Below are 72,089 nucleotides of genomic sequence, written 5' to 3'. Positions count from 1 at the left end.
CCAAGGCCAGTATAGATAGATTATTGTAGAGTGGTAAATTTTGGTTCCTTATTCAGAATTTTTAACAGTTAGAACTATCCAGAAGTATAATGGGTTCTCTAGTGAGTTTTTCATGCCTGAAGTGAAAGGCTTATGAATGACAGTTCCAGAAATCCAGACCTTTAGATTTTAGAACCATGAGAAAAAATGATCTGCCAACTGGAGACTGTATCATCCTTGAGCGGAGAGTGATCCTGGAAGGGAATTCTATGTGTACATTATCTCATTTGATCCTTAAAATATTATTGCTGTTTTATAGATGAGGAAACTGAACCTCAGAGAGATTAAGTGATTTATCACATAGCTAGTAATGTCTGAAAGAGAAATTCAATTAGGTTATTCATTCCATTGCTCTGAGTCAGGAACCCTAGGTTTGTATTTTGATTCTATCTCCTGTTAGTCCTGAGGTCTATGATACCCTTTCCCAAGCCTCCATTTTCCTATCGGTGAAATGGGACAAATTAATACTGAAATGATGAACTTTCTTGGGAAACCCATAAACTTTAATGCATATTAAGGATCCTTGGGAAGCCTTAGCCATGTGGGTGAGGATACTATTAGTCAGGACTGCATTCCCAGCATCTTTAGGTGGAGAGAGCTCCTGGTCTGAGTCCTTCCCTTGCTAGTACTCACAGTAGGTAGGCAGGAGGGTTGCTGAATTCATAGATTTATAAGCACTGACTAAGGCTGGTTCCTGCTAGAGGTATGCATATGACACCTGGCAGGGAAGGAAGTGGGAGAGGGGAAGGAGGGCAGGAAGGTAAAAGTGAAAGGCAGCCTCCCTTGAAGGTTTCCTTAATATATCCTTGCTCAGCTGTCTGTGGTGACAGGTGCCCTTCTGCCAGAAGAGGGATGAACTTACTCAGCTAGTCTTGTTTCATTTCTCTCCCTTATCCCCTCCACCTTATTAGTATTCAGGACATATTGATTCCCTCCAGTCTAGGCCCTTCCTTCCAGAAGAAAGGAGCTGTGGGGCTTCTGGGCTAGCTTAAAGAAGGCACTGAGAGCTAGGTCATCCTACCTGACTAATATTGGTACAGCATAACAAAAAAAGCCCTGGATTTGGAGTCTGAGGTCTTAGGGGATAAATTATGCCTCAGACACTATTTGGCAGAGGTTGGTATAACTTTTCTATGCCTTAGTTTCCTCATTTGTAAAATTAGGCTCAGGTTCAAAGACATTTAAGATCTTTCCCCACTCTCTCAGATCCTATGATCTCTTTTCAGAGTTACTTGTTCGCTGGGGGAGAGGCAGAGGATTACAGTGGGAAGAGCAATAATTTGGGAGTTGTAAGATGCCAGTTTGAATCTTGTTACTGTTGGTTATTTTGTGATTTTGGGCAAATTGTTGGGGTTCAGGTTTTTTTTTTTAATCTGCGGTATATGTGTGCACACACTGATGCCTTTAAGGTTGCTTCTTGTTCTAAGTCTAGGAGCTTGTGATCATCTCGCCCACATTGGCTATAATCTTGGCCTAGTTTTCCTTGGCCTATAAATCTTCACTCCTAATGGTGGTTGAAGGGTCTCTTTGAGGGCATGGGAATTCAGGCTGGGGACTCCAGGACTGCCCAGCAGTCCTTCCAGTGATCAGAGCCCCTAGCTCAGGAAACTCCCGGAAGTCACTTTAAAAGACTATTGAACTTTATACAGGGAACCAGATGGGGCCCTTGGGAACAGGACAGGGAGGGGACTAGCTGAGTCTGAGGGAGATTATGATATAGTTGGAGAGAGACTGAGATGAACACACCACATACACACACACACACCCCATGGAATGGGGGGCACTCTCTCTCACTCACACACACACACACACACACAGGGAAGGAGAACATGGATAGTCAGATCTATACAAACTGAGACTGGCCAGTTATTGAAGGTTAGTCCTTGAGCTTGTTGGTTACTAGGGAACCAGTAGATGATAGACGTAGTGTGGTGTCTGCTTGGAGACCCTGTGTGGAGGTTCACGTAGCCTGTGCTGGGAGACCCCAAGGAATTCTGTTTTAGGTCACCTTGGGAGGCCCTTCCTGCTCTCTTGTCAAGGTGTTGCTGTTAGGACTCCCCACCTCATTTATTGTTGCAAGTCTCCAGGAGGTAAAGTGGAAAAGAGAGGAAGATGGTGGTGAATAGCACAAATATACTAAATTCATGAAATCTGGTGGAAAGAGTTTGGCACTAAGAGTTAAGAAATCTGAGCTTGAATTCTGACCCATCATTGCTTTGCATCTTTGTTCTAAACACCTTCCTTTTAGGAGCCTCGTTTCTTTATCTGCCAGAAGGGAGTAATTAATGTAGAAAGCCTATTTGTTAAGGTTGTTTCTTTGTGGCAAAAAGTGCTTTCTAATTTTTTTTTGGCACCAGGTAATGGGGTTAAGCGACTTGCCCAAGGTCACACAACTAGGTAGTTATTTAGTGTCTGAGTCTGAATTTGAACTCCGGTCCAACTGACTCCAGGGCTGCTGCTCTATCCACTGCACCACCTAGCTGCCCCTGCTTCTTAAATCACTCTTGTTATTGTAGATGAGCCCCAGCATGGTATGAAATTACAGGCCCTTTCTCTAATCAGTTATTGATGATAATGACCACACACACCTGGATGAGCTTGGATAAGTGTAGACTTGGCCACTTGTTGGATAATTTGAGAATGAGGCTTAAGTAAGGCCTGAGGATATCTGGCAGCTGGCATCAAGGTATGTGTGATAACATCTGTAAAATGGCAGGAATACATTTACCTTCTACTATTTGAGGTGTGTTAAGAAGACCAAATGAGAATGAGGTCAGAAAGGAGTCAGGCCCTCTGAAAGTTTTAGTCTGTCCACTCTAAGTTGGGTTATTATAGGGGTCCCTCCGGGACCTAGGGCAGTACAAGCCTGTGTTGACTGTTCTCCACTGTTAGAGGTCTATGACCAACACCTCAGTTCCTTTTGACCATCATTTAACAATGAACAACTTTTGCCAAGAGATATTTAATTCAAAGATATAGTAAGAACACATTTAGAAACACCACTCTAATTTTTCTGGGGTACATTCTGGTCTATATCCATTCCTCCACTCCGATTCTGAAGCCATAACCCTAACACTACACTACATTGGTCCCATCAAATTCATGTCTAATTGTGGTACAACAAATGAGTCCTTAGAAATTTCCACTAGCCTGGGTCCAGCATCCCTTTGCTTCTTGGGGTATTGATACTTAGCTAATTATAATACTCCCTATGTGTCACTGTCTCTCTGTGGATAGAACATTTACCTTGAAATTGGGAGGACCTGTGTTCAAATTTGACCTCAGACAGTTACTATTTACGCATAATTGTATGACCTTGGGCAAGTCACTTAACCTCATTGCCTAGCCAAAAAAACCCAAAACAAACCAACCGCCCCCCCCCCCCAAACCCTTCCAAGTATACTGGGACATCAGGGCAATCAGTAGACCCCTCAGACTAATAATATCACAGTATCTCCACTCTCTATCTATAACAGTAAAGACCAAGGACCAAAGGGACAGTGTGGCCTTAGACTGTCCTTCAGTACTATGAATGAAATAGCTTGAACTTTCTCAGAAATGACTAAAGGGGGAGGGAGATGGTACTGATGGTCTTTTTTTTTTTTTTTTGAATGCCCACAACATTGATCAAATAATGTCCCCTTTACCACATGATTGGCCAACCGGAACTGGTTATGGAATGTTTACACAAAATCCACAGCCTTTCCACACCTTACCCATTGTCATTCTCCTAGAAACAAGTTTCCTGTTGTGTGTATGGAGGGAGGGGTTGGGGGGAGATGCTTGCATTGGTTGAAGAAGCTGATGGGGTTTGTATCTATGCAAGATCGCCATCATTTATCTAAAAAGTATTAGACATGTGAATATGAGGATGTAGGTTATTTGTTAAATGAGGATAATATCTTCAAGGGTTGCATGAGAACTGCATTAAACCTTGAAAGAAGGGTCCTGGAGTCAGCAGGACTTGAGTTCAAATATAGCCTTAGGCACTTGATACTATCGTGTAAGCTTGGGCAAGTCATTTAACCCCACAGTCTCTTCAGAAAAGAACAACAAAAAACCCTAAACTCAACCAAAACAACTCCCTTCAAAGCAGGAGAGAAGTAGGAGTTATTTTTATTATTATTAATATTATCATCATCAAGCCTGGAAGACTTCCAGGTAGTTATGAGGCAAGTAGGTACAGTAGGAAAATTTGTGTATTTGGAGTTGAAGAAATTTGGTTCAAAGTCCAGGTCTATCTCTTACTGCCTCTGATGCACTGGGGTCCTATTTGGAATTAGGGTTAGGAATGTGTCACATTAGTCAAGTTGCTTCAACTCCTTGGTCTCAGTTTCTTCATCTTGTAAAATGCTGTAGTTAAAACAGATGACCTCTTCTGTCTCCCCAAACTCTAATCTATGATCTAGTTCAATCTCCTAATTTGACTGATGAAGAGATCCAAGACTCAGAGACATTAAATGATTTCCCTGGGGTCACATAGGCAATATGTCAGAGGTCGTTGCTCAATTTACTGAACTAATTCCCTGAACTATGCTGCCTCTTTCAGTAATAATTACAATAATGATGATGACGATGATGATGATAAGACAAATATTTTCCGGTTCTTCGTAGAAGCCACATACCTAGAGCAATGATTAGGGACTACGGGAATGACCAGATCCTCCCAATGTCTGGCCCTAGGTCCGCCAAAGCCTCCATCAAACACATTAGCCGTGCTAATTTGACTATCTAACGAGGAACAGTGATGTATTATGCATGGTACCTAATTTTACCCCAGCAATCTCTGGCTATATTTAACACCATTAATCATTATTGCTGGCTCCCAAGGGGCCAGATCTCTGATTAGTGTCAGAAATGTATCACGTGAGATAAAAAGGAGATTGGAGGGGGGAAAAGCAGTCAGCACCCTCAACCTAGCCTGATTTCTTCAGATTGGTAATGAGGCTTCTGTTCACAACTCTGTCTCTGCCATCTGTAACTCCTGTCTCTTTTCTCCCTTGGCTTGGAATTCCCACCTTTCCCAATGCACCTGGCTGTCTTCTCTTATCAGTGTGGTGACCCACTGGAAATTAGTTCTTTCTTATCGACTGATTCCTCTTCATCAGCATGAAAATTTTGGAAACATTGGTGGTACCCACCTCTTTTTTTTTTTTTAAAGGAAGTAGATGCATAAAAGCAGGGAGTATTATCAATAGATAAATTTGGGATTATCCTTAAGGTTAGGGAAGAGAATGTAGACATAGGCTGTAAGATAATTTTGACTTTATGGCATCCTCTTTCTTGATAGCTCAATTTCCTGTAACATTTTAAAGTATATAAATAAAGTTCACCAAAACCCTGTGAGGTAGGTAATGCAAGTATGATTATTTCTTTCCACAAATCAGGAAACTGAGGCACAGAGACTAGCAAATAACTTAATATCATATTCCTATAACACTTTCACTTCTATTGCAAAAATTCTAAGATATAAGTAGGTAGGAGTACTATGAATACTTCTAAGCCTGGTTCCTCATCTGTTACATGGCAAGTGAATGGTCTAGGTTCCCACAATTGGAAGGAAGCTAGGTGGTACAGTGGATAGAATGCACATCAGGAAGATTCTAGTTTGAATCTTACCTCAACCACTTACTAGCTCTTTGACTCTAGTTGAGGCAAGTCATTTACTCTCTCTGTTTCCCTATTTATAAAATGGAGGTAATTCTAGAATCTACCCCCCCCCCCAGGCTTGTGAAGATCAGACGAGATAATATATATAAAGCACTTTATAGATCCAAAAGTCTATGACGTAATATTGGACCTGGGATTCAACCTCCAACTTAGCATTCTGCTCCTCATATCAAACTGCATAGGAACCTCTTGGGAGGAAGAGATAGGGTTGTCTTTCTTTCTCTCCCCTATCCCTGGTTTACAAGGTGGATGGACAGATAACTGGGTTTCAGGACTGCCAGTCTCTACACCCAATCTGAAATAGCATCTACACAGGAAATATATTTTCCCCGGCACAGAGAGCTTAGATGGAACTTGGAAACAGACATTGCTTGGGGTCAATAGACAAAGCCCAGAAACAATACAGGTTCTATGGGTGGCATAGTTTATCATCTGCCTTGATGCCCTCATTTCTGGGTCCTAGAGAGAGATCCTGTGACGCTGGCCAGGGCCAGCAATCCCAGGATTGAATAGGGCATCTTTCTCCCCTTCTCTGGTTGTGGAATCTTGAAATTTCTGGAGGATAGGGTAGTTAGCAGAAGTATTTATTGAAGTGAAATGAATTGAAGGTAACCTTTTTTCAGGAACTCTCCCCTGATTTCCTGCCTTCCCCTTCCTCCACACCTCACCGAAGACTGCTTTTCTCTCATCATTTTATGTTTTATAGCAAATTTTTCCTTCTGTTAGACATGAGAGAAAGGAGCAATGAACTTTGTCTCCTCATTGCCAAGAAGAGGGCACTCTTTATGGTAGATATTTGACAAAAGTTAAATATCTCACTCAACAAATATCACTCCAGCTAGAATTATTATTCTAATATGCAAAGCACCTTTCCTTTTGGACTTGCCCTCTTGTCTCTTAAGGAAACATCCAAAGAAAAATAAATGGTTCTCCACTTCTCCCTGAATCCCTCCTCTTCTCACCCCCATTCCTTGGGAGCCAGTACCCCCAAGTTCTAGAGGATGGGGTTTAATCTTAACTCTGGCTCATTTCCCCCCAAAATAGAAGTCTCTCTGGGAACTTCTGATGCCAACTTGCATCTCTCAAAGGATAATTTCCTTGTAAGCAGCCAAGGTGAACAAGACATTAATATAGTGCTGCTTTATTAAAGGTTCCAGAGGAGAGATGTTACTCTATTAAGTAGGGAATAATTATGTTTAAGGTAAGGAGAATTCCTTCTGTCTTCACCAGTTGATGAAGTTTGCTTACCTTGTGGGGGTTATGACTGAATCTCTTTAGGACATCAGGAGGAGTTCCAATCATGTGAGGACATTGTTGAAGGAGGCAATGTCTTCTTGCTTCTCTCTGGAATCTCTTTTTTGTTCCCTCTGACTTGGGAACAGATTCTGAGGTAAAAGCGATCATAGAAATCACCTAGTTTTGCTTCTCTCCATTTTGCAGATGAGAAAACTGAGGTACAGAGAAATGAAATTACCAGTTCAAGGTCACATAGCTAGTAAGTATCTGAGAAAGGTTTTGAGCTCAGTCTACCATACCATCTGCCTCTGTCTGGGTCCTTGATTTCTATCTCATATCCCAGGATTCTGTCATACTGGCTAGTCTTCCAGTAACAGAAAGTTTGTTGATGTTGATTATTGGCTATTGACTTCATTTCAGATCTTAACTTCACCATTTGTCGCTTGAGTGACTTTAAGGGATTACATGTTATATCTACTATGTGGCAGGCACTTTGATCTCTGCAAAACAGGTACTATTATTCTCATTTTATAATTGAGGAAACCGAGGTGAATAGTGGGTAAGTAATCTATCTGAGATTGCATAGTGTCTGAGACTGGGCTTGAACTCAAGTCTTTCTAACTCTAGAACTCAATTCACTGTACTACTTAGCTCTCTCAGTCTCTTCGTTTGGAAGATGATGGGATTGGACTCTTGAGCTCCAAGGTCCCTTCCTGCTCATTTTATATGATACTACATGCTTCAGGTTGTTGTGGATTCTGCAGGCACCAACTTTACCCAGGGATGATAGATGCTCGCTTGGCAACCCCTGCATTGCTGCCATAACCTAGAAGTCTCTTCTTCCTGGTGACTCTTTCCCAAAGAATCTTCTTCACTGGGACTTTTTAACGAAATAGGGAATGACCCCTATGCCTTTTCATTCCCCCATTTATATGCAGAAGGAGAAAAGGTTTAGGTCTCTTTTGAATTGCTTGAATGCTTTTGGCATGAATACTTTCTTTGCTTGGTTGCTATGTGTCTTTTCTTGAGTCAGGTACCTGAGAATGACTAATTTTTTTTCTTAATAGTATTTTATTTATTTTTAGTTACATATGCAATTAATTTTCAACGTTCATTTTCGTAAAATTTTCTTACCCCCCCCTCCCCATTTCCTTTCCCTTCTCTAAGACATCAAGAAACTGGTATGGATTATATGGTGTATAATATCACACATATTGTGATATTTCCTGTGTAGATGCTATTTCAGATTGAGTGTAGAGAGTGGCAGTCTTGTCACCCATATCCCTGGTCATATTGTGCAAGAAAAATCAGGACAAAAGGGTACAGCCACAAGGAAAAAAAAAAACCAAAGTGACAATAGTTTGCTTTGATCTGTATTCAGATTCCACAGTTTTTTTCTCTGGATGTGGATGGCATTTTCCATCACGCCCTTAGAATTGTTTTGGATCATTGTATTGCTGAGAAGAGCTAGGTCTTTCATCGGTGATCATAAACAATGTTGCTGACTATGTCCAATGTTCCAGTTCTGCTTACTTTACTCACTATCAGTTCATGTAAGTCTTTCTAGGTTTTTCTGAAATCCACCTGGACAATAGTATTCCATTACATTCATGTACAAACATGTTCAGCCATGTTTTTGATGGTCATCTCCTCACTTCTTTGAAATGTGACTAATTTGTAATAAAGCATTTGGTTTCGTGAAGCAGCAGTATCACACGATGGACCTGGGTCCCATTTCTGACTGATACATATGACTATGGGCATGCATGAATCTTAGAAACTTTGCTCTTTGTGCCAATATTTGGAGGAAGTGCATTAGGGTTTAACTTGCTTAGCCCAACGGGAGATCTGGGATGGCAAAAGTGGATGGTGTAAGCTCTCACAGTAGCTTCCTTGGGTGGGTAACTTGTTGACCCACTGGATTACTGGAATTTGATATTCAGATTTGTTGGATGCACTGGTGGCTGTAAGTAATGATTCTGGAAGCTGGAAGGTCGGTGTTCAAATCTGGTTTCTGCCATTCACTAGTTGTGTGACCACGAGCAAGTCATCTTTTCTCTTAGTCTCAGGTTTCTCATTTTTAAAATGAGGAAGCTGTACAAGATGGTAAACTCTTCCATCTCAAAATCTGTGGAAGAATGACTCTTCAAAGGTCATCCAGATGACTCTGAGTTGTCATCACTCAAGCAGCATCTCCAATAAGTAGTTAGCTAGCCCTTGTTTGGAGATTATCTCCTTCTGATGGCTGTTTTCTTAGTTTTAAGTTTAGTTTTGCTTGTTTTTTTCCCTTTTTCATTTGGTGCTTTGTTTTATGTTTATGGGTTTTTTGGGGTACTAGGTCTCTTATCTTGCTCAGAATTTAAGCACAACAGCTACTTATGGATCCAATGCCACTAATGATCACCATGGAAGCTTTAACCTTCTCTGATCTAGATCAGTTCATCCCTGGGCCTTGTGGTTTTCTGTTTCCAAGGCCTTACCCTAATGGTATCAGGGGTATCAGTCTTACTATAGCTTAGTTTTCATACCTGAACAAGCCACCAATCTCAACCTCCCCTAATAGCTGGGGTTACAGGTATGTACCCTCAAGCCTGACTAGATTTTGCCTACCCTATCCATTTTAATTCAAGAACCTTGATCAATAGAAAGTTTCTTCTTACTATTTTAATATTTGAGATCTGTGATCTTAATGTAGATACTCTCTCCATACTGAGATCCATACTTCCTCATTCTGTGTGATCCTTGACTGAGTCTCTGATAAATCTTCTGCAACAGGTCTACTCACTGTGGGAGGCTTCCCTCTTAATGTCTAGCTATTTCCTCAATACTAGCAACTATCTATTAGCTATCTGTTACTCTTATTACCTGATAAACTTATCTTTTATTTCCTGGTCATATAGCTGATGCTTTTCATTTCACTTCTTTGTTGGTTATATTGCAGCATAGTCATGCTCATCAAGTACCTTTCCATTGCCTTTTGCCTTAGTCACAAATTTAATTCTCCAAAGATGATGCTATTCTATGGCTTGTAAGCATAAAGGATTCCCAGAAGGATGTCTGACAATACAAAGATAATTTAACCAAGCATTTTATCTATGCCTTAATCCAAGTGATTGATAAAGATGTGACCAAGGACAAATTTGAGGTGTGATACTTGAGACTTTGTTCCTAAGTTGGAATTGAACCATTTACTGACCATTCTTTGGGACTAGCCCTTTGAGCAATTCCCAAATCTATCTAACTGTATAGTTTAGCCAATCTCTTTCCTTTGTCCACAACAATGATGTGGGAGAAGTTGTAGAATACTTTGCTAATGTCTGTGTAAATTATAGCTTCAACGTTTCTCCATTTGAACAGTCTAATAACCTTATCCAAAAAAGAAGATGCTAGTGTGGCATGACCTGTGATTGATGAAGCCATGTTGGTTTTTTGTGATCACAAAATGGGGAGTCACAACATATTAGGCCCAGGGTCAGATAAGGAAAACTAAAATGGCCAGGTTCAGAGTAATTCTTCTCCTGGAAGTATAGTTATGAATGGTTCATGATTATGCCATTACAGAGGGAGAAGAGGGGAGAAAAGGAGAGAGACAGAAGGAGGGAGGCAGGCAGGGAGGAGAGACAGAAGGAGGGAGGGAGTCAGGCAGGGAGGGAGGAGAGACAGAGACAGAAGGAAGGAGGGAGGGAGGAGAGAGAGAGACAGAAGGAGGGAGGGAGGCAGGCAGGGAGGGAGGAGAGACAGAGACAGAAGGAAGGAGGGAGGGAGGAGAGACAGAGACAGAAGGAAGGAGGGAGGGAGGGAGGGAGGAGAGACAGAGACAGAAGGAAGGAGGGAGGGAGGGAGGGGGGGAGGAGAGACAGAGACAGAAGGAAGGAGGGAGGGAGGGAGGGGGGGAGGAGAGACAGAGACAGACAGAGGGAAGGAGGGAGGCAGGGAGGGGGGGAGGCAGGGAGGGCAGACAGAGACAGACAGAGACAAGGAGGGAGGCAGGGAGGGGGGGGAGGGGGGGAGGAGAGACAGAGACAGAAGGAAGGAGGGAGGCAGGGAGGGCAGGCAGAGGGAAGGAGGGAGGCAGGGAGGGCAGGCAGAGGGAAGGAGGGAGGCAGGGAGGGCAGGCAGAGGGAAGGAGGGAGGCAGGGAGGGCAGGCAGAGGGAAGGAGGGAGGCAGGGAGGGCAGGCAGAGGGAAGGAGGGAGGCAGGGAGGGCAGGCAGAGGGAAGGAGGGAGGCAGGGAGGGCAGGCAGAGGGAAGGAGGGAGGCAGGGAGGGCAGGCAGAGGGAAGGAGGGAGGCAGGGAGGGCAGGCAGGGAGGGAGGCAGGGAGGCAGGGAGGGCAGACAGAGACAGGCAGAGACAAGGAGGGAGGCAGGGAGGGCAGACAGAGACAGGCAGAGACAAGGAGGGAGGCAGGGAGGGGGGGAGGGGGGGAGGAGAGACAGAGACAGACAGAGACAAGGAGGGAGGCAGGGAGGGGGGGGAGGGGGGGAGGAGGGAGGCAGGGAGGGCAGGCAGAGGGAAGGAGGGAGGCAGGGAGGGGAGGCAGAGGGAAGGAGGGAGGCAGGGAGGGCAGGCAGAGGGAAGGAGGGAGGCAGGGAGGGCAGGCAGAGGGAAGGAGGGAGGCAGGGAGGGCAGGCAGAGGGAAGGAGGGAGGCAGGGAGGGCAGGCAGAGGGAAGGAGGGAGGCAGGGAGGGCAGGCAGAGGGAAGGAGGGAGGCAGGGAGGGCAGGCAGAGGGAAGGAGGGAGGCAGGGAGGGGAGGCAGAGGGAAGGAGGGAGGCAGGGAGGGGAGGCAGGGAGAGAGAGGAGGAAGAGTTCTAGCAATAGACTGGGGGGAAGGGTTGAGAGTTCAGTTTTATTCTAGGAAAGGACATTTTCTCTTGTACATCTCCCAGAGCTGTCCTTTACCCTTGTGACATGAACAAATGGACACAAAGAAATGTTCAGGACTAGGTCAACCATAGGTGTTTATGAGAAATAAGATTAGATCTGTCAGATGCAGTCTTTAACAGAATAAAGGGATATTTTTAAATTTTGGTGCAAGATGAACCTAGTCAAAGAAAAGCTTTAGAAGGGGATAAGGAATGCTGGCTCTTCATATTCTCTACAACCTGTCTGTTTTTTACCTCGTTGTAACAGCTACTCTAGGGAGTGCCAATGCTTTTTTTTTTTTTTTTAAAGTCCTGTATCTTGCTGCATGGCCCTCTAGCTTAATCCCTTTCCATCTTCTCAGAGAGGCAGGGTTTGAGGAGGAGAATGTTAACTATGTCAGTTATTGGTACACCTGACTTAGGGGAAGAAATGCTATCTCATTTTCTAATTTTCTTCTTCTTTCCCTCTCCTCTAAATTCTCTTTCCTTCTCTCCCACAGACTCACTCCCTTTCTCTACATTCTCTCCCTCTCTGTCCTTCAATTTGCCCTTTTTACTTTTTTTTTTTTGATATAACAATCTCCCAATCACACCCAATCAGTTTTAGCCCTACTGCAGCTCAGAACTCCTGAGCTCTAGCAGTCCACTAGCCTCAGCCTCCTCAAAAGCAATGATTATAGGTGAATTCCAACCATACTTAGAATCATCCCATGCTAGGTCCCTCTCTTCCAGACTGGGGAGAAACAAAAACTCTGAGGGTTTTTAGTAACTTAGATCCTTTTGCAAGACAGTCAGTCCAAGTTTTGCCAATAGATAGTTATGTCTCCAGTAAATGGTGCTTCAGTAATACATCTGATACTTATGTCAAGAATCAAACAAACTTATGATCCCAGAGTTGGTGAATTGATATTCATTCATTCATTCTCTCTGTCTCTCTCTTGCACACGCACATGCACACACATACACACGCGCACACACATACACATCAGGACAAGATTTATTTGTTTGTAGGTTTGAGGTCCCTGTTCCATCTTTCCCAATCTTTCAAAGACCACTAATAGAGGCTCTGTAATGAGAGCTGCCACTTTTTTCCATATCCTGGGATGTAACTTGCCTACATTCATTAAGAACAATCAGACACTCACTTAGTATCTCCCCATGTATCTTGGTTTTGAATTCCCTATTAGCTGTATTTGTTCTATCTGTTCCACTCCAAAGATCACTTCCTTGACAGGTAAAATAGAAACTCCCAATCAGAGTTGACCAGCTCTTTGTCTTCCCTGTTGTCAGTTAATATCATCTTTTCTTTGATTTCCCTGCCCCCCTTCCTCATCCCAGAGAGCAGCATTTTATTGTCCTTGGGAGTTCTACCAAGTCTTAGGTCATTCTAAACTCTACTTTCAAGTCTGCCAGATTTTCATCTTCATTCTCCATGACTTTCCCCTGCTTCCATGTTCTACTAAGGTCTTTTTTTTTTTTTTTTTTTTTTTAGGTTTTTGCAAGGCAAATGGAGTTAAGTGGCTTGCCCAATGCCACACAGCTAGGTCATTAAGTGTCTGAGACTAGATTTGAACCCAGGTACTCCTGACTCCAGGGCCGGTGCTTTATCCACTATGCCACCTAGCCACCCCTACTAAGGTCTTTTTGAAAATCAAGTTGATCAGTGAGTTCTCAGTGCATATTACCCAAACCAATTGGAAATTCCTCCTTTCCTCTTCACCTCAATTATTTCTCTGTCTTCAGAATTCCACTCTTGAGAGTGTTCCATTTCTCTTGGCTAACTTTTTCTGTACATTTTTAGTCCACGAGAGTATAAATATAATTTCTTTTGGAACAAATGAAATCTTCTTTCACCAAATCTAGAGTACATATCAGTTTGTGTCCAAATGTTTTCGTTTTCTGCTTTCCAGATTCAGAGTATATTATTAGTTGTGTGTGACCCTGGGCAACCTACTTTACCTCTTCCTACCTTGGTTTCTTCTATTATAAAATGAGAATAATTGAACCTACACTAAAAGCAACTAGGTGACTCAGTTGGTAAAGCACAAGACATGGAGTCAGGAAGACCTGAGTTCAAATCTGAACCAGAGACTTCCTATCAGTGTGTCCTTGGCCAAGTCACTTCATTCTATTTGCCTCAGTTTCCTCATCTGAAAATGAGCTGGAGGAAATGTCAAACTACTCCAGTATCTTTGCTAAGAAAACCCCAACTGGGCTCCTAAAGAGATGAAATTACTGATCAACAAAACCTTCTAAAGCTGTTTGTTATGAGGATCAAATGACATAAAGATTTTAAGGTACTTGCTACATAGGAGTCATTTAATAAATGTTTTATTCAATATCAGACCCTGGACTAAGTATGGGGAAACAAAGACAAGGAAAGGACCAAGACAACTCCAATCAATAGGAAGCTTACATTCTAATAGAAGGCAGCACATAAAAGGGCCATTGACAAATGGTGGGAGGGAAGAGGGGTAGCCAATGACAGGTGACAAAATCAGCAAGTGTTAGAACTGAATTCCAGCTCAGGTTTCCTAATTCCAGGCAAAGCATTGATCTGATCAGTCATATCCAGCTAATACTTGCTACGTCTGAGTCTAGTTTCTGCGAGTACGTCTGAGTCTAGTTTCTGCGAGTACGTCTGAGTCTAGTTTTCTGTATGTTGTAATTCCAAACTGAGCTTTTAAAACAAATCATTCCTTGAAGAAGTTGTCATGGCTTAGAGTCCTTTGGGGGAAACGTCACAACTTAGTTCTCTGTGTTGCCATGATTCTTTGGAAGTAAAAACTTTTTGGCATTTTTGTAGCAAGAGGTTCCCTTTTTTCTTGCATCTGTGATGTGTAAAGCCCATAACAAAGGGCTTTGTGTTGGCTTGTCACCACTGAGACCCTACATAATAGCATAAGGGTTTTATCTCCAGGTGAAAGTTGGCTATGACATAAAAAAGGACTTTGTAGAAGAGAAGATCACATGAAATACAGAACTGTGCCCTTGAATCTTGGAGGTCAAACAGTCCCCTTTCTGTTCATACAGTCAACCCCTGAGCCAAAGTTGTGGCACAGTGGAAAGTGAATTGGACTTAGGATGAACTGGTTGTAGTATACGTGCTACCACCAACTCACTGTATGATAGCGGACAGACCATTTCACTTCCTTGGGACTCGATTTCCTGATCTCTGCAGTGATGGGGTCAGAGGAGAGGTTCCATAAGGTACCTCCCACCATTAACAGTTGGAATCCAAAGCAGCTCCAAGATTTTCAGGCAGGATGCTGGTATTCCTCATTGTTCTTTCCAGTCTCATGATTTCAACAGAGGATCCTGCCTCCTGAGCTCAGATTCTGTCTATAGTAATTACGCAAGATGACTGGGATGTGAGCGTGTAGCTGTTTCCATGCTGAGGTTGAGCTTGGACCATTATAAGATTTCGATGGAGCCCTAGAACTTGGCATCGGGTAAATGGTGTCATTTAATCACCCATACTTCCTGCTTGGGATTGAACCCTGAGAATCCTCCCCAGGCCTTCCAACAGAGCTGATAAAAGTCAGGAAGCCCAGCAGGCAGCTCCCTGCATTCCACAGCAGCTGTAAGCATACAGATGTCCCCCTGCTGCGTCTACTGCCAGGGCAGAGGAGCTAAAGTCAGCAGTAATACAGGTAACCCCATGGTGCCCTGCACCTGCCCTGCTTGTGGATTGTGCCCAACCTGGCTGGCACTCTGAGGCTTTATTTGGAATCCTCTGGGATGCTCTGGTAGGTAGGAATGGGACAGGATTTGATATGGTACCCCGAAGAGATAGGGTAGGGGATGAATAAATCCAGTTCACTGACACAGTTCACTTGCTATATGTGTATGTGTATGTACACCACCATCCCTGAAAATACATGAACATGTTAGGGTTGGAGGAAGGGAAAGGAAAAAGTGAAACAGAAGAAATGCATTAGCTTCTTTATGGTGTAGTAGAAAGGGAACCAGGAGTCCTGGATTTGGAGTTTGTCCCTGATCCTTTCTACATAACTTTGAACAAACCACATTTCCTCTCTGAGCCTCCATGTCCCCATCTGTAAAATGGTACAAAATACTTGTACTACCTGTCCCATTTTGTATAGAGAATACATTGTAAGCCTTTAATCTATAATCTCTGTATCAACTCAAACTTTCGTCAGTGAAAAGGTGGGGACATGGAGACAGAGAAAGGTAGATAGCAAGGGAAACAACTTAGGGGTTATTTCTTATGGAGGTCCATATATCTCTCATGGTTGAATTTGCCTTGAGGAATCAATCCTAAACTCCAAGAATTAGAGGCTCATTTACCCCTACCATTCTGACATAGGTTAGTTAGCTCATCCTGTGAGGATCCTTAAAGTTTCATAGTTCTAGAGTTGGAAAGGAACAAACCTTAGTCACCTTTGACTAAAGAATCACTTCCTTTTGTCAAGTTTAATTTTGGGGTCACCAAGAACCAGCTAGTTTCATGATATCCAGCTACACATTTGTGTGGAATCAATTTCTTATTCGATAGCAAAGTGAACACCTGGGAATAATGGAGGTGAGAATGCAAAACACATTTAACTCTTTTTTTTTTTTTGGTATGAATATGCATTCTGTCAGTGGTTTGTATACAAACAATAAACCCTGTAATTAGATTGACTTAGGTTGAGACTGTCTATTTTCTTTGAAAGTCTTCAATCTGAATACTATATGGATTAACTTCTTATGGTTCTAGAATACATCTCCACTGATTCTGAATAGAAATCAGAAACTATAGGCTTATTATTTTGCCTTCATCCCAGAAAATTTGAAGGCTGACATCACAGCACCAATGTCTCTGTGTCTTTAAAGTTTACGCAATTCTTTTTTTTTTTTCCTGAATGTCTTTGTGAAATCAGGAAAGTCACACAACTAGTAAGTGTCAGAGCTGAGATTCAAGTCCAGGTCTCTGGAATAGGACTTTCCTCAATCACAACAAATCTATAATATCTTCCAGGGTAGAAGATTTTAAACTCTCCATAACTTTTCATTATAGCCTCAAGTGAAAGAAGAAGTTTTGGGGAGGCTAGGTGGCAGAGTGGATAAAGCACTGGCCCTGGAGTCAGGAGGACCTGGGTTCAAATCCGGTCTCAGACACTTAATAATGACCTAGCTGTGTGGCCTTGGGCAAGCCACTTGACCCCATTTGCCTTGCAAAAACCTAAAAAAAAGTTTTAGATGACTTTCTGTGGTTGATGTGAGGGATAGGGCAGCTAGATGCTACAGCGAATAGATTACTGCCCTTGGAGGCAGGAGGATGGGACTTTGAATCTGGCCTCAGACCCTTGACCTTGGGCAAGTCACTTAACTCTGCCTCAAATCCAGGGCCATCTCCAGTTGTCCTGATCCATATTTGGGCCACTGGATCCAGATGGTTCAGGAGGAGAAAATGAGGCTGGTGACTTAGCACAGAAACTCCTCCCTGAACTCCAATTCATGTCCTTGTCATGGCATCATCTCTCTAGTCTTCTTTGAGAATTAAGGACAAACATTATTATTTATGAGGGATAGTAGAGAATCACAGTTCTGAAAAATCTGTCTATATCTACAACAAACTCAGGGAAAGACATCATGGTTTGGTAGATAAAGTTCTCGACTTGGAGTCAAGAAAATCTCAGATCTATCCATTCAAATCTTTGCTATCTACTGGCTGTGAGACCCGAACAAAGCAGTGAGCTTTTCTAGGTTTCCTTTCCTCATCTGTCAATGCGGTTAGTTGGACTACTTGGCTTGTCATGTCTCTTTCAGCTCTAAATCTGTGATACTAAATGTTTATTTAGCCTGGTGAACACCTCTGACTGCTAGGAATTCTGAGTGTATAGATGCAGGTTTTGAACAATTAGATATTCTACAATTGTTTGAATATAATTAAAATGAAGGAAGAAATAGGAGTCTTCCTCTAGTCAGCACTTTGGACAAGTAATTTTGCTAATGTAGGGATGCTTGGTTAATTGAAAGGTCTATTTTATTCCCTAATAACTAACTCTATCCTAGGGAATGATGAAGGAATAGGCAAGATCTCTGTCTTCAGGGATCATAGACTGAGAGCTGAGAGGATGAAGGAGGGATAAAGAGAAAAAGAAATAAAAATCTCACAAAAGAAGTTTGAAACTTGAAGTCAAGGAACTTGGGGTTTAAATTCTATATCTGATATTTTGTTAACTGTATTGTTTAGAGCAGAATTGTGTCTTTTGGAGGTCCATTGCCTCAGAGGCTATTTATTGTTAATGGTGTTAGAACACATGCCAAAGATCCTCAAATGAGATAACAGGTACTCTACAATTGTGCATATAGTGAGGTCTTTGGGGGAAAAGGGATGCAAGATGAAACCTGATGGTTGACTTTATAGCAACTCTGTGCAATTATTAGTGAAATATTTATTAGTCACCTCTTCTATGCTATGTTCTGTGGTTGGTATTGGGGAAGCAATTGAAGGGAAGGCACTTCTGCCTTCAAAGAGCTTTCAATCTAGTGGGGGGTGGTGACTGACATATCCTTAGGTTAAGTATGATTTAAGGTAGACTATGATGAGAACAGAGGAGAGACTCAGACAACCCAAGAAAATGTGAAGAATGAGAATTCCAATCTCACAGAATGGAGAAGGGAAGGGAAAAGAATTAAGAAAAAAAATCATGAAGGGTGGTAGCTGAATCTGAAAGAAGAGACATTTTTCAACAGGCAGTGAGGGGATATTCTAGGCATTTATGACCACCTGCATAAACACTCAGAGGTGTGAGAGAAGGAAATAAGCAAAGCTATAGTAATCCATTTTGACTAGAATCCAAGTACATGTGAAGAGAAATAATGCAAAAAGTGGATTGGATCCAGAATGACAGAGGATGCCAAAGGCCAAGTTGAATATAATAACAATAGGCAACATTTATATAGTGCTTGAAAGTTTCTGAGGTCACCCAATGTATCCTGGACCACTGCCAGCTGTCTTGACCTTTGTCATACTACTGGAATTTGATGACTTTGGAGAAGAAAGTAGGGCTGATGACTTTGAATAGCTCTGTCTCACTCTTATCCAATTCATGTGCAAGGCACACGATGTCATCGGTCCTCTCTGAGAATGAAGGACAGACAACAGCAACAACACCAATCATCTCATTTGATCCTCACAAAAATCCTGGGAGGCAGATGCTATTTTTATTCTCATTTTACTTATGAGGAAACTGAGTCAGTCAGGTCTTTCTCAGGTCTGACTCACCCCTTCTTTCCAGTGATTCTGTATCATCATTTCTAGATTCGAATATAAAATCTATTTGCCATTCAAATCTCTTAATAGTGTGACCTTTCCACCTCTCCAGTGTTCTGACATTTGTCCTTCTCCCTTGCTATCCAGAGAGACCCTCTTTCTGGTCTTCCCTCCTCTTTTGGACTCCAGACATCCCCTTAGGTCTCTACCATGCCTGGGATGTTCTTCCTTCTCATCACCAATTCTTAGCTTCCCCAGCCTCCTTCAAATCCCTGCTAATATCTCACATTTTCCAAGAAGCCTTTCCCAACTCCTTTAAATTCTGGTATCTTCTTACTGTTGATTAACTCCAATTTATCTTGTCTGTAGTTTGACCATAATTGCTGTTGTTTGTCCTTTGTTATTGAAGAAGACTTACATCAGTGAAGTGATACCATGACCTGCGCATGAATTGGATTCGAGTGAGGGGGGAGCTATGCAGTTACCAGTCTCATTTTTGGACTAGTGGCCAGATAGGTATCAGGATGACTAGAGATGGCCCTGGATATGAGGCAACATGGTACCCTGAAATTTATCTGAAGACCCTGAGTTAAGAATTTGTATTCTAGACATTACCTGGCAAAGGGAAAAGAATGCTGAATTAGGTCTTGGAAAACTTAGATTTGAAGTAATTAGGTGGTGTAGTGCCCTTGTCATGGAGTCAGAAAGTACTGAGTGGCAAATTATGCCTCAGACACTTATTTGCTGTGTGTGCCTGGACAAGTCACTAAGTTAGCCTCCACTTTCCTTTACTGTAAAATGGTATAAAATAGCTCCTGTCTTGCTGGATTTTTGTGAGGATCAAATGAAACAATATTTGTTAGAATAATATCTGGCATACAGCAGGTACAGTATAACTACTTATTCCCTTTCCTTGAGCAGTTTTGTCACTTACTGTGTGGCTTTCAAGAAGTTACTTAGCCTTTTCTGGATCTCATTGTCTTAAACTATAAAATGAAGGTGTTGAATTTAACTTTTTTTTTTTTTTAAGGTTTTTGCAAGGCAAATGGGGTTAAGTGGCTTGTCCAAGGCCATACAGCTAGGTCATTATGAAGTGTCTGAGATCGGATTTGAACCCAGGTACTCCTGACTCCAGGGTTGGTGTTTTATCCACTACGCCACCTAGCCACCTCTCTAGGATCTCTTTCAAGGCAGCTAAGGTGACATAGTGGATAGTGCATCAAGGCTAGAGTCAGGAAGATCTGAGTTCAAACTTAGCCTCAGACATTTGCTAGATGTGTGACTCTGAGTAACTCTGTTCTTCTCGGGATCCTCATTTATAACATGAGATAAAGAAGGAAATGACAAACCACTCCCATTATCTTAGGTAAGAAAATCCCAAATGGGATCATCAAGATTTAGATGCTACTGAAATGATTGAAGAACAACAAACATTGGGCTCTAAAATCATCCATATTACCTGGATGGGTTATTTCCCTTGCATCTCCTGTTTCATAATCTCTGAAATAGGCATACTTTAAAAAAAGTTTAGATTTTTTTTTTGGGTGGGGGAGTAAGGGAGTGGGATTAAGTGGCTTGCCCAAGATCACATAAGTAGGTAATAAGTGTCTGAGGCTGGATTTGAACTTGGATCTTCCTGATTCCAGGGTCAGTGTTCTATCTATCTAACTGCCCCCCTCCCCTTTTTAAAGACTGCTTACCTCATAAGGTTTTTGCATGAAAAGGTTTTGTAAATCATAGAAGAATGTATTATATTGACCTAAATATAAACTCCTGGAGGGCAGGGACTGTTTTGTTTTTGTTGTGTAGATCCTCTCTACCTATAGCATGGTTTCTTGGCACGTGGTAGGAACCTTCATAAATGCTTGATGTTAATGGAAATGAAAGAATAAAGCAGAATTTGGAGGTTGCATTCCTTTCTCTAACAGCTGCAACTAACTGTTTATAACTCTTTTGTCAGTCAGGGATGGGAAAGTGATTCTTTTTGTAAATTCCCATTCAGACAATGGACACCTCTAGTATGATTTCACTTTAGATAAAGATACTACTTGAAAGCATATCTAAGATTTATATCTAACAAACATATAGACTTATAGGATCCTCAGAGTGCTCTGCTTCTCTTGGAATCTGGGATTAGAGATTATAGGATCCTAGACCTGAGAGGGGACTTTAGGCATCATTCAGTTCAGTTCCCTAATTTTACTGATGAGGAAACTGAGGTCTAGAGAAAGTCATTTGCTTATGTTCACACAATTAGAAAGTAATAAAGCAGACACTTGAACCAGCTAATCTTGATACCAAATTTCCACGTGATGCTGTTTCTACTTAGGCCGTCAGGCTGTTATAAATTTCAATAACTCCATTCTACTCCTGAATATTAAATATGAAATTATACATATATCAGTATATATTACCTATAGCAATATATTCAGTATGAAAATGTACTTTCTACTTTGCACTTAAATGTCCCTTCCTTCTCTTTGTTCTTGGTTGAAATGCCAGGGTATCCACCACAGGGATCAGCATTTATGAATTCCATCAACACATTTCAAGTCCCAGGGTATTCCATTGACCAAATTTAGTTAGGGATGTACTCATTGCCTTGAGCTATCATACCCAGAGGAATTCTTTGAGAAAAAAATTGCTGCTGGAGAAGGGAATATTGCTTAAGCTCCCTATAGTGGTTGTGGACAATAGTTCTATGGGTACCACCACTATCTCCTTTGTTCCTCTTTGCAACTAGTTTCCTAAGGGGTAGTCTTAATTAAATTTAGAATCCCAGCTCTATCCTGATCAACTCTGTGATCCAAGTTGCCTTATTTCTTGAAGTTGTAATTTTCTCATTTGTAGGGTAGTGGTAATGACACTCCCTGTGTCACAGTTTTGTTGCAGAGGGAAAAAGTTAGTAAATCCTTATATGTTAGAAAAATGCAAGTGGTTGCATAGTGTCATCCAGACAAGGGTGGACTTGCTCTACAAACTTTCTAGTGGAATCAACTACAGCCATGGAGTTGGGAGAGCAGCTCAATGTATGACTTCTATCCTGATTGTCCAAGACTGCTGGCTAACTTTTTTTTTTTTTTTTTTTGAACTTCCTTCCCACTCTCGTCTGCCAGAATCTTATTAGCTGTGTTTACATGGCAGGGATGTCGAGCGATTAATTTTTAATGGCTTGGTTTATAGCGTGTTTGAACGGTTTATTGAGTAATTCCCACATTTAAGTGATTAATTCCCCAGAGTTCAGAACGACCGGTTAGTTTTACATTAATCAGGGTTTCTGAATGCCAAGAGACAATCAATCAATCTGGCCTGCCAGGGAGAGTAATGTTAAAATACCTCAAGGTACAATGAGGTTAAGAAAAGGAGTAATTAAAACCCCGTCTTTCGCTCACGCAAATTTGATATGGGGTTGGTTCTTTCTCTGACTGGGTTCCTCCTCTAACTCTTATGCCCCTCCTTCTTCAGAAAAATGCAAATGGAACCCAGATGTTCTTTAGGAGCCGGACAATGCTGAGATACTCTGGGACTCACAGTTTCCTGGTAACCAACTTTTGTCCATCTGTCAGGAAAGACTGGACTCTAGAAAGTCAGTCTCTGTCTGTGTCTCTGTCTCTGTCTCTCTCTCTCTCTCTCTCTCTCTGATTTTTGCAAGGCAATGGGTTTAAGTGATTTGCCCAAATTCATACAGTTAAGTAAGTATTAGGTGTTTGAAACTAGAATTGAACTCGGATATTCCGGACTCCAGGGCTGGAGCTCTATTCACTATGCCTCCTAGTGATCCAGAAGCCTTCTTTTTTGAAATACAGAGAGATGTGTCATTGGGGTGCCTCTTGTATCTGTTCATTAAGTTCTCTGTGCTGGTGCCTGGGAGGGATTCAGTATTTGGAAGAGTCTGCAAGAATTTATAGTGTGTGAGAAACTGTGCTGAGGATACAAAGACAAGAGAAAGAAGACAGTGCCTTCCCTCAAGGAGCATACATTCGAATGAGGAAGATAACACAAAAGAGAACTGAAAAGGGTGAAGGAAGAAAATGCCTCAGGGAGGGAATGGGAGAGAAAGCCTTGAGATTCAGGGATGGAGTTTGGAGAGGAATGGAGACAGAAATGCCTGTCTAAGATGTTTTCCTTAAAAAATGGAGGTTCTAGAAGGAAATAGTCCATCCGAGGAAGGGGACCCTATGGCCCAAGAGGCTGAGAAGTCCAGGGGTAGAGTGAACAACCAGGATAAGGAATCTTCTGTGGCTTGGTAGAGAAAGTTTGCAAAATTAGGAGAGCTGGAGAGAAATGAAGGAAGATTTTTGCCTTAGTTGAACTTCCATTCTGTTAGGATGATGAATTGCTAGCCATGATCCATGTATGAGACAAGACAACTAGGTAGTGCAATACAGAGAGTATTGGGTCTAGAGTTGAAAGACCAGAGTTCAAATTCAACTTTAGACATTTATGAGCTGTGAGTTCCTGGGCAAATCACTTAGCAGTCTCCTTAACCTTAAAATGAGAATAATACTAGAACCTACCAGAGTTGTTGTGATGATTAGATGAAATAATTTTAAGGCATTTAGCACAGTGCTTAGTCCGTAGTAAGTGCTATGTAAATGTTAGTTATTGTCATCATCATCATTGTCATCATTGATGTTTCCTCTGAATGGTATATAGATTTCAATCCATCCTATGGGATTCTTGTGACCTAAAGTTTTGATTATTTTGGTAAAGAGAATTCCTCAGTGAAGGAATTTCTACTAATGCAGATTGGTACCTGCTCATATTTAGTCTTAGAGTGATCCAGAGCAATCTGAGAGTATTGAGGTATTTGCCTCAGGATACCACAATGAGAGTATAACAGAGGTTGGACTCCAGGTCTTCCTGATTTCTAATGCTAGCAACTTCTTTACTCTGCCATGTTCTCTTCACTCAGCAGGATATTGCTATTAAAAAGATGGCCCCCTTCTTCATGGGAGGCATTTGGGAGTCCCTAAAAGAGTGTTGGACTTCTCCAAAGGCAGCACAACTTACCCTTCTTTTTATTTTTTGTTCAAGTCCTAACTTCTTGTATGTTTGTATCATCTGTCCAAGATATGTGGGAATCTAAAATAATAACCTTTCTATAGTACTTCAAGGATTGCAAAGCACATTGTTCATGATAACTCATTTGATTCTCATTCCAACCCTGGGAGATTGAAGCTATTATTGTCTCCATTTTACAGATCAAGAAACTGAGGTTGACAGAAGTTGAGTGACTTGCCCAGGCTCACCTAACAAATATCTAAGTCAAGTATCTAATAGTATCTAATTCAAGTTTTCCTGATTTCAAGGCCAGGGCTCTACCATATATATATATGTATATATATGTATATATATATATATACATATATATATATATACACATATATGTATATATATATATACATATATATATATACATATATATGTATATATATGTATATATACATATATATATATACACACACACACATATATATACTGCTTAACTTCCATAGGACATATGAACAAATGTAAACATTTGGGTAAAAGGCATTTTTTATTCTTTCTCCCTATGTAGGTGATTTAATTCAAATTCAAGTGGTTATGGCTGTCTTATAGTGTTTTAAGATTAGTTACAATGAAATGTATTGTATGTGTGTATGTGTGTGCACGTGCGGGCACATGCTCTCTCTCTCTCTTACTCTCTCAACTTTGACTAATTCAGCTGAGAAAGATTCAGACATTGGTTGTTCTTTTCTCATCTCTTTTCTCCATTTGTATAGAATTCTATTTGCTCACCCTGATCGTGTGAGGTAATTTTTTCTAATTATATTCCTCTTCCCTTCTCTTTGCACTTATCAAGATACAGCAAAACTACTTCCAGTTCTTGTCTAGTTGGACTCCTAATTCCTGATGATAAGAGTATAGAGGGGACAAATGTTTCATCTCACCATATGTGAATGTAAACAGTTTTTCCTTGTCTAAGTCTTCATGATTGTTTATTCATATTTACCTTTTAGTGTTTCAACTCCTGTGTTTGAATTTTAAAGTTTCTACAAAGTCCTAATTGTTAAAAATCAGGAATGCTTGGAACTCTTATTAATAGTCCATTCCCATTCTCTAGAATAATATTCAGTTTTGTTAGGTAAGTTATTTACAGTTGAAGGGTTTTACTTGTTTCCTGGAATGTCATATTAAAAGCTCTCTGGTCCTTTATGATTGCTAATTATGGTGGTAGTTGTTAATTATGATCTTGACTATGGTTCCTTAATAACTGAATTCTTTTGATTTGTTCTTTGACTTGGATGCTCTCAATTTTGGCTATATTATTCCTAGGACTTTTCAATCAGGAATTTTTTTTTTTTTTTTTTTTTTTTTTTTTTTTTTTTTTTTTAGGAAGGCATCTTTGGATTTTTTCTATTGCCACTTTACTATGTGGCTAAGATATCTGGAAAGTTTTCTTTTAAAATTTCTTGAACTATGATATTCAAGGTTTTTTTTAAATTTGGTCATGGTGTACAGTTAAGTTAATAATATTTTTAATGTTTTTCAGATGAGTTATTTTCAGGTTGAGCTATTTTATATCTTGTTTTTTTTTTTACTTTATTTTAATATTTTTGTTATCTTGTGAAGTCATTTGCTACTATTTGGTCCATTCTGATTTTTCAGGGAGTTCTTATTCTTTGCATGAGCAAGGCTTTGTACCTCTTGCACTAAATTGTTGGTTCTCTTCTTGTTCTTTCTTCCATAGCTTTCACTTATTTTCTATTTCCATTTTCATTTTCTAGTGTTCTCATTTTGTTTATTTAGAGAATTTTTTTTTTTTTTTAGGTTTTTGCAAGGCAAATTGGGTTGAGTGGCTTGCCCAAGGCCACACAGCTAGGTAATTATTAAGTGTCTGAGACCGGATTTGAACCCAGGTACTCCTGACTCCAAGGCCAGTGCTTTATCCACTACGCCACCTAGCCGCCCCTATTTAGAGAATTTTTAGAGAATATTTTATTTGTTTTTTCTAACTACACGCAAATGCAATGGAAGTTTTCACCAATCTTTTTTTGCAAGGTTTTTAATTTTGCATTTTCTCCCTCCTTCCCTTCTGTTCCCCCTCCTCCGACAGAAAGCAATCTAATATAGGTTCTGCATGTATAATCATACTAAACATAGATCCATATTAATCATCTCATTTCACTTATAAAAATTAACTTTATTTTTAAACTCTTGTTTCATATATTCTAGGAACTCCAGTGAATTTGTATTCAAGATGCGATTTTCTCTGAGGTTTTACTTATAGATGTTTTTGTCGTCATTCTCCTTTTCTGGGTTTATATCCTGGACATCCCTGTAACCACAATATTATTTTATGATGGGATTTTCTCATTTTTCTAGCCTTCTTCCTTACTTCAGACTTAATATTGGGGTTGGACTATACATAATTATGGAGTGAAGTTTAGATTAAGCCTCCTTGGAGTATTGAGTATTGTATTGTTCTTTGTTCTTGGGGAACAACTCAGATTGGGGACCTGTGAGATTTTAATACTTCCAAAATATTCTAAACCAGGGCAAAGTTTGGTTCCCCACCTCTTTCCACTCCAGTCTGAGCAATGCAGATTTTTTGACACGAGTTTTGGTTTCATTAGAATATTGTTGCTGAACTCAGTCTTCATCAGCTAAATGGGAAACTGCTGGTTTAGAGTGACAGAACTATAGTGTTCTCTTTGGTCTAGAATTTCTGCAGTCTTTGCTATGGCATAGAATCTGGAGATGAGATCCTGCTCTGCTCCAAAGTTCTGAACCATCCTGTTTTTGCTTCTGAACTTCTTTCTCTCTTTATACATTGCTTCTGGCCTATGACTGCTCCTTACCTTAGCATACCAGCCCTGGATATAGGCCTCCTCCTTAGTCACCTTGGATTTATGACCTAGACATGGGTAATAAGGGACAAAGCTGCCAGTTGGTAATTGTTACCATCATTGTACCTGGAATACCCCTCTCCTTGGGTCTCTGGGGTTTTCTCTGCACCTGATATGTTTCCACTGCACTATCTGTCTTCCTTTGCCTTCCTGGGATGGAAAGGTGACTCATAATGTTTTCTTGAATTTTTGCATCAGGAATTTTTCCACCAGTGTCTTGGTGCATTTTCTAGATCTGTCTGCATGAGTTTAATTGAGGGTGGGATTATTAGGGAGATCACTGTACTTTTTGCTGCCCCTCTGCCATCTTTACTTAGTCAATAGTGGCACCCTTGATTGAAATAGGGAAAATTTGGGGAGTAAGGTTCAGAGGCAAAGATAAGAAGTCAGCTTTTAGATAAGCTGAGTTTAAGATGCTTGGGGAATGATATCTATGTGGAGATGTGTAGGACTGAAACTCAGAACTGATGGTTAGGTATGTAGATTTAGATTAATGCAGAGATGACAGTTGAATCCATGGAAGGTGATGGTATCACTAAGAGTATTGAAAGAGAAAGAAAACTGAGATATACTCTGTCATGATAGTCAGGATATGAATAATCTTGTAAAGGAAATTGTGAAGGATTTGGGGGGATGAAAGCTATGACAGAGCATTGTCACAAAAATCTAGAGGAGAATATCCAGAAGGAAGGATTCAATAATGATGGCATTCTGAGAGCTCAAAAAAAGATGGCAACTGAGAAAATGTCGATGTATTTAGCAACAGAGAGATGATAGGTGATCTTGAAAAGCAGTTTTTAATTGAGAAGTGGGGTCAGAAGCTAGATTGAAAGTGGTTTAAAAGTAACTGAGAGATGATAAAGTGGAGATAAATATCCCATCCACTTCTTAAGCTCAATATATTCAAAATATAACAATCTTTTCCTTAAATCCACTGTTCTCTAAACTTATTCTCTATGAATACTTAGGCCACATGGAATTCTTCTAGTTGCATTCTTGACATCACATTGGATTGTTCATTGTTGCCCAAGATAGCCATTTGGGTGCCAAATGTTGTCTCCACAATATTTCTTATATGTCCCTTTCTCTTCACTTTCCCAATCACCTTAGTTCAATCTCTTGCCACCTTTTCTAATACACTATTTGCAGGGCTATCCAAAATGTGGCTGCAGTGGGTTTACTAAATGCTTTGGTAAATGAAGCTGAGTTATTGCAGAGCTCTCACTAAAGTGGCAAATTAAAATATATTGTGTATTTTTTTTTCAATAAAAACTTTGGAAAGGTTGGACAGTTCTGCTCTATTGCATCAGCTTCCCAATAATAACCATTAATAGTAGTAATACAGTGTTTTAAGGTTTGTCAAGCATTGTACATATATTATCTCATTTGATCTTCCCCAGATCCTGTGAAGGTAGATGCTAGTATTAACACCACCATTTTGAAGATGAGGAATGTGAGGTTTTGAGAATTTGGGACATGCTGGGTTTGTGTAGCTAGGAAACATCTGAGATGAATTTCGAAATCAAATTTTTCTGACTTTGTCTCATCTTCTTAGCCATCACACCAACCACCTGGCATGTATATGCCACCTACTTATTCAATAAACTCCACTTGCTTCCTTTTACCACCAGGATTAAATATAAACTCCTATTTGGCATTTATCCCTTTCTAAAATCAGCATTCTTCCTACCTCTCCCAACTCCTTACATAATACTGCTTTCACACATTCCACAATCTAATCATTTAATCAAGCAATCACCATTTATTAAGTACCTACTGAATGTCATATGCTCTACTAATACAAAAAAGACAAAAGACATATATGCCCTCATGGAACTAATAGTCATTCCAACTTACTTGCTGTTCCTCACCCAATGCTCAGTGTCTGAGTTTCATAATTTTGGACTGGCTGGTCCCCATACCTATGATGTTTTGCACTTTATCTCTACTTCTTTGGGTCCCTGACTTCCTTTAAAAAAGCTGAATTCCACCTTCTGTAAAGTCTGCTTAACTGTTAGTACCTTTGTCCTTGAGATTTCCTTGTGTCTGTTTTTGATGTGATGGATAAATTATGTACAGGTGATATAATGTAAACCCTTGAGGGTAGGAACTGCTTGGCTTTTGCATTTTCAGTGACTTGCACACAGTAAGTATTTGTTATGTTACAATTCAGCCAAACACCTAAAACCTTTTAGCTAATGGAGAATGACTCTCATGGTTCACAGTGAACTCATAAATGGGAAGATGTTCCAGATGGAATTTTCTGACCCAGTGGACACCTTCAGCTGCTTCTCAAATACCAGAACTAGGGAAGTGTGCATCAATCATGCAGTTGGTGAGGTTGGACTGGGTGCTGGCATTTAGGAGGTTGATGTGAGTGATCTCTACTGGAATACCATTAAATCATCCAGCTTTCCATGATTCTCAATGTGATTCAACATGAAGGATCAATTAGTGTGTATATGTGTGTAAGTGGATACTTGAAAGCTGCCTGCCTTGATATTTTCTCCAACTTATTCCCTCTCTCTTATAACACCATTAAACTTTTATTGTATATCAGACCAAGGTGACACAAAGACATAATTGAAAACAATCCTTACCCTCCATGAGCTTATATTCTATTGGAGGAAACAATACGAAAAAGCAGGAATGGAATAATTTCTCTCTCTCTCGAATTAGGAGAGGGTGAGGTGGTGATGAATCTTGGCCTTGAATGGAAGTGTAGGGTTCCAAAAGGTAGGGGTGAGGAAAGAGAATGTTTCCAAGTACAGAAATTAATTTATACAAAGGCGCAGTGGTGGAGGAAGGAATATCATGAATGGGGACCAGAAAATGAATCACTGGGGCGCAATATAAAGTAGAGGGTTCAAGAAGGTGTCATATGAAACAAGTCTGGAAAAAAATTTGCAACCAGATTGTAAGGGACTTTGACTGCTGAAAAGAGGAGTTTTTATGTCCTATATAGGAGGGAGTCCCTGAAACATCTTCATCGGATTAAATCTGTTCTTTAAGAATAATTATCGGTCTGGCAACTGGCAGAAGAATGAATTAGGAGGCAAAAGAAATTTAACCATTGATGCTGGATGGGTTACTTGACCAGACTTAAATTCCAGGAAGTCAGAGTAGGGATCATAAATAGGACAACTGTCACATGTACAGATCTTCCAATAGAGCTGCTTCCTGTAAACGTCTACCGACACTAGAAGACAGTGTTATGAAGGAAGCCGTGTATCTTATGTATGTCTATATGGTTATTTCTCCTCTTCTCCCAGCTCCCATCAAATGTTCCTTTCACTGGCATTTTTTCCCCCTGATTTGTTCCCCATCCCCATATCGATCCAATTTTAGAGGACACTAGAATCTATAACTTTGGCAAATATATAATTCATCATCAGTTCCCTTATGTGTAAAACTGGATCTTTGATAGTAGAATTGCTGAGTAGACTGGTAACATGGGAACATAGCTCCCTAAGCTGATGATTTTGCAAAGGAAAAGCATAAGATAGTAGAGTCCTTGGCTCATCTGATCTGCTATCCCTCCCCATGTTAGTTAGAGGAAGAAAGGGACCAAGGTCATACTTAGAAGTAGCAAAGACAGAAGTTCTCTGAATCATAAACCATTGTCCCGACTCTGGACAAAATAATTAAAGGTATCCTTGGATAAAGTTTGGGATGGGGGGGGAGATGAACTCTCCTCCAATTCTTCCATTTCTAGTTATGTTTTCCAAAACTCTAAGTAGTTTCTTACTGCCGAGAATTCAGATACTTTTCTTCTGTTTGTCATCCTTCAAAGCTCCAGGTTATATCCATTCTGTCCTCCCCCAGAGACATTTTCTTCTTCCCCAATTGGATCCATCTTCATCCTCCTGATGGAATCATCTCCTGTGGTCATTGACATTGGCAGTGCCTGGTGCAAAGCTGGCTTGTCTGGAAAAAACTATCCTACTCTTATAATCCCCACAGTTGTTGGATATCAGCCCTATGATGAGAACCTGAACAAATCTCCTCCCAAGATGAGAAAAGTTATAGGCTCGGAAAACATGCATGTGCTCAGGGAACTGTCAGTTACAGAATTTCCTGTTAACCGAGGCCAAATCCTAAACTGGGAGGCCATGGAAGCTATTTGGCACCATACTTTTGATTGCCTTCACATCAAAACCAAGGATCACCCAGTGCTCATCACAGAATTGCCATGGAAAGATAGGAATTACCAGCAGAAGATTCTGGAGGTAAGAGTTTATTGTAAACCATATCTTTTATTGATGAAAAGTCAAGTGATAGAGCCTGATAGCGTAAAGCATATTTCACATCCCCTGTCTTTCATTCTGAAAGGAGATGGGTATGGTTCCTTATTTTGACTTTGGATTTGAGGTTGTTCCTTTGAAATCATCATTTTTATTATTGAGCAAACATGAGTCTGCTCCATGTCCAGCACTATGGATACCATCATAGAGACAACTGGGTTCTAACATCAGTAAACATCCAATGTAAAGACCTGCACACTAATAGCTATGATACAAGAAAGAATAAGTGCAAAGGCAGATCTGGGGAAAGAACCATAAGGGAACTAAAGGAGAAGGTTCCCTATGAGGGGAGGAAAAGGAGATGTCCAGGCAAAGATTCTTGAGAGAGAGAGAGAGAGAGAGTGAGTGGTATAGGATTTGGTATTGGCATAAAAGGGAGGGATGATAGAATGCTATTTCGGATGATGGGAAGGATTACTTCTCTCTTCTGATTCTTCTTCCTGCTCTGAATAATGAGGAAATTGGACTAATTGAGTTCTTCCCCATTCCTTCTCATTTCCACTTTTTCAGATACTTTCTTGAATATGAGACACTAGTCTGAGGTTTTTGTCAGTTTGGGAATTCCTTCCATCTCCAAAGTGGATCGCAACTCCTTCATGGCTTAGGTTGGAACCTCTGGGTTCCTTAGGACTTGTGACTTGTCTAAGGTTAAGCCTTTAGCCAGGATTTATATGTGGAGGACATGGGTTCCTTTGTAAACTATATGGTCTGGGCCAAGTTGCTTGACTTTTCTAATCTTAAATTTCTTTATCAGTAAAATGAGATGGTTGGACTAGATATTCTCTGAGGTCCCTCCCTCCTTGTCCCTAACTCTAAAACTTTGATTCTATGATCTTCTAGAAATCAAAGTTAGGGAAGTGCTTTTCAAACAACCAGCCTAACAGATAGATTGGGCTTAGATTTAATTCTCATTTTAAGGATGAAAGAACTCTGTCCCAAATCTTAAAACTACTAAGTAGTATGCCTTGGATTTGACTCCAAGTCCTCTTAACCCAGTCCAGGTCTCTTTAACTCAATTAAACCAGTATGGATTAAGCACCTGCTATGTGAGAGGGACTTAGCCACAAAGTCACAGTCTTTGCTCTTAGGAACAGATGAATGAATATTGTTGAAAGCATATATATATATACTTCCAACAATATTCATTCATCTTCAGCATTCAGCTATATATGTATATATGTATTTATGTATATGCACATATACATACACATGCACATATATGTAGATAAACCTATAAAAATGATCTACAAATTATTTCTTGGTAGGGAGTGGGGGAGAGTAAGACTGGAGCAAAGACTGAGAATTAAAAGGTCAGGCAATGGTGTCAGGCAAGCTCCAAGCATTCCTAGAGGGGAGAAAAGATGAGGACTCAAACTTGGGTGTGTGGAGAACCTGTATGATGTAAAGAGTCAGGAGATGGAATGAAAACCACATACAGAGCACATCAAATTGGTCACTTTGGATAGAATACAGAGTAAGGGATGAGAGGGGTATAACATGAAATCGTTATAGGAAGGTGGGTTGGAACCACTCAACACATAATTCTCCCCCTTCCTCCAACCCCTAAGTCATTTGTGATAGGACCTTGTCTTATAGCACTTTTGGCAAGGAACTAAGCCCTTAGATCATACTGTGACATAGACTCTAGTGATATATTCAGACCTTTATGGAAAGACCCACATATATATATTTTTTTCTCTCTCCCCTTCCTATTCTTTTCCCTAGATCATGATGGAGACCTTCAATGTTCCTTCTCTGCACTTTGGCAACCAGGCAGAACTTGCTATGTATGGTTCTGGCCTCTTGACTGGTATTGTATTAGAATGTGGGGCTGGCCTCACTCATATTGTACCCATCTTAGGAGGCCATATGATCCCTAAGTGCTTGTTAGTCCATGAGACTGGTGGGCTAGATATCAGTGTACTATTATATAAACACTTGTTTCAAGAGGATATGAGACTGAATGACTTGGTCCAGAGGGAGGCAATGGATGACCTTAAAGAGAAGTTCTGTTATGTGAACAAAATCCCTTATCAGAAGGAATCTTCTGGAGACTTGACCTCTAAGCAAGGGAGGGTATCTGTCCTTCCTGATGGGATGGTTATATCTCTTACTGAACAACATTGTACCTTCCCTGATATTTTCTTCAATCCCTCCCAATTTGGTGTTCTAGGACCAAAATTAGGCCTTGAGGTTCTTAAATCAGCCATGTCATGTCCTCACGAGAGCAAAGACAACATATTTTCTCATGTGGTTCTCTCAGGGGGCAGCACCCTCTTTCCTGGCTTCCCAGAACGGCTTCTATGGGAGTTAAATACTACAAAACCTTTGATGTACTCAACTGAGGTTGTGTCCAGGCCAAATCGGATTTACCTCCCCTGGATAGGGGGGGCCATATTATCTCGCCTGTCAACCTTTGGTTCCTGCTTCATTACCAAAATGGAATACTATGAGGCACGAGCAGCAGCAGGCATTTAGATGAATTTTCTTCCAAGATTTTTCCAAAGGGGATAGATTGATGAATATTGACTGACTGCCTAAGGGGGGGGGGGGGATGATTCTTGTTCTTGAGAAAAGATTTGGTCTCTTTTGATAGTCCACATCTTCTCTGGAAAGTTTACTTTGGAATGTTATGTAGAGGGCAGGGCAAAAAAAGTGTCCACATAGCCCTACTTATGCAGAGATGCTTGTCTTCAGAGTGGGGCAGGGAGAATATTTTTTCCCCCCAGCCAACATAGATCTGCTATATTTTTTGGCAACTGTAGGAGTGTGGAGAGAAAACAAATATTCTGTCACCTGGAAGATAAAATTGGAACTTGGACCTCTTCCTGAGACTTAGGGAATGTATCTTTTCTCATTCCCTTTTTTCCTAAATCCTCTCGGGGATTAGACTTGTTGGTACTCGGTCCTCTTCAGGGAAAACTAGCCTTTTTCAGGTGCTTTTCAGTTTGCTAGCCTGCCAAACTATGGTTGACTTGAAGGGAAAAGGGAGAGTATGTGTTCTGTGTGTGTGTGTCTGTGTGTGTGTCTGCGTGTCTGTGTGTACTTATCTTGGAGGGACACGGAGGAACAGGATTATGTCTAGAGCCCAAGAGGTTAAAGTGTATGTCTCTTATTGCTTAGAAGGATTCTAGGGGGTTCTTCAAGCCTTTCCTAGTTCTATGAAAGTGGCAGTGTTATGCATATAATTTTTATACAGTTCTCATGGGGGAGCTATACAGTTCTGAAATGACTTCTTTTTTAACTGTATGTAGAAACTCAACAAAAATGGAAGTGTTGTAATAGTGGCTCAAGTGATGATGGGAAAAGTAGAGAAAAGGTGCAAAATGCTACCTGGGAGAAAGTGATAGTAGTAGGGATCGAAAGGGATGTCAGATCATTCTTGCAGATGGAGGAGAGACAGCAGACCATCAGGCATGGGAGTTCAAGAATCTTGGGTTCCCCTCTAGGAATGGGGACCATCAAGGCAATCCTCTCCCTCCTCCAACTTATTGATAGACTCAGGAACTATCCTGTTATACCCTCCAGATGATATTTTACTAGGCACCAAACTTTACACAGGAAGTATAGCACCCAATGGAAGGCAACCTGGAGAATACTAGTAATTGTCATTTGTATGATGCATTAGAGTCTTTAAAGAAAGCATTTAGGTTGCTTGCTCATTTAAGCTTCCCATCAAATTTATGAGGGTCTTACTAACAGTATACAAGTGGACTCTCAAAGAGGAAATTGGCATTTCCCCTACACTATAGACTCCATAATTCAGATAGAGATGTATATAACTTGTTGTAAGAGCAAAGTTCCTTTATCATTCGCAATATTCTTTTTTTTTTTTTTTTTTGCTGGGGGTCTTCTCAGCTCATTAGGCTGCAGAAAAACGTCGATAATGTTAGGGTTTGGGAAATGATCTCACCTTTCATCTCCTCCCTTCCATTTCCATTCTGATATTTTCCTAAACTTCAAGTTGTTTTTGACTACTTAGATGTTTCTATTTGTCACTCCTCATAGCTCCAGATCACACTCCTCCTTCTTGTCCTCAAAGACGTCCTCCTCTTCCCTTATTGGCTGCACCTTCATTCTCCTGATGGAAAAATGTTCTCTGGTTGTGGACATTGGCAGTACCTGTTGCAAAGTTGGCTGGTCTGGGGAAAATTTTCCTTCAATAAAAGTTCCCTCAGTTGTTGGATACTTACCCATACCAAACTCAATTTCAGACCCAAATTCTATGAGGATGAAAGTACTAACAGGCTCAAGCAATTTGCCAATTATTAGGGATCTTCCTACAGAATTTATCATCAACCGGGGTTCTATCACAAACTGGGATGCCATGGAGTTTATGTGGAGCCATATTTTTAGTGAGCTTAACACCAAGCCTACAGAACAAGCTCTGCTGGTTACAGGACTCCTACCAAGTGACAAGTATAGCCAGGAGAAGATCACAGAGGTAAGAAAATGCCTTCCTTATAAATGATTATCCCCTTTCTCCTTTTCTTACGTTGGTGTTTTAAGTGGCTGCTTTAGTCCTGTCGCTATAAAAATTAGCATCATGACTAGAACCCTAATCAGAAATGAACTTCAGAAGAAAGCAGCCAGGGTCATAATAACGGAACACATCTACTTCCTCTCAGACAGGATGAAGGAATAGAGATGTAGAGTATGGTATTGTAGATGTTGTCAGATATTGATATTGGGTCAGTTGGTTTAATTTAAGTGGTTTAAATTTTTAAAAGGAAAGATTCAAAATAAAATAGAACAAAAGTTTTCTGACTGCTCCTGTTCTCTGTCTAAAACTCTCAGTGTCTTTTCTCCACTCAACAGCCTTCCTTCTCTTTTCTCTGTCTTCAATCTGGATTTTCACCTCTTTCCTCATTGACTTTGTCCTAGGGATTCTGGGTACAGGGTCCAAGTCATTGAGGAAAGAGATGCATATGTAAGTGAGACTGTAAACATAGAAATGGCAAAATTTGATAAGAAAATGAATAATGTAAGAGGTGGGGAGGAGTTGAAGATAGAGACATAGTTTTGAGCCTGGGGGACTAGGACTTTATTCAAAATTTCCAAAAGGCAATTGGTGATTTAAGAGTGGGACTCAGAAGAGAGATCACAAATTATCCTCCACTAAGATGATAATAAAAGAGAAGATAGCACAGAGTTAAAAGAAAAGGAAGAGGACCCAGGAAAGAACAAATGCCTACAGAGGTCTAACTTTCAGAAGAAGACAGCATTAACAGTATCAAAGGTAGCATAGAGGCCAAAAGAGAATCAGAATGGAGAAAAATTCACTAGATTTGACATTTAAGAGAAAATTTTTAACTTAAAATCATTTAGTCGAATGATAAACCAAATAGCAAAAGGTTCAGAAGAAAGGGGAAAAGGAGGTGCCACTTGTATATGATATTCTCAAGAATTTTAGCCATGAATGAATGAAGAAATATAGAAATATAACTATGGGTATAGTAGGGTCAGAAAATGAATGAGGAGAGATGAGCATATTTATAGACAAATGGGAAGGAACCAACCGAAAGGGAAGGAATGAAAATAAGAGATTGGAGGGTGAATAGTGGGTACAATTGTTAGATCAAAATAAGAAGAGATGTGATTGAGGGAACTTAGAAAGGTATTGGCTAGGGAAGGTGAAGGGTCACTACTTCATGGGAAACAGAATTGAAAGAGGAGTCAATTTATGTGGCATCTGAATTATATGAGACAGAGGAGGGGGAGACAAGGGAGCTCTTAGCAAATGTTCTCAATTTTTCAATGGGACATGTGTTGACATCGTTGGCTATAAAGGTGGGACCCAGAGGAAAGACAAGATGGCTTAGAATAACTGCTATGGAGAGAGAAATGGGAATCAATTACCTTGATAGTTAAGATTAAATATTTTGTTGCTGTTGTTGTGATAGTCGGTATAGTATTGTGACTTCCTCCAGTCCTGTTCAACAGCATATGAATATGAACTAAGGCAAAGAAAATACTTTGCAAGCAACATGTCTATGAGGTCGGCTGGGATAGAATTTGCCCCACTTTAAAGATAACGAAATCATCCCAAGTAAACAGCACCGGCTCAGATTTGAATGCAGGCTCTCCTGCCTTCCTGTCCTGTGTTCTTCAGTTCTACAAGTGTAGATTAAGCACATACTTACTGCATGCCAGACACTACACCAGGTGATAGAAACATAGCAACACAAGTCAGATGGTTCCTACCCTAAGAAACTTACATCTTCTTGGGCTGGAAACCATATGTACACAGAAACAAACAAATGCATTCAGAATGATTAACTACTAATTTTTTGGTGATGTTGGGAGAAGGAGAGGCAGGAGTAGGGACTGTGAGAAGTAGAATAGGCAATGGTCTCAGTAAAGTGTGCTTGAACTGAGCTTCCAAGCAAGCAAGCTCTAAGAATTCCTAGAAGGGAGAGGAAAAGAGGAGCCAGGTTTATAGGCAAAGGAGGAGGGAGAAAGCTTCTATGATGAAAGGAGACAGAAGATGAAATGAAAGACACTTACATGAAACATTAAATAGGTAACTTTGGCCAGAACACAAACTAAGGGTTGGGAAGGGTGCATCATAAAATCATTTTAGGAAGATGAATTGAAAGCACTTATCAGGTAATTGCTCCCCCCCCCCAATCTCCCCAAATAATTTATGGGGATTGAGCCTTTGGACTCTCTTCTATGGCACAATCTCTAGTAATATATTCATTCCTTTCTGGAAAGACCCATGGTATTTTTTTTCTCTCCCCTCCCTATTCTCTTGCCTAGATCATGATGGAGACCTTCCATGTTCCATCTCTACACATTGGCAACCAGGCAGAACTTGCTTTGTTTGGCTCTGGTCTCTTGACTGGTATGGTATTAGAATGTGGAGCTGGCCTCACTCACATTGCAGCCCTCTTAGGAGGTCAAGTGATCCCTCAAGGCACAATAGTTAGTGAGCTTGCAGGGCTAGATATCAGCTCATTATTATTCAAGTCTCTGGTCAATAGAGATGCAGAAATGAAGCACTTGATTCACAGAGAAGCCATGGAGGATCTCAAGGAGAAGTTTTGTTATGTGAGCAAAAACCCTGATCAGAAGAAATCTACAGGCTTGACTTCTATGCAAAGATGGACCTCTGTCCTTCCTGATGGGATGACTGTGTCTCTTTCTGAAGAACATTTTACTTACCCTGATGTCCTCTTCAAACCTTCTCAATTTTTCTCGGTAGGAGAAGAATTGAAAGATAAAATTGTTAGATCAGCACTATCGTGTGGTTGGAATTTCAAATCTATTCTTTCTCATGTGGTTCTCTCTGGGGGCAGCACCCTTTTTCCTGGCTTCCCAGAGCGTCTTTTCCAGGAGCTGCACAGAAGTAGACATGGCTCATGGCCAAGTGATGTAATCTCCCAGCCAAATCGAATCTACCTCCCCTGGATAGGGGGCTCCATATTGTGTTGTCTGTCAACCTTCAATTCCTACTGCATAACTAGAGAAAAATACAATGAAGCAGGGGTAGCTGTACTCCAATAACATACTTTATCAAGATTTCCAGAAGAGGAACCATTTAAAGCATAATGATTCTTGGGGCATAGACAGCACTTGGTTCCTGAAAGAAGCTCACAGATTGACTCTAGGATTCCATCCCTGTGGGTTTTGTTTGTTTGCTTTAACTTTTTTCCCCTGCTGGCACTAGTTAATGTCTAAAATTTTGGCTTGTTAATGGGACTTGATTTAAACATTCAAGAAGATCTATTTTTACATGTTGATTGGGAAGTCTGGATTGAGATCCAACAGTTGTGAGATTTCAAAGTTTAGTATACATCCTCCTACTTGGAAAATGCACTTTGAGGTACTAGAAGAATATAGGGCAGGAGAGATCTCATGCCCCCACTCGAAATGAATGCTTTCTCGAGGAGGGGACGTTTCTAGTTTTTCAAAAATGAGGTTGCTACACTTTTGGAAAGGATACAATGGCAGAGAGAGAATAAATCTCTCATAGCTTGGAAAGGTCTAGGTACTTGGACTCTAGAGACCCTCAATCCCTCTTTTGAAACTGACTTGGCTTTGGTCCATCTCCCTTTATCCTTCATCCTGTTTCTTGAATCCCATCAGAGAACAGACATGTAAGTATTCTGTCCTCCTCATCAAAACTAAACTAGATCTCTTAAAGATGCTTTTCATGTCTTAACATGGTTAGAATGTGCTTAGTCTGGGGAACAATGGAGTGTTCTGGGGTGCCATGTGTCTGTGCATATGTGTTTGTGTTTCTGTGTGTGGTGTCTGTCTGCATATTGAAAAGTTAGGGAGAAGATCAGTATTTCATAGCTATGTAGTTATAGTATATATCTCTTATTGCCTAGGGGGATCCTGAGGGTTCTGCAACCCATTCCTTGTAGTATGGGAATGCAAATGTTATTTACCCAAGAGGGGAGCTGCCCAGTTTAGAAATGCCTGCTTTTAACTGTAAGTAGAAATTCAATAAAAGTAGAAACATCATGATGGCAGTTCAAGTGGTAACGGGGAAAGGAAGAACAGGCACCAAATGCTACCTGAGAGAAGGGGAGTCTGTGCTGGTGGCAGGAGTAGAAAAGGATGCCAGTCTGCTGAAATTTCAAATGAACTAGAATAGATAACAGATATTAGGCATGAGAGTTCAAGAATTCTGGATTATCTCCTAGGAATAAGGACCAAGAGGACAATGCCTCCCCTCCTCCAACTTCCCAATGGTCTCAGGAGCTATCCTGTTGTCCCCTTCAGATGATTTGACTGAATCCAGAGGAGGGCAACCTGGAGAATACTAATAACTGCCATTTGTAAGATGCATTAAAGCTTTGAAAGAAAGAACGTTGATTATTTGCTCATTTGAACTTCTGTCATTCTATGAATGATCTTATCACCTCTTTATAAATGGGAAAACCAAGATTCTAAAAATTTATCAGTAGTGGCTCAGCTTGTGTATTAAGGATGGATTTGAACCCAGACATTTGGGGGTAATGCAATGCAAACATCTTTTGATGGGCCTGAGAATGAGGTAAGAGAAAAGCATAGGGAGGGACACAATTAGTATAAAGATCTCATAAAAGTGAGATTAGACTTCTTCATTGTCTCCAGTATGCTGTTAGAGGAAATGAGTGCATAAATTTCATGATTTTTTTTCTTATAAGGAAACTATTTCTGACCCCTGGAGTTGGACTTCATTAGGACTGAAGGACTTTCAATCAGGTGAAAGCTGTTCAGATTAAGATAAATAAAAATTTTCACCAAGAAAACCAGAACTGGGAGCATCTAAGCAGTCATCTGGTACAACTTATTTTTATTCTTTTATTATAACATTTTTGTGTAAGACAATAGGGTTAAGTGGCTTGCCCAAGGTCACACAGCTAGGTAATTATTAAGTGTCTGAGGTTGGTTTGAACTTGGGTCCTCCTGATTCCAGTGCAGGTACGCTATCCACTGCAGCACCTAAGTGTCTGGTACAACTTATCCCTTATCTGGTACAACTTATATCTGGGCAGAAATTCCTTAGGGTATTCTCAGTGGGAGTTGGAGGTGTTCATCCAAGAGAATAGACTGGTAATATTTGATTAAATTTCTTCAGTTCCTTTTCCCCTATCCATTCCCTGTTTGGGTCTAGTATCCTATACTCATGGTCAGGGAGTAGATAGGAAATGTTTCATCTTGATATAATATAGTGAGAAGTCCTTAGTATATCTGCACATCCCATGATTTTATGGGAGTTTAAGATTCTTTACCTTTGTTTGGAGAACTTGGCTTATTTCCTCAAATCCGATCACATTTCTCTAATTCTAGGTTTTCTTAGTTCTCTTATACTCACAACTCGCCAAGAATGAGGCATTCATTAAATATTTGTGAACTACACTGTGGGAGGTGTTGGAGATGCAGGAGGAGCTGGGGATGATTAGGGTAGGGAAGGGAGAAGGTTTAGGAAGGGGCAGATTTAGTTTAAAAGAGAGATTAAGTTTATTTGGAGTTCTATGGTCTTGAACTAGTAAATTGAGCACACAACTTTTAGTTAATATAAGAAAAATCTTTTTGACCCCTGAGGCTAGGGATGTGCTCTTAAATGATTAGCATTTGATTCTCAGGGAATAAAACGCCATATATAATATACTTTTATACTTAATCTCTATGACTTTTTTTTTTTTAACGTTTTGGCAAGGCAATGGGGTTAAGTGGCTTGCCCAAGGCCACAGAGCTAGGTAATTATTAAGTGTCTGGGGCTGGATTTGAACCCAGGTACTCCTGACTCCAAGGCCAGTGCTTTATCCACTATGCAACCTAGCCTCCCCATCTCTGACTTTCTTAAACCTAGCTAATCTAATCAAAACAAAAACAAAAAATTAAGCTCCTAATTGAAGCATTTGACAATTTCCATAATATAAATGTGCATTGCAAATTTAACAATCAGCTCTTGGGTAGATACAAGCTGGTTCCAGAATCCTTCTGCCTAGAATTGCTCTGGAATAGCAAGAACTTCATCATAGAAGAAGCACTAGATGTCACAGTGAATATAGGTTAGCCCTTGAGTGAACCTCCAACTCGGTCTCAGGTTAGCCCTTGAGTGAACCTCCAACTCGGTCTCAGGTTAGCCCTTGAGTGAACCTCCAACTCGGTCTCAGGTTAGCCCTTGAGTGAACCTCCAACTCGGTCTCAGGTTAGCCCTTGAGTGAACCTCCAACTCGGTCTCAGGTTAGCCCTTGAGTGAACCTCCAACTCGGTCTCAGGTTAGCCCTTGAGTGAACCTCCAACTCGGTCTCAGGTTAGCCCTTGAGTGAACCTCCAACTCGGTCTCAGGTTAGCCCTTGAGTGAACCTCCAACTCGGTCTCAGGTTAGCCCTTGAGTGAACCTCCAACTCGGTCTCAGGTTAGCCCTTGAGTGAACCTCCAACTCGGTCTCAGGTTAGCCCTTGAGTGAACCTCCAACTCGGTCTCAGGTTAGCCCTTGAGTGAACCTCCAACTCGGTCTCAGGTTAGCCCTTGAGTGAACCTCCAACTCGGTCTCAGGTTAGCCCTTGAGTGAACCTCCAACTCGGTCTCAGGTTAGCCCTTGAGTGAACCTCCAACTCGGTCTCAGGTTAGCCCTTGAGTGAACCTCCAACTCGGTCTCAGGTTAGCCCTTGAGTGAACCTCCAACTCGGTCTCAGGTTAGCCCTTGAGTGAACCTCCAACTCGGTCTCAGGTTAGCCCTTGAGTGAACCTCCAACTCGGTCTCAGGTTAGCCCTTGAGTGAACCTCCAACTCGGTCTCAGGTTAGCCCTTGAGTGAACCTCCAACTCGGTCTCAGGTTAGCCCTTGAGTGAACCTCCAACTCGGTCTCAGGTTAGCCCTTGAGTGAACCTCCAACTCGGTCTCAGGTTAGCCCTTGAGTGAACCTCCAACTCGGTCTCAGGTTAGCCCTTGAGTGAACCTCCAACTCGGTCTCAGGTTAGCCCTTGAGTGAACCTCCAACTCGGTCTCAGGTTAGCCCTTGAGTGAACCTCCAACTCGGTCTCAGGTTAGCCCTTGAGTGAACCTCCAACTCGGTCTCAGGTTAGCCCTTGAGTGAACCTCCAACTCGGTCTCAGGTTAGCCCTTGAGTGAACCTCCAACTCGGTCTCAGGTTAGCCCTTGAGTGAACCTCCAACTCGGTCTCAGGTTAGCCCTTGAGTGAACCTCCAACTCGGTCTCAGGTTAGCCCTTGAGTGAACCTCCAACTCGGTCTCAGGTTAGCCCTTGAGTGAACCTCCAACTCGGTCTCAGGTTAGCCCTTGAGTGAACCTCCAACTCGGTCTCAGGTTAGCCCTTGAGTGAACCTCCAACTCGGTCTCAGGTTAGCCCTTGAGTGAACCTCCAACTCGGTCTCAGGTTAGCCCTTGAGTGAACCTCCAACTCGGTCTCAGGTTAGCCCTTGAGTGAACCTCCAACTCGGTCTCAGGTTAGCCCTTGAGTGAACCTCCAACTCGGTCTCAGGTTAGCCCTTGAGTGAACCTCCAACTCGGTCTCAGGTTAGCCCTTGAGTGAACCTCCAACTCGGTCTCAGGTTAGCCCTTGAGTGAACCTCCAACTCGGTCTCAGGTTAGCCCTTGAGTGAACCTCCAACTCGGTCTCAGGTTAGCCCTTGAGTGAACCTCCAACTCGGTCTCAGGTTAGCCCTTGAGTGAACCTCCAACTCGGTCTCAGGTTAGCCCTTGAGTGAACCTCCAACTCGGTCTCAGGTTAGCCCTTGAGTGAACCTCCAACTCGGTCTCAGGTTAGCCCTTGAGTGAACCTCCAACTCGGTCTCAGGTTAGCCCTTGAGTGAACCTCCAACTCGGTCTCAGGTTAGCCCTTGAGTGAACCTCCAACTCGGTCTCAGGTTAGCCCTTGAGTGAACCTCCAACTCGGTCTCAGGTTAGCCCTTGAGTGAACCTCCAACTCGGTCTCAGGTTAGCCCTTGAGTGAACCTCCAACTCGGTCTCAGGTTAGCCCTTGAGTGAACCTCCAACTCGGTCTCAGGTTAGCCCTTGAGTGAACCTCCAACTCGGTCTCAGGTTAGCCCTTGAGTGAACCTCCAACTCGGTCTCAGGTTAGCCCTTGAGTGAACCTCCAACTCGGTCTCAGGTTAGCCCTTGAGTGAACCTCCAACTCGGTCTCAGGTTAGCCCTTGAGTGAACCTCCAACTCGGTCTCAGGTTAGCCCTTGAGTGAACCTCCAACTCGGTCTCAGGTTAGCCCTTGAGTGAACCTCCAACTCGGTCTCAGGTTAGCCCTTGAGTGAACCTCCAACTCGGTCTCAGGTTAGCCCTTGAGTGAACCTCCAACTCGGTCTCAGGTTAGCCCTTGAGTGAACCTCCAACTCGGTCTCAGGTTAGCCCTTGAGTGAACCTCCAACTCGGTCTCAGGTTAGCCCTTGAGTGAACCTCCAACTCGGTCTCAGGTTAGCCCTTGAGTGAACCTCCAACTCGGTCTCAGGTTAGCCCTTGAGTGAACCTCCAACTCGGTCTCAGGTTAGCCCTTGAGTGAACCTCCAACTCGGTCTCAGGTTAGCCCTTGAGTGAACCTCCAACTCGGTCTCAGGTTAGCCCTTGAGTGAACCTCCAACTCGGTCTCAGGTTAGCCCTTGAGTGAACCTCCAACTCGGTCTCAGGTTAGCCCTTGAGTGAACCTCCAACTCGGTCTCAGGTTAGCCCTTGAGTGAACCTCCAACTCGGTCTCAGGTTAGCCCTTGAGTGAACCTCCAACTCGGTCTCAGGTTAGCCCTTGAGTGAACCTCCAACTCGGTCTCAGGTTAGCCCTTGAGTGAACCTCCAACTCGGTCTCAGGTTAGCCCTTGAGTGAACCTCCAACTCGGTCTCAGGTTAGCCCTTGAGTGAACCTCCAACTCGGTCTCAGGTTAGCCCTTGAGTGAACCTCCAACTCGGTCTCAGGTTAGCCCTTGAGTGAACCTCCAACTCGGTCTCAGGTTAGCCCTTGAGTGAACCTCCAACTCGGTCTCAGGTTAGCCCTTGAGTGAACCTCCAACTCGGTCTCAGGTTAGCCCTTGAGTGAACCTCCAACTCGGTCTCAGGTTAGCCCTTGAGTGAACCTCCAACTCGGTCTCAGGTTAGCCCTTGAGTGAACCTCCAACTCGGTCTCAGGTTAGCCCTTGAGTGAACCTCCAACTCGGTCTCAGGTTAGCCCTTGAGTGAACCTCCAACTCGGTCTCAGGTTAGCCCTTGAGTGAACCTCCAACTCGGTCTCAGGTTAGCCCTTGAGTGAACCTCCAACTCGGTCTCAGGTTAGCCCTTGAGTGAACCTCCAACTCGGTCTCAGGTTAGCCCTTGAGTGAACCTCCAACTCGGTCTCAGGTTAGCCCTTGAGTGAACCTCCAACTCGGTCTCAGGTTAGCCCTTGAGTGAACCTCCAACTCGGTCTCAGGTTAGCCCTTGAGTGAACCTCCAACTCGGTCTCAGGTTAGCCCTTGAGTGAACCTCCAACTCGGTCTCAGGTTAGCCCTTGAGTGAACCTCCAACTCGGTCTCAGGTTAGCCCTTGAGTGAACCTCCAACTCGGTCTCAGGTTAGCCCTTGAGTGAACCTCCAACTCGGTCTCAGGTTAGCCCTTGAGTGAACCTCCAACTCGGTCTCAGGTTAGCCCTTGAGTGAACCTCCAACTCGGTCTCAGGTTAGCCCTTGAGTGAACCTCCAACTCGGTCTCAGGTTAGCCCTTGAGTGAACCTCCAACTCGGTCTCAGGTTAGCCCTTGAGTGAACCTCCAACTCGGTCTCAGGTTAGCCCTTGAGTGAACCTCCAACTCGGTCTCAGGTTAGCCCTTGAGTGAACCTCCAACTCGGTCTCAGGTTAGCCCTTGAGTGAACCTCCAACTCGGTCTCAGGTTAGCCCTTGAGTGAACCTCCAACTCGGTCTCAGGTTAGCCCTTGAGTGAACCTCCAACTCGGTCTCAGGTTAGCCCTTGAGTGAACCTCCAACTCGGTCTCAGGTTAGCCCTTGAGTGAACCTCCAACTCGGTCTCAGGTTAGCCCTTGAGTGAACCTCCAACTCGGTCTCAGGTTAGCCCTTGAGTGAACCTCCAACTCGGTCTCAGGTTAGCCCTTGAGTGAACCTCCAACTCGGTCTCAGGTTAGCCCTTGAGTGAACCTCCAACTCGGTCTCAGGTTAGCCCTTGAGTGAACCTCCAACTCGGTCTCAGGTTAGCCCTTGAGTGAACCTCCAACTCGGTCTCAGGTTAGCCCTTGAGTGAACCTCCAACTCGGTCTCAGGTTAGCCCTTGAGTGAACCTCCAACTCGGTCTCAGGTTAGCCCTTGAGTGAACCTCCAACTCGGTCTCAGGTTAGCCCTTGAGTGAACCTCCAACTCGGTCTCAGGTTAGCCCTTGAGTGAACCTCCAACTCGGTCTCAGGTTAGCCCTTGAGTGAACCTCCAACTCGGTCTCAGGTTAGCCCTTGAGTGAACCTCCAACTCGGTCTCAGGTTAGCCCTTGAGTGAACCTCCAACTCGGTCTCAGGTTAGCCCTTGAGTGAACCTCCAACTCGGTCTCAGGTTAGCCCTTGAGTGAACCTCCAACTCGGTCTCAGGTTAGCCCTTGAGTGAACCTCCAACTCGGTCTCAGGTTAGCCCTTGAGTGAACCTCCAACTCGGTCTCAGGTTAGCCCTTGAGTGAACCTCCAACTCGGTCTCAGGTTAGCCCTTGAGTGAACCTCCAACTCGGTCTCAGGTTAGCCCTTGAGTGAACCTCCAACTCGGTCTCAGGTTAGCCCTTGAGTGAACCTCCAACTCGGTCTCAGGTTAGCCCTTGAGTGAACCTCCAACTCGGTCTCAGGTTAGCCCTTGAGTGAACCTCCAACTCGGTCTCAGGTTAGCCCTTGAGTGAACCTCCAACTCGGTCTCAGGTTAGCCCTTGAGTGAACCTCCAACTCGGTCTCAGGTTAGCCCTTGAGTGAACCTCCAACTCGGTCTCAGGTTAGCCCTTGAGTGAACCTCCAACTCGGTCTCAGGTTAGCCCTTGAGTGAACCTCCAACTCGGTCTCAGGTTAGCCCTTGAGTGAACCTCCAACTCGGTCTCAGGTTAGCCCTTGAGTGAACCTCCAACTCGGTCTCAGGTTAGCCCTTGAGTGAACCTCCAACTCGGTCTCAGGTTAGCCCTTGAGTGAACCTCCAACTCGGTCTCAGGTTAGCCCTTGAGTGAACCTCCAACTCGGTCTCAGGTTAGCCCTTGAGTGAACCTCCAACTCGGTCTCAGGTTAGCCCTTGAGTGAACCTCCAACTCGGTCTCAGGTTAGCCCTTGAGTGAACCTCCAACTCGGTCTCAGGTTAGCCCTTGAGTGAACCTCCAACTCGGTCTCAGGTTAGCCCTTGAGTGAACCTCCAACTCGGTCTCAGGTTAGCCCTTGAGTGAACCTCCAACTCGGTCTCAGGTTAGCCCTTGAGTGAACCTCCAACTCGGTCTCAGGTTAGCCCTTGAGTGAACCTCCAACTCGGTCTCAGGTTAGCCCTTGAGTGAACCTCCAACTCGGTCTCAGACAGAGTTAGTTAGTCTCTGTTTGCTTCAATGTCCTCAACTGTAAAATGGGAATAATAACAGCATCTATCTCCCAGGGATGTTGTGAGGATAAAATGATATATTTGTGAAGTGCATAGTACAGTACTTGGCATATTTATAATTCTATTATTACAATGTTATTATCCTTATTATTAGAGTGCATATCAATTAATTGGTCTTTAGGTTGAATTGAGCTTTAGCTAATGAGTGTGATGTTGAGAAAACTAGTATGGTCTCATCTTTATGCTGAAAATTAGTAAACGAAAAATGTAACAATTAAATCATTTTTCTCTGTGGCCAGAGTCCAATAAGTTTCTTCTCAAGGACTTACTTCATCTTTTTCTAATCATTCTAGTCCTAGTTACCCGGTTTGATCTGGCTATTGCAGGGATTGGAATTTGATGCTAAAAATAAGAGAAAGCAGAAATTTATTGTGTTGTACCCAACTCAGGACTAAGAAGGTTGAGGTTCTATGTTTGAGGACCTTATAGACTCACTTTGTTTCTGAAATGAATCTGTCTACATTAGATGTCATACATAGAAGACAACAGGTTTTTGTGGGTGATCACTTCTCACCTAGACAACTGACCTTTCCTTTTGCTCTCTTCCCTCCACTTAGGTTACACCATAATCCTAGAGGAAGTTGATACTTGGAGTTCTTGCTGTATGACTGCAGACAAACTAAATTCCATAATTATTCCCTTCCCTTTAAAAAGGGACCTGACACTTCAGGTAGAACTGCTCAGTAGGCTGATAACCTGGAAACACATCTAGCCAAAATGCTTATTCTTTAAAAGAGAAGCATGGCATATCAGTGGGGAAAGTTTTCTTAGAGTCTCTGATCAAATCCACTACTTCTTCTGGAGAAGGAAGCAGGTCCAGAGGAGGTAAGAGACATGTCCAGGGTCATAAAACTAGAATTGATTGAACCAGATGCCATTCTTAGTATACTGACTCCCAAGCTCAGTGTTCTTAGAAGTTTCTGTGTGAAATGGCTAAAGGTATCCTTGGATGGATTGGAGAAGATTCTCTCTCCACCTTCCAATTCAAGTTCTGATGTTTTCCCACACTCAAAATGATTTTTTTTTTTTTTTGCTGAGGGTTTTCTCTGTTATCTTTCTGTTCTGTTTGTTGTCTTTTAAAGTTCCAGGTTACGCCCACTGTACCTGCTCACAGATACCCTTCTTGTTCCTTATTGACTTCACCTTTATTTTCTTGATGGAAGAGGTTTCTGTAGTCATTGATATTGGCAGTGACTGGTGCAGAGCTGGCCCGGGAGGAAGAAACCACCCCAGAATAGCAGTTCCTGAAGTCATTGGATACCAGTCCCACCCAGAGAATCCAGGACCAAGTAATCCACCAAAAAGGAAAATTGTAGGCCATATTAACTTGCCCCTACTCAGGCAAATACCTACTGAGTTTCTCATCCAACGAGGTCAGGTCATAAATTGGGATAACTTGGAGACTATTTTGAAATATACTTATGATCTCCTTGGGCTCAAGACTGAGGACCATCCGGTGCTGCTTACGGGATTTCTATCAAATGAGAATGATCGGAAGAAGTTGATAGAGGTAAGATGGAATATGCTTCTCCTTCCATTTCTTTTCTTGAATTTCCAAGGTTTGTTGCTTTAGCTCTATAACTAAAAGTGTCTTTTAAATTTTTTTTTTATTTATTTAAGGCAAAGGGCTTAAGTGACTTGTCCAAGATCCTACAACTAGGCAATTATTAAATGTCTGAAGTCATATTTGAACTCAAGTCCTCCTCATTCCAGGACTGGTGCTCTATCTGCTGTGTCACTTAGCTGCCCTAAAGATTATCTTCTCAGTACTGTGACTAGATTTCTAAACAGAAGTGAGATTAGGAAAAACAGTTATGGGGCTTCTTTCCTCTGCCATTTTGTCCTGGGGAGCTAGATGGCACAGTGTTTTGATAGCTTGGAGTCAGGATGTCAGGAGTTCGAATCCAGTCTCCAGATACTTGATACTCACTGGCTGTGTCCGGTGGGCAAGTCACTTAGCCCTGAATGCTTCACATCCAGGGCTATCTCAAATCATCCTGATTCATATCTGGCCACTGGATCCAGATGGCTCTGGAGGAGAAAGTAAGGCTGGTGACTTCGCACAGCATCCCTCTCACTCAAGTCTAATAATGTGCTTATTGTGACATCACCTCTCTGATGCCATGGTCTTCAAGAATGAAGGACAAACAAACATCATCATCATCATCATCATTTTGCCCAGGGACAGTTGCCCTTGGGATGCTGAGAGCAGATCCCAAGAAAGCAAGATCACTGAGTGAGGAGAAGATGAACCAGAATGGGAAAGATAAGGCCAACTATTGATTAGATAAGAGGTTTGAGGGCTTCTAGTGGAGAACTGGAACACGTCAATTCAGCAAGCATGCTTTATTGTCTCTTGTTTTTCTAATAGTCATTTCCCTTTCAGTGCAGCCTCCTCTTTGAACTCTTCCTCTTAACAGTGGAAAAACATTTAAACAAAACCAATTGACACAGTAATTGTCTGATGGCATATACTGTATTTAACCTCTCTTATCCCTCACCCTGAGAGAAGGCAGGTGTGGTCCCTTACTTCTTTGGGTCTGATTTTTGTTCCTTTGATAACATCAGAGTCTAAAGACCTTTCTAGTGGCATTATTTCTATTATTTAGCAAACCTAGGAAATCTGTCCTTTGTCTAGCATTGTGGATACTACCATAGAAACAACCAGGTCCTTTCTTCAGGGAGCTTAAAAAGGAATAGATGGAAAGACCTTTTTAAAAACAACTACAATGACAATAGCTTGGTAGGGTATAGTGGGCATATTGAAGATGAAGAAGAGAAGGATGATCAGGAAAAATTTCCTGGGACAGAATAGTACTTGAGTTGGTCCCTGGAGGAAGGGAGTGACCTCTTGGATCCCTTTACCTGAGTCTATTTTCTCCTTTCAACTTGGAGGAAATTAGATCAATGGAGCTCTTTCACATTTCCTCTCATTTTCTTTTTCTGTTTCTTTGAATAAAATAAAGATCTGAAATTTTGTTAGTATGGAATTCCCTTAATTTCTAATGTAGATCTCTAGCTATTAGTTTCTTTGTATGTAATTTCTGTTTGTTTCCAGACTAACTCATTTGGAATCAAATGGCAAGTTTCTGGGTCAATTTAGCTGGTTGGTGGCCAAAATGGAATTTGAATTCAGCCCCTAAATGACCTTTGTCATTTGACATAGGGGAGAGGATATTGCCAATGAATGTGACATTGTAAGCTGGACTCTTGGAGCTAGCTTGGCAAAACCCTTTGGAGGACAGGGGTACAAATAATAAAAAATATTCCATCTTTGATGGGGAATCCACTTTCTATCTCTCTTGTTCTTTGAGGTCAGAGGACCTGGACTAGATTCTTTCCCCATCCCTATTTTGGTCATTTTACTGTCACCAAACTTCACTTATGGTGACACACTACTTTTATGATCCTTCACCTCTCTGCACTTGAGCTTCCTCATTTGTAAAATGAGACTTTTGAACTGAGTTCTCTAACATCTTTCCCAGATCTTAATCAATAAACTTAGCCCAAATTATTTTTTTTTAGTATGGACAAAAACTATTTTCATATTCTTGATTGCTGAATGATGGATTTCTAAGCATTGGTGAAGTTGTTCATCATCAAAAAAACTTAAGTTCTATATGAGGAGTGTAATAGGGGATGAGAATACAAAGGACAGATGGCAATTTAGGTTCTTTCATTCTCTCCAGGGAGACATGTACAAATAAGTATAATAAAGATAAAATAGCTAGAAAAAGAGAAATTAGTAGTTAGGGAGAAGGAATCAGAGATTGTTACATGGAGAAAAAGGTATGTGACCTGCCTTTCAAGTCAAGAGAGTGATTTTTTTTTTTTTGAGAGAGGAGGGAGTAAATTCCAAACATTGGGCACATGGAGCTTGGAGATAGAATGTTCTATGAAGAAGAAAGAAAATTGCAGGATGACTAGACCATAGAGTACAGGAAGGGGAATGATGTAGAGTAAGGTTAGAAAGCTAGATTGACTCCAAAACTCCCAATATAGGCAAAAGGAAATCACTGAATTATTTTGTCTAAGGGAGAGATATGATCAGATCTGGTTTAAGGAAAATCTCTCTAGTAGTGGAGTGGAGGATAGAGTTTGAGACAAGGAGATTAATTAGGAAAATATTGAAATAACATAGAGGAGAAATGATGAGCCTAATTATGGCCATGTGATTGAGAGATGCTATGAAGGTCCATATAAGATTAGGTGATTGGGATACATAGGGTAAAGGGGAGTGAAGAGATAGGAATAATGCTAAGGTTATAAATTTGGGACGCTGGAAGAAAAGTGATATTCTTGATAGAAATAGTGAAATTTGGTAGGAAAAAAAGATCATGGAGAAAGATAGTGAGCTGTGTTTGAGACAGGTCAGATTTCAGATATGTCTGGGCATCCAGCTTGAAATGTCCAAGGAGGGGGGAGAGAGGGAGCTCAGAAGAGGGATTGAGGCTGGATATTGGTTGGTTGGTTCTTGTCATTTTGGTCTTCTTTGATAATGAAGGATATCACTATATTTGAAACAAATTTCAGTGTGTCCCACTGTGACTGATCAGACCAACATGAGTTTGGAATGCACTACCACAGGTTGGGCACAAATAGTCCATGTGAACACCTGGGATGGGTACTCTAAACTTATGGATCTCATGTTTTCTGTGAGCTAATTCAATTCTGCCTTCCTCACAGAGTGCAGTACCCTCACTGATTGAAGACATGATACGCTAGGTTACCCTGTGTCAGCGTCTCCCATACTGTATAATCAGTTCTAAAGTTCTTTAGTGAGACCTTCAGGGTGTCTTTGTATCATTTCTTCTGACCTCCTTGTGAACACTTGTCCTGTGTGAGTTCTCCATAAAAGTTTTTTGGACAAGCATACATCTGGTATTCTAATACTGTGTCCAATGTATCATAGTTGCAATCTCTGTAGTAATGCTGGAATGCTAGGCAGTTTAGCTCGAGTGTCTGGTATCTTCTCCTGCCAGGTGATCTTCAGAATCTTCCTAAGACAATTTAAATGGAAGTGATTCAGTTTCCTGACACAGCATGGTAGACTGTCCAGGTTTCACAGTCATATAGCAATGAGATCAGCATAACAGCTCTTCAGACCTTCAGTTTGGTAGTTAGTCTAATAACTCTTCTCTCCCACATTTTCTTTTGGAGCCTTCCAAATACTGACCTAGATCTGGCAATGCATGCATCAACATCATGGTTAATGTGTACATCTCTGGAAAGAACACTCCCAAAATAAGTGGATTTGTCCCCATACTTAAAACTTCTCCATTTGCTGTAATAAATGATTCTACATATGGATGGTGTGGTGCTGGCTGATGGAGCATTTGTGTTTTCTTGGTGTTAATTGTTAGATGAAAATTAGCACAAGCAGCAGAGAATTGATCCATACTCTGTTGCATCTCAGCTTCAGAGGCTGCATTGAGTGCACAATCATTTGCAAACAAAGGGTCATGCACAGATGCTCCCTTTAATTTGGTCTTAGCTTGTAGCCTTTTCAAATTGAACAACTTGCCATCAGTGCACGTAGCTGACCTTGAGACCATGTTCACTCTTAGTGATAACATGGCTGAAAACATACTAAAAAAGTGAGCAAGGACACATCCTTATTTCACTCCATTGATGACCTGGAAATCTTGAGACTTATCATCTCTATCCAGAACCTGGGAAAACATGTTGTCATGAAATTGACCTATAATGCTCATGAACTTCTTTGGGTAATCAAATTTTGACACAATTTTCCACAAATCCTCACAACTGATGGTGTCAAAGGCCTTGGTCAGATAGACAAATGTTGTATAAAGACCTCTGTTCTGTTCCTGAATTTTTCCTGAAGTTGTTGGGTGTAACAAACTCCATATTAACTATTCCTCAATCCCTTCTGAAGCCACACTGGCTCTCAGGGAGGTGACAATCTTCCAGGTGAAGGAGCTGCCTATTGAGAAGGACTCTGGCAAGAATCTCACCAACAATGACAAAAAGGGGAAAAAAAACCCCTGTGATTCTCACAGGACAATCTATTCCCTTTACCTTTAAAGATATAGACAATGGTGGCATCCTTGACTTTTGGGGGGGATAGCTTCTTTATGCCAAAAAAATGAAAAAATTCAGTCAGTTTTTGAATGAGCAATGGACTGGCCCCCTCCCCCCACCTTGTAGATCTCAGCTGAAATGGAATCAGGATCATATCCCTATTATCGTTGTAGATCCATCAGAACTGAGTAGTTGAGATGCACCATAGGTCTTTGGCCCATAAATAGCCTTCAGGACATCATAAAAGCATTTTGATTTGATACTGTCTAAATAAAATTGAATTTCATCTGCCTTTTTACTGAGTCAAGAATCCTGCATCTCACTAAGCTTTGTTTGTACTTCATTTTTGATGGAATTAAGTGTTGCCTTCTTAGAAATAGGATGAACTATCCTGCTAGCAAACCCTGAAGAGTTCTGATTTTTCATTTAGTAGCTTCTGTATTTCCCCATCATTTTCATCAAACTAGTCTTGGTGTTTGTGAGTGTTCTGGCCCAGATGAGCAAATGCAGTGCTGTCCACCAGATCTCTGAAAGCTGCCCACTCTTTTTCTGTTCCATTGTTGTCAACTATGTGTTGGTCCAGTTTTTCCTCCATACTGGAAACAAACTGTTTCCACTCAGAGAGACACTCTAATCTCTTGACATTAATTCTTCTAGTAATCATTTTGCCTTGGGGCCACCACTTTAGTTGAATGTGAATATTTCACTTAGTGAATATTTCACTTAGACAGGATGAGTCCAGCACTCTGCAACACACATTGCCATTGTCACTCTTACATCTCATTTGTCCCTTCTCCTTAAAATCACATAGTCTAATAGATGCCAATGTTTACTACAAGGGAATATCTAGGAAGTTTTATTGTGTTTAGATAAATGGAAGATAGTATTTGTGTTGAGAAGATCATGAGATGAACAAGTCTTCAGTAGTAGGGTGACCATTACTATTGCTGTTTCCAACTCTATTCTTCCCAAGGGCTCTCTGCCATGTCTAGTAACCTGAACCCACTCTAGCAATAAAGTCATCCAGAATTATAAGTTTGTCTTCTCTTGGTACCTTAATGATTAGGGTTATCCAGGTCTTCATAAAATTTTTCTTCGACTTTATCCGTGTTCGTCATGTTCTTGTCCTTCATTATCAAAGAAGACCAAAAGGACATCACTATGTTTTAGACACATTGCAGTGTGTTCCATGCACTACCACAGGTTAGGTACAAATAGTCCTCGTGAACACCTGGGGATGTCATGTTTTCTGTGAGCTACTTCAATTCTGCCTTCCTCATAGAGTACAGCACCCTCACTGAGGGCATGACATTCTAGGTGGCCCTGTGCCAGTGTCTCCCATGCTGTACAATCAGTTCTAAAGTTCTTCAGTGTGTCTTGATATCACTTCTTCTGACCCCCCCCCCCCCCCCCGTGAACACTTGTCCTGTGGGAGTTCTCCATAAAATATAGCAATGAAATCAGCACAAAGGCTCTATAGTTACTGATGATGGTGGCATGGCGCTTTCCTGGAAGTGGTAATCTCATTGTCATGAGCCTGTTGTTCATTTCTTTTTTTGTAGATATTCAAGAATGTCGACTAGATTTGTTTTGATTGTAAAACCTATCCCAGCTTCAGTGTTCCCCCTCACTACTTCAGAAAAATGTGTATCCAGCTCTGACTTCAGTCAGCTGGCCTTCACTTGCCAGCCTTGTTTTATTCAGGGCTACTATTTGGATATGATACGGAATTCTCTTGCAACAAGTGCTGTTCATCTTTCAGCTCTATTGGGTCTTGTGTCTTCTGTGAGTGTGTGTATGTTCCATGCACCATTGGTGAGTGAAATCTTCTTTGAAGAAGTCTTTGTAGATTTTTTTGTGTCTTGACTACACTGGGATCCCTGACTGCTGCAGTAATCAGGACAAGGTTGGGTAAGCTGACAACCTTTAGGGCACTCTTTCCAGCCCCTCCTCATATCAGGAGGTGAGCAGTGTGATCCTTAAAAGAGCTGCTCAGTCCCCCAAGGGATTGCCGAATCTCACTGCTGCTTACAGTGGGGAAAATGACCTATGACCTGGGCCAACTGTGTGACTACAGCTCCCATTGTATCAGCACCTGCTGCTTTATCACTTGCCTGTCACCACAGGACTTTGAGGAATGTTATGAGTGATGTCTATTGTTGTGTGTGTAAATTGGATTTAAGTGAGGTAGAACTACATGATATCATCTACCTCACTCTCTTTTTCAAAGTCATCATGATCCAGCATAGAAAGACAGGACAACTGGTGATGGCTATAGATGCAGTGGATGACCTTGATGTCTTCAAAAATCTAACCAAGATCTAAGCATTTTTGCAAAGGTTTATTCCCATTTTACAGATGTATAAATGAATATGGAGAGAAGACAAGAAATGTCTTCTTGATCACTCATAATTGGTAAATATTGCAACTGGTATTTGAACCCAGATTCATTAACTGTAAGACCAGGGTTCTCCAATTTTAAAAGTTTTATTATATGCCCACTAAGTACTAGGCATTGGTCTAGGGACTAACAATACATTGAAAATGAATTCATCCTCGAGGAACTTTCTTTTGTGCTAGGATGGAAAAAAAGAAACATGCAATGTGGTATAAACATACACAATAGACATGCATACAAACATATGTAAACAAATATATGTATCTTTGTCTGTCTTGTCTGTTCGTCCTGTCCATCTTGGCTGTCTGCCTGTCTGCCTATGTGGAAATAGGATGACTAAGTTTCTTATAGGCTCAAAATCTGCAAGGAAGGTGAGACAGAAGTGCTGCCCACTACAATGACTCATTAGCCTTTCAAGGGATGGCATTGACTGGGCAGTCCCATACGTGTACTCAGTGAGGTGGACATACAGATGATTATCTCATGATTTCCTGATCACCACTGGAGTGAAACAAGATATTATCATTGCTCCCATTCTTTTTAACTTGATGTTTTCAGTCATTACTGTCAAACACCTTCACTGAGGATGAGCATGGTATCAAGGTCAGCTCTGACACTGGCAGTCAATTCTTCAAGCTGAAAAGGTTAAAAGTTAAGACTAAATGGAGGGAGTTTTAGTGCATGATTTTCTGTTTGCAGATGATTGTGCACTCAATGCAGTCTTGGAAACTGAGATGCAACAAAGTATGGATCGATTCTCTGCTGCTTGTGCTAACTTTGGCCTAATAAGTAATACCAAGAAAACACAGTTGATCCATCAGCCAGCACCAACTATACATACATAGAGCTATTGATTCCTTTTGAGTACTGTTGATAAGTTCACTTATCTTGGCAGTGCACTTTACAGAGAGGTACATATTGATAATGAGGCTGACACAGGCATTACCAGAGCTGGCTTAGTATTTGGGAGATGGAAAGAAGAAACATAAGTTTGACTACCAAACTGAAGGTCTACAGAGCTGTTGTGCTGACCTCATTGCTATATGCCTGTGAAACCTGAACAATCTACCAGTGCCATGCCAGGAAACTGAATCGCTTCCATTTAAATTGTCTTGGGAAGATTCTGAAGATCACTGGGCAGGAGAGATACCTGATACAGAGGTCCTTTCTTGAGCTAAGCTGTCAAGTATTTAAACATTACTGCAGAGAGTGTAACTATGATGTGCTGACCATGTTGTGTCATTGCCAGGCATATGATTGCCAAAAAAGAACATTTTATGGATAACATTCATATGAGCAAGCACTCATAGGAGAGTCAGAAGAATTGATACAGGAACACCTTGAAGTTGCTCTCTCACACACTCTTACTCATGTGCTCTTTTCGTAAGACCATTGTCTTGCAAAGACAATGTGATTTTTGCTGAGTGATCTTCCCAAGGTTGCACAGCTAGGTAATTGTTAAGTATCTGAGGTCAGATTTGAACTCATGTTCTCCTGATTCCATAAATTGATTGGGCAGCAAGGGAGATATGGGAGGGCGGGCAGCATGGCATGCCATCATCAGAGAAGGTACTGCACTCTATGACCAAGGCAGAATTGAAGCAACTTAAAGAAAAGCACCATGAGCACCAGGTCATCTCAAATTAGAGAGTGGCTCTTTACTATTGGAATCTAGTTTTAATCCTTCACAGGGTCTTAACAGAAGCATGCATTGGTGGATTTTAAATGACACCAACATTGCTGCCAGTGTCCTTAACACTAGGGATGAGAATCCAGACCATTAGTCTAAGGCTTGCTTCTTGCGCAATATATGGAGATGTACACGGATATGTGTGGTATCTCCAGAGTCTTAGTATGTATGTATACATTCTTATGTATGTACATTTGTCCTCAGGTAGTATGCTCTAAGACTTTTGGGGTATCCTATATATTATATATGCATAACAATATGCATATACATTCAAACATATATAACCATACACACATCTGTAGCGAGTTATAAAATGAATATACAGCAATTTCTTGGTGCCAGGAAAGGTCTCATTAAAAGCTGACATTAGAGTTGATCTTTGAGTGAAATTGGGACTCCAAGAAAAGAAGGGAATAAATTCTGGGGCAAGGAAATTGTAGCTTGTAGAAAGGCATAAAGGTTGGTATATCTCCTTGAGGAAACATTAAGCGGACAAATTTGTCAGGAAAAACAAGCACATAAGGCTAAATAATTTAAGATTTGATTGGAAAGATGATTAAAGAAAAGAAAGAAGTGATCTCCCTTCAGTCATGGTTGGGGGACCCTATCTTGTAATACTTCTTGAGCCTTTGAACCCTGTCCTATGACATAGGCTCTTAGGGGTGACAGTCAGGTAGTCAGTCAAATAAGCATTTTTAAGAACTTAGAATGTGCCAGGCATTGTGTTAAGGTCTGATGGTACAAAGAAAGGCAAAATTCTGTAAGAGCTCTGCTCTCAGGGAACTCCCAGTCTACAGGGTAGGGGATATGTTCAGGCTTTTCTCAAACCCATGACTAATACTGATTTTTTTTTTTTTTCTCCAGGTGATGATGGAGACTTTTCATGTTCCATCTCTGTATGTTGGCAACCATGCTGAACTTTGTCTTTTTGGCTCAGGCTTTTTGACTGGGTTGGTCTTACACTCTGGGACTACAGTCACCTACATCACACCTGTTTGCAATGGCAGAGCCAAGCCTTTATTCACCAAGATTTTTGAGATGGCTGGGTTAGATGTCAATGTGCTACTACACAAGGTTTTGTTTAACACAGATATGAACTTGAACAGCCTATCCCAGCGGTATGATATGGACATAGTTAAAGAGAGATTATGCTATATAAGCAAACATCCTAATCAGCAAGGAAATGTCATTGACCCAATGTCCAATGTTCCTGGAGTGACTGTCCTGCCTGATGGGAAGGTCATCACCCTGGCCTCAGAATTTCGTACTTTTCCTGACATGTTCTTCTGGACCGCCCAACATGATTTGCCAAATTTGGAACTAAGCTCGGAAGTTATTGAAACAGTCATGAAGTGTGATTCAGAGGAGCATCCCAACCTCTTCTCTCATGTGGTCCTTTCTGGGGGCAATACCCTCTTCTCTGGCTTCCCAGAGCGCCTTCTCTGGGAGCTGAATACAATTAGATCCCATTGGTTCCCAGCTGAAGTTGTATCCCGGCCAAATCGAATCTACCTCTCATGGGTGGGAGGATCCATCTTGTCTCGTCTGTCAGCATTCAACAGTCAGTACTTTACCAATAAGGAATACCAAGAAGCAGTGCAAACTCTGACTATTAAATGAAAGGGCATTTGGAAGAGTTCCCCTCCATGAGAATAGATTGATGGCAATGATTGTCTGGATATGGAGGAAAAACTTGGTCCTTGAAGAAAGCTTCTTTTCTGGTTATAACATTAGGGACTGGAGGAATTGCATTTATAATCTAGGGGTCTAGATCTGGGGTTCCATTTATTCCTGACACTGGAGATGTTTTGCAATGGATCTCTGAGTAGGGGATGCAGGAAAGAATGTAACAAAAGAATGAATATGAACAGTAGTAGCTTCAGGCTGCTTCTTGGGGTGGAGGTGGGGGCTACAAGGGACAGACTGAGATCAAACACAGTTGCTACTAGATAATTAAGGTCCTCTCTGTACCCAAGTTGTTTCAGTATGAGTTATGAAATGTTCTTTGGGAGGCATGTACTTTCAATCTTTTGATAAGGGGATATGTGTAGGAAGAAAATGATTCTTTCATGACTTGGAAGGTTTGAGGTGATTGGACCCTCTAGAGAACTCTATCCCTTTGCTTGAGGCAGAGTCTTGGCTCATCCAGCATCCCCCCATCACCTCAGGGAATAAGCTTATTCAATCCCCTACAGAAATCATTTGCATAAAAAAACTAGGTTTTTTTCCCCCTCAGATTTTTGTCAGTGCCTTATCTTGGCAATCTGTGGTCAGTTTTCAGAAGTGCACGTTCTCTTGGGATGCACTATTTGGATTGTGTGTGCCCATATAGGGGGTGGATCAGTATCCACAGCCAAGGGGTTAGAGTAGAAATTCGATGTCTGGTTTAAGGAGGTGGTTTGGGATTGAGATCTCTAAACTTGGAGCTTTCCCCTTATTGCCTGGGAAGAGATTGATTGTTCTGGAGCCCATACTCCATGCTATGGGAATGGCTGTGTCATACAATTAGTCCATGCCCATGTGTCACAGGGGAGCTGTCTAATTCTGAAATGTCTTCTTTTAACTGTATGAAAACCCAATAAACTTGAAAGCATTGTGATGATGGCTTAGATGGTAAGGAAGGTAAAAGTGGGAAGGACTCTTCCTAAGAGTGGGGGGGGGGCACTGATGATGGGGGTGGTAGGATGTCAGCCCTGGAGCACAAGGACTGAAGGAGGATCAATGACAGGGCTTTGGATATCTTATGATCCTATGTCTGTACACAACTCTACACAATTTTGCTTGCACATAGATCTGGTCATGTCATCTTTCTGCTAACTGCGGAATGAACAAAACAAACAAATGAACCCTCCAAACCAAATTAGGTAAAACTGTTACATGTTGTCAACCAAGTTCAAGGCCTCTTTCTGGTAGGATCTTGGGTGGTCATAACACATACCTGAAAAAGAAACTCATTGAATGTATATTCAAAGAGTTCTCATTCAGCTTCAGTGAGGGATAATCACCTCACTGCTGAGGCAGTGTAGTCCACTTTAGGATAACTCTTTCAGGCTTAGCAACTTTTTCTGACATCAAACCTACATCCTCTTCTCTGCAGTTTCTACACATTTTCCCCAATTCTACCCTTTGTGGCTAACCACAAAAATCATCCCTTAGGTTAGTTTCAAAGTCAGAACTTCAGACTTTTGAAGACTGGATATTCCTTCTTCCCTCTTCTTTGTCTTTCTTGGTACTTAATAATAGCTTTTTAATTAAATGAGACCTGTTCATCCAACTGCATTTCAGACATTGGAGTTACAACTACTAAAGAAATAAAAGATAAGGACAGAAATAAGTTCACATTTTATCAGGGGATGTAAAATAAATGATGGAAGGAGAGTTTTGGGTGGGGAGGGAGGAAGAGGCTCCCAGGAACAGAATCTTAAACACAGTCACTGGTAACATGATAATTTGATGGAAAAACTGAAGGGGGTCAGTTAGGTAGGCAGAACAGAACTACAAGAATGCAGCACAGTGAAAATAGAGAATGGAGCGTAATTAAGAGCAGAGAGTGCTTAATAAAATCAAGAGTTAGATAGGTCAAGAAATATGAGAACTTAGGAAAACCCCATCTGCTTTGGCAATTAAGAGAACATTGCTAACATTGGAGGGGGTATTTTTTTCTTTTAGGTTTTTTAGGTTTTTGCAAGGCAAATGGGATTTAGTGGCTTGCCCAAGGCCACATAGCTAGGTAATTATAAAGTGTCTAAGACCGGATTTGAACCCAGGTACTCCTGACTCCAGGATCGGTGCTTTATCCACTGTACCACCTAGCCGCCTCTTGGAGGGGATATTTCAATTGGGTTCTGTTACTGGAAGCTAGATTACAAAGGGTTTGAAGAGTGAGAAAGCAAGTGTAGATAATTCTTTTTAAAAATATATTTTTAAAAGATTGGACAGCTGATAGTTTAAAGGGGTGATAGGGTCTAGTGAAGGTTTTTTTAATAGGGAAGAACCAATAGATATGAGAAAAGAGCACACTGAATTAGTTTTAAATTTTTGTTTTATTTTTGCAAGGTAGTAGGGTTAAGTGACTTGCCTACAGTCATACAACTAGGTAATTATTAAGTGTCTGAGGCTGAATTTGAACTCAGGTACTCCTGATTCTGTTCTTGAGCTTAATCTCTCTGTAGACTGACACTGTTAATCACCATCGCCTTCTGGATAAGCTCATAGATTTTCCTAACATTGTTCTCAATTTACCACCCACTTATCTAACCTTTCTTCCTCTGTCTCTTATTGAGTTTCATCCAAGTTATGTCTCTCACTGTGTATCCCTAACATGTCTGTGCTGAGTTCCCTTCTCTTCTACCTCTGTAGTAATGGTTCTTGACCTAGGATCTTGTGAGGGTCCTTGGATTGATTTCAGTGGATATGTGAATTTGGATGGGAAAATTTCACCATCCTCTAACATTAGATTTGGAGTTAGGAAGACCTGGGTTTAAATCCTGCCTTAGGTGCTTACAAGACCTTGGACAGTTGCTTCACTTCTCTGCCTCAGTTGCTTCATCTGTAAAATGGAGATGATAGCACCTACTCAAGTTGGTTATGAGACTTAAATGAACTCTTTCTGTCTCTTTATACACATACACACACAATGACTATCTCAAAGTCAACATATCCTAAATTGAACTCATTAACTTCCCCCCCCCCCCACACTCCCAGATTTTCCCTTCTTTTCAACTTTTACCATCTAGAGCATGCTCCACTAATCACCCAGGCTCACAGCTTTAAGCATCACGCTCAATTTGTCACTTCCATCCCACTTTTCTAATCTGATGTTGCCTTCTTACAATTTCTACCTTTCCAACATTGCTATCTCCCAACATGTTCTCTTCTCTCCACTCACATAGCCACCATCTTAATAGAAGCCTTTGTCACTTAATGAACTTATTCTCTATTCAGTTGCCAAGATGATTTTCCAAAAGTGTAGGTCAACTCAATAAACTCCAGTGGCCCCCCTATTATTTCTAAGACCAACTATAAAAATCCTCTGACTTTTAAGTTCTATCACAACTTTGTTCCTTTTTTGCCTTCCCAGTATTCTCCTCTTTTACTTCCCTCTACTTAGTATATTATTCAGCCACTGACCTTGCTGTTCCTTGAGCGCACAATGCTCCATCTCCAGACTGCACAGCTTTTTGGCTGGCTATCCCCAAAGCCTGGAATAAGCAGCTTCCTAGCTTTCCTTAAGTATCACCTTTTTCCAAGTGATCTTTTAGGATCCTCTCTCAAACCTAGTGCTTCTGCTTGAGATCATTTTCTATTTATCCAGTATGCACCTTGTTATTCATGCTTTACTTTCAAAGAGAACAATGACATCGTGACATTGTGGTTAGGGTATGGTTGGTTCATTTATGACTGATCAGTCCACTATGAACTTGGAAGGCTCTTCAGGACAGGCATACATAGTCCATGTAAACATTTGGAGCAGAGATACCTCTAAATTTGTGCATCTTCTATTTCTTTTGTGCTACTGCAATTCTGCTTTGCTTATAGAACATTCTTTGATGTGAGCATGCCATGTTGGGTGGTCCTGTGCCAGCTTCTCCTATGGCATGCACCAGATCCCACAGTTCTTCAGGGAGACCTTGAGTGTCCTTGTATTGATTCTTCTGACCTCTGGGTTAGTGTTTATTTTATGCAAATACATACATCTTGTATATTTGAGAGAACTTACATGTTCTTTATACCATTAGATTGTAAGCTCCTTGAAAACAGGGACCATATCTTTTCTAAATATCCTACTGAGTGTGCCCTGTCCATCTGGAAGGAGACAGTAGAATAACGTAAATTTTAATGCTTACTAAACTAAGCTAGTGGATAGAGCACCAGCTCTGGAATCATGAAGACCTGAGCTCGAATCCAATCTCAGACACTTAATATTTACTAGTTGTATGACCTTAGGCAAATCACTTAACCCTGATTGCCTTGCATCCTGGGCCATCTCCAGCCATCCTGATTCATAACTGGCCCCTGGATGACTTTGGAGGAGAGTGAGACTGGTGACTTAGCACAGCACCCCTCATTCAAATTCACATCATGTACTTGTTACATGGCATCAACTCCCTGATACCATGGTCTACTTCAAGAACAAAGGACAAGGGGGTGGCTAGGTGGCACGGTGGATAGAGCACCGGCCCTGGAATCAGGAGTCCCTGAGTTCAAATCTGGCCTCAGACACCTAATAATTACCTAGCTGTGTGGCCTTGGGCAAGCCACTTAACCCCATTTGTCTTGCAAAAACCTAAAAAAACCCTAAAAAAAGAACAAAGGACAAAACAGCAACAACAAAACAAATCCTTTCCAGATTGCTATATGTATGTTGTGGTCTCTGAATCAGAAAACTGTGTTCAAATTCTCTTTTTGACATTGTGACTCATCATCATGAATTTAAATCCCACCTCAGATACTTACTAGCTGTGAGACCCTGGCCAAGTCACTTAACTCTATTTGCCTGTTTCCTTATCTATAAAGGGAATTGGAGAAGAAAATGGCAAACCATTCTAGTTCTTTGCCAAAAAACCCCAAATGGGGTCACAAAGGGTTGGATACAATTGAAAAGCAACTTACCAGTGAGATCCCAAGCAAGTCACCTACCTTATGTGAGAATTAAGATTTAGTAGTTGAATTATAGGGGACTTGATTGTTTGGTGATGGTAAAGAAAATGGAGCTGTCCTCAGCAATCTTTCAGTATCCCCTGAGCTACTCTTGGGATACAAGTATACAAAGACTATCGCATATTTCTCAGATGAAAAAAATCAGGCTTAGAAATATTAATAGACTTAACCAGGAAGTGTCCCAGTGAGCTCAGATCCAAACTTAGATCTATTGACTTGAAGTCCAGGGCAAAATAACTAGTGAGATATGGACAAGGGCTGACATTTCCCCCTCAGACATTTTCTCCTCTTTTTTTTCATTGTCTCCTTCCTCTTTTGAACTCTGAGGAACATTCATAAGAACACTTTCTTATTTATTCAAAAGATGATGTTTCCGCTCAAGCATCAAGACTAACTGCTTAGTGTATAATTATGAACTTTTATTGCCCCCCAACCCCCCCCCCAAAGCATCTTTTACAAACTTCCTCACCAAGTAACATCTCTTTCATTCTTCCCTCTGCTGCTCCAATTAAAATAAAAATAGCAGCTCAGTATTGCTTTTCTGGGCCCATCAAGTTAGCAGAGATCTGACGGCAGGCCAGGGCCAGCGGGATGGAGAGCAGTGCCCAGAAGATGCCCGGCAGCCTGGCAGTTGAACAAAGCCAGAGCTGGCTCATCATCTACGCGGGGGCCCCAGTTTCCTGCCGGGGTCAGCCAGGTGCAGGGGGGAGGAGACAACTTGGCAGGCGAGAAGGGGACTCACTGCTCTGACTGCTTGCTGCCCAGGGCCTGGGGCAAATTGGTGCCCGCTAGGGATGGGGGGCCCTGGGCTTGACTTTCTTCGAATTCTGGGCACAGGTGGTCAGGCAGAATGCCTTGGAGGAAATCTGTTCCAGTTGATCCTACGGAGAAAGCCCAATGTCTTGTGCCTTTATTTGTATTTCCCTAACCAACTTTCTGACTATCCTGTCCCTAAATGACCAACTGCTCAAGGGAAAAACCCTGGTTGCTTAATATGGTATTCTTTAATGGGACTTGCAAGAATAGAGCTGTAAATCACTGAATATTACATTAGGAAAACCTTAGAACATAGAATGTCAGAGCAGGGAGGATCCTTAGAACACAGAATATCAGAGCTGGAGGGGACTCTCAGAACACAGGATGTTAGAGCTGGGGGGGGGGACCCTAGAATAGAGAACTGGTGTGTTAGCAGCAACAGACAAAAGACTATGATTCGTATGGGTTGGTTCTTCATAAGACTTGTCTTGGTTTCTGCTACAGACACTCATTATTAAAGGTATCATCAGAGGTACCTTTCAAAGCTCACAGATTTGTATCAGGGTCAGATCAGAAAGACTAATCACAAGAAACTGGCATCATATGCTCAGACATCCATGGAGTCCAGGTTGGGTCTTGATGGTTCTTCCCCAACCTGTGGGCTTCTAGCCATTGTTGGGCTCACCATCAGGAAGGAAAAGAACCAAAAGGGAAGGGGAGAATAAATCCTCTTCTGTGCAAATGTGGTTCTAGAATGCCTCTTGAATTCTGGATCTGAATCTCCATAGTAGAACACTTGACTCATTATCAATGAAAACAGCATTAGATCTTGCTGCCCTGGCAGCAGGCAGAAACTGTCTATACAGTCTTGAAGGGCCTCACCACCAATCCCACCTCTCCCCCTTATATCAGTCAACGAATATACTCCTATCTAGTATTTACAAAGGTAGAATTATTTCTGTTAAAAATAAAAATAATAAAGGAGTCCAGGGTTGGGGAAGTGATTTGTATCGATGACTGAAAGGTCCCCGCCCCTGCCACTCACCCTGTCCCAAGAGCTGCCTCCAGTCCATATCCCACCCCTGGGACTTCCTACCTATCCTCCACCTTTCCCACTCCTTGGACCACTATTGGGATAGGAAAGAGCTACTTTTTCCTCCATCCCTGTATTCCCCCACACCCTTGTCCCCAGGTGTCTTCTCTATTGATGCTTTGAATGATGGGGCTGTGGTTGGGGGGTTGCTCTTCCAAAGAAGCCCCAACCTTAATACATACAGCTCTTCAGCAAATGGTTTGAGGTAAGGGGGGAGGGAAAGGGGTAGGACTTCCCCAGTTTCCTCCTCCCTGTAGTATTAAGCTTTGTCCTCAGGAGGGGAATTTGCCCTGCCTGATCCTGATGGACTCACAGGGGAATGAAAGCACTCTTGAGAAAGGGAGGGAAGAATGTGAAGTGGGATGGGAAATGACCCAGGGGAAAGGGAATTAAGGTTTGGCTCCATGTTGCTGTCCTCTACCTTCCCCAAAATTGAGGATGGGAAGTTCGAGGGAGGAAAGGCCCGATCACTGGCTGAGCCATCTTCCCATGTACTGGCTCCTTGTATTAGGGGGATATCTTCCACCTCCCCAACAGTCAAAGTATCACCCTTCCACCTAAGAAAAATGTCAGGGATGGAGGTCATTCTTTAAAGTCAAAGAGGAGCCTTCCCCCAGGTTCAATGACCAAGGTATTGTAGAGAAGATGGGAGAGAATACAAAGGGCCAGAACTGTGGAACAGGCCCTCTTGTGACCCAGCTCTGGAAACTCAGGTGTCCTAAGAGTGCTCTACCAACCCCTCCTTTGTCCTACCCTTCTCCAAGCTTGGACCAATGGGTTGGATTTGACTGGATGAGGTAGGGTGTACTAGCTAGGGCAACCTTGTCCACATCTCTGAGATCCCACCCCATTCTGTAAAGGGTTTCTTGTTTGCATATATAAATTATACTTTCCTTTAAAAAATAAATAAAAGTAAAAAACAATAAAGCTACTTCAAGGGATTGACTTACTGTTTAGAAATGACCTCGGGTCTTCCATGACAGAGAACTGGGGGTTTTTTAACTCCTTGAATTTTTCTGGGAACAAGGTGATGGACCATTTGGGATGAACTTGTCTCATTTAAGAAGGCCTTAAATCCTTGAAGGAGGATTTTGGTTATTAAACTTTTGATTTGGGTTAGATCTCGTCTTCTATCTAGTGGATGACTCATGCTTCAAGAGTAATCAGGTGACCTGTTTCTTGTCATGACATGTTGCCTAGGTGACTGTCCTCTCCTAGGGGATCGATCATGAATTCTCTGAAAGCAAAACCCTGCCCTCCTACTAACTTCTCTTCCCTTATATCTATCCTCATGGTTGAATCTCAATAAATATTTTGATTTTTGGAACCTCAGAGCTTGAAGGGGACCTTGGAGTCATTTGATCTCAGGTCCTTTTTCAAGGGATCAGGTTCTTCTCTTATTAGATGAAAATGCTGCATAAAATGAATCCTAAGAATTCTTTTCCCTTTGGCTTTATAGAACCTAAGCCCCTTTCCATCTCTGACATTCCTTGTTCTAAGGTCCCTGTCTTAACATACCTACAAATACCATCTTTATTTCCCATTATACCCACCCTCTTTCCCTCACTCTGGGTCCAATGTATTTTAACAAAGAATTAAGAAAGTGAAAAAATAGTTTAGGAAACTAGCACATTTCCCAAGTTGGCCTTATTAGATAGCATTCTGTACCCATGCCCCCCCCCCCCACTTCTGAGAAGAAGGGGAGGAAGGTGCAGCTTCAGAGCTGTTCTTTTAATTTTGATTTTTTAAATTGTGATCATTGATCATTGCATCTGCATTAGGGTAATTATAGATTTTACTTTTCTGATTCTACTGATTTGATTCTGCTTTAATTTATATAAGGCTTCGAGCACATAGCAGTATTTTGTCTTCACAGATCCCTCTATCCTAAAGTCCCTCCCACCTCTGACATTCTGTGTTCTAAGGGTCCTCACAGTTCTGTACTCTATGTGTTAAGGATCCTCCCAATTCTAACATTCTGTAATGGAAAGGCCCTCCCAGCTCTGACATTCTGTGTTCTAAGGCCCAAACCAGCTCCACCACTCCTTGTTCTAGGGTCCCTTCCAATTCTGACATTCGGTCCAGGCTCTGACATTTTATGATCTAAAGCACCTGTTGATTTTCCTTCTGTTTATGTCTCTGTGCTGAGGAGGCTTAACTGGGGCAGCAGAAGTTGGACCCCCATCTCTCCATTAGTAGATGAATTGGGGTTTATGGGATGCTGAGCTATAGATCTGCTATTGCCAGAAGAATTTGGCCAGTGGAGGAGGGGTGGCCACAATTCATTTGAGGCCTGTATTATAAATTCCATAATTCTACCAGTCACAATTTAACGAATTCTGGAGACTGTAGCTTCCACCTGGGAGCTGAAGGCCCAAGGCTGTTCTTACTGTCTTTTATCACCACTAATAAAGGCTCAGCAGCTAGAATTCAATAGCTGTGGATAGGGATTTTTTTTGTTTGTTTCATTTTTTGTTATTGTGTGTTTCTTCCCTCCTTTCCATCTTGCACTTCACTGTGCAAAATGTTTATTATTCTAAGATTGGGGAAAGACTGAAATATAGGGAGGAATAGGACCCATAGGGATCAGTCAACAGGCATCCATTAGACATTCCAATATGCCAGACCCTATTCTAGGTACTGGGTCACAAACACAAAAATGAAATAGCCCCTTCCCTCAAGGAGACCTTATGATGCAATGAAGAGAATACAGGACTGAGAATCAGGGCACCTGAGTTTGAATCACTGTGTGATATGAGATGTCACCTAACCTCGGTTTCCCTATCAATAAAATGAGGGTACTGGACTTGATAGTCTCCAGAGTTCTTTCCATCTCTAACATCTAGATCCTAAGAGCTGTATAATTGATAGTCTAATGTTCTAAACATCTAGAGGCTTAAAAGTTCAACATCCTCAAAGAAGGAAATCTTTTTAAGGAAGGAAAAACATCTTGGAAACCCCCTGTGCCCCCTCCATCCCTAATATGCAAACTCAATAATTCTCCCTGAAAGAGAGAAGGGGAAAAAACTGCCGACGTGGTTCGGAGCTACTCCTCGGCCAAGATTTACTGAGGAGAGCCCGAGTGTGGTCTCGCATTACTGAGCCTTCATTACTTTTACAAAATATGTTCTAGTGGGTTCACCAGTGGCTATAAAGCCCTGCTGTAAATAATTAAACTCCACTTGTCAGGCAAAGAGTGGGGGAAACAATGAGGTGGGAGAAAAAGGAGTTGACTGGGAGTCAGGGGACTGAGCCTTCAGTCTGGTCTCAGCTGCTAATTGGTTGTGTAACCTTGGGGGGAGAGTATCCTCTCTGGATAAAGGAAGGAGGTTGTCTCCCAGCTCTAACATTCTGTGTTCCAAAGGCCCTTCTAGTTCTGACATTCTTTGTTTTAAGAGCCTTTCCAGCTCTGACATCCTGTATTTTTAATTTTAATCCCCCTTCAGCTCTAACATTCTATATTTTAAGTCCTTTCCAGCTCTGACACTCTGGGTTCTAAGGGCCCTCCTGGCTCTGACACCCTGATCTCTAAGGGTCCTCCCTGCCTCTGACATGTGTTCCAAGGCCCCCTCCCAACTCTGACATTCTTTGTTCTAAGGCCTTTCCAACTCTGGCATTCTCTATTCCAATTCTAATTCCCTTCCAACTCTAATATTCAATGTTCTTAATCCTTTCCAGCTCTGACATTCTGTTAGCAAGGTCCCTCTCAGTTCTAACATTCTGTATTCTGTGCCTTCCTAACTCTGAAATTTCTGTTCTAAGACTTTCCCGGTTCTGACATTCTATGTTCTAAAACCCCTTTCAGTGCTAACATTTTATGTTCTAAGCTCCCCTCCCACTCTAACATTCTGTGTTTCAAGAGTTCTCCCAGTTTGGACATTCATTCTAAGGTTCCTTCTGGTTCTCATATTCCATGTTTTAAAGACTATTCCTGCTGTAATAGTCTATATTCTAATGTTCCTCTAGACTCCGACATCCCATGCTCTGAGGTAACTCAATCCCATCTGATTGAATAAAAAAGGATGTATTAAATCCTTCCTAAGTGTATAAAAGTGATAGTCCTGTCAGAGATGATATAGGAACTAACTTGTAAGGGAACAAGCCCATATTAAAAATTAGTGCTGATAGAAAGGTTCTAATGTCCTAAAATTTAGGATGGTCAGACCCTCAGATCCTTAGGGTCCCTCAGCAGATTGAGTGGGATAGAGGGAGGGCAGATTATAGGGCCTTGTGTGTGATCATCTCACTGAAGACCCATCCAAATGATGTGAACAGCCATACTGTTCTTCCTTATAGGCAGCCTAGATGAAGTCTAGGGGATCATTAAAGGAAAGGAAAGGCAAAGGGTAAATTGCTCCATTGGGGATTCTTTCCTCCAGTTGCCCCATGGGGTTTGGGTGGTTCCTTCTACTTTTGGCATTCCATATTCTAAGTTCCCTCTCAGCTCTAATGATTTAAAGTGTCATCTTATTTTTTTTCTCATTATGTTAGAATATTCTCACAGAAGATAGAATTGCAGGATGGTAGAAAAAATGGAAATATGTGGAGATAGAATTGCAGAATATAGAGCAATCTGGAATGTGAAGACCAATACTTCAATTTACATATGAAGGAACTGATTCAGAAAAGAGAACTTGTCCCAAGTTTCTGACTACTGCTTAAACTGGTTCTAGAACCAGGTCTCTTGCTCCTATTCCAATCCCTTGCTTTCCCAGGGTTCCTTTCTTACAATTCTATGTGAAAGTTTTAGGTCTTTGGGAGTGGCAGAGTTGGGATATGATGTAGATGGAGTGGTGCAAAAATGAAAAAAAAACTCTAATAATCCTTACCCTCACAGATCTTACAATTTAGTTGGGTGATTAGGAAATTGTAGAATGTCAGAGCTGGAAGAAATTGAAAAGTGAATTTCAGAGTCAGGAAGACCCTTAGAGAATGTCAGAGCTGGGAGGACCCTTAGAACAAAGGATGTCAGAGCTGGGAGGGTCCTTAGAACAGAGAAAGAAAAGGGATAGAAGTAGCTACCTGATGGCCTCAGGTCACCTAGTATGTTTAGGAGGTAGCCAACTTCTACAGTCCTAGAAGGGATGTGCTTCTCTAGGTGGCTTAGGTGTTTGTATATATGTATAAATGATTTTCTCTCTCTGAATGACTGTTACAACTCATTGTTACATTACATATTACAAAGAAAGTCAATGCTTCCAGTCCATTAGCAGCCACTGGGGCTAGGGGCAGCAGCTCCAGGACTCTGAGATCTGACAAAAGTCTTAAAAAGAGAAGCTTTCTACCTGATCAACTCCCTCATTATTAGAACAGATTCCTTGACCTCTGACTCCACTGGCTCAGGAGAGGGGATTCCCCTCAAGTCAGGTGAACTTGTTCCTTGGGATTTCCTGGAGGGGATCCTGCCTGCCCTTGAAACCTTGCTCCCTGGCCTGGACCTTTGGGACTAAGGTCAAACACTTTGTGGGGAGGGGAGTGTTTTCTAGCTATAGGGTAATAACCCTGTCTTTTTTTGTCTCCTTAATTTTTCTTTCTGCTTTGATTTCTGGTCCTCTCCTTCTAATTCCCCTCTTTTAGCTTCACTAACGTTCTGCCTCCTCGCTTTCCTCTCTACCCTGTCTCTCCTCTCTGCTTCCTTTCATATCTCTCCCTCTTTTTTCAGTTTTACTTCTGTTCTTTTTGTTTCTCTGTTTCTGTCTCTATCTATGTTTCTTTGTGTCTGTGCCTGTCTTTCTGTCTCTGCTATTTCTGCCAGGTGGCACGCATAAGATACTAGCTAGCTATGAGACACTGAGTAAATCACTTAATCTCTAGTTGCTTTAGTTTCCTCATCTATAAAATGTGTATATTAATAGCTCACAAGATTGTTGTGAAGATTCAATAACATTTGTAAATCTCTTAACATAGTGCCTTCATGTGGTAGATGCTCAATAAATGCTTCTCCCTTCCTTCCTTCCTTCCTTCCTTCCTTCCTTCCTTCCTTCCTTCCTTCCTTTCCTTCCTTTCCTTCCTTCCCTTCCTTCCCTTCCTTCCCTTCCTTTCTTTCCTTCCATTTCCCTTATTCTTCATCTCCACTCTCTCCTCTTCTTCCTCTTGATCCACTTCTGTCTTTCCTGCTCTTGGTCTTCCCTCTTTTTCCCTTTCTCTCCCACCCACTCTCTATCT

At 41.8% G+C, this 72,089-nt stretch overlaps 2 protein-coding genes across 2 annotated transcripts; both read left to right on the top strand.

Annotated features, from left to right (window-relative positions):
* Positions 1-29,130: 29,130 nt before the first annotated feature.
* Positions 29,131-33,707, top strand: LOC141508325 (uncharacterized). Its single transcript, XM_074216847.1, has 3 exons — positions 29,131-29,260; positions 30,751-31,154; positions 32,955-33,707. The coding sequence occupies exons 1-3, from the start codon at positions 29,131-29,133 to the stop codon at positions 33,705-33,707; spliced, it is 1,287 nt and encodes a 428-aa protein (XP_074072948.1).
* Positions 33,708-35,556: 1,849 nt separating this feature from the next.
* Positions 35,557-59,984, top strand: LOC141508321 (uncharacterized). Its single transcript, XM_074216832.1, has 4 exons — positions 35,557-35,673; positions 37,992-38,076; positions 48,368-48,795; positions 58,280-59,984. The coding sequence occupies exons 1-4, from the start codon at positions 35,557-35,559 to the stop codon at positions 59,033-59,035; spliced, it is 1,386 nt and encodes a 461-aa protein (XP_074072933.1). The 3' UTR covers positions 59,036-59,984.
* The last annotated feature ends 12,105 nt before the right edge of the window (positions 59,985-72,089 follow it).

The sequence above is a fragment of the Macrotis lagotis genome, chromosome 1 (genome assembly GCF_037893015.1).
Source record: "Macrotis lagotis isolate mMagLag1 chromosome 1, bilby.v1.9.chrom.fasta, whole genome shotgun sequence".
NCBI classification, from domain to species: Eukaryota; Metazoa; Chordata; class Mammalia; order Peramelemorphia; family Peramelidae; genus Macrotis; species Macrotis lagotis.
This window is presented reverse-complemented; position numbering and strand designations above follow the sequence as displayed.

Coding starts and splice junctions, on each gene's coding strand:
- LOC141508325 (XM_074216847.1), top strand. CDS start 29,131: ATGACTCTCATGGTTCACAGTGAACTCATAAATGGGAAGATGTTCCAG. Junction 29,261..30,750: donor GTGCATCAATCATGCAGTTG/GTGAGGTTGGAC, acceptor GTCCTCCCCCAG/AGACATTTTCTTCTTCCCCA. Junction 31,155..32,954: donor ACCAGCAGAAGATTCTGGAG/GTAAGAGTTTAT, acceptor TCTTTTCCCTAG/ATCATGATGGAGACCTTCAA.
- LOC141508321 (XM_074216832.1), top strand. CDS start 35,557: ATGGAGTTTATGTGGAGCCATATTTTTAGTGAGCTTAACACCAAGCCT. Junction 35,674..37,991: donor GCCAGGAGAAGATCACAGAG/GTAAGAAAATGC, acceptor TCTCTTGCCTAG/ATCATGATGGAGACCTTCCA. Junction 48,796..58,279: donor ATCGGAAGAAGTTGATAGAG/GTAAGATGGAAT, acceptor TTTTTTCTCCAG/GTGATGATGGAGACTTTTCA.